Source organism: Mesoplodon mirus (genome assembly GCF_964341445.2).
Source record: "Mesoplodon mirus genome assembly, chromosome: 7".
Lineage (NCBI taxonomy): Eukaryota > Metazoa > Chordata > Mammalia > Artiodactyla > Ziphiidae > Mesoplodon > Mesoplodon mirus.
Window position 1 is genome coordinate 78,639,354 of NC_138983.1, and position 72,089 is coordinate 78,711,442.

Below are 72,089 nucleotides of genomic sequence, written 5' to 3' on the forward strand. Positions count from 1 at the left end.
AAAGCCAGACAAACATATCTGAGGGCTGACCATGGACCTTCAGTCTGCGGTCTCAGCACCTGACCACCCCTCTCCTTCTGTACTCCTGTCCCTAGCTTCTCTGATGACTCGTCTTCTAGCCTCCATTCCCACTGCTCCTTCCTTGGACCATCCTCTTCTCTCCCTGCTCTGCCTCCGGAAATCCTACTCTTCCTTCAGAACTCAAGTCAAATGGGTCCTTTTTTCTTAGCGCTTTTCCTGAGAACCCCACCCTAAGCCCTACCCGAGGCAGAAGAAGATACCTCTCCCTCCATCCCCAGGCCCCTCTGACAGCCCTGATGAACACTCAGCCCTTCTGCTGAGGATCCTAATTACCCAGCCACGTTCCTGTCTCGCCTGCTTCTTGACCGTGATCCAAATTCAGACGCAGATTAGAAGGGATGATATTTGAGGCTTAAGTTTCAAAAAACAATCAGCTCTTAAGAGAAGTCAGAAAACATGGTGAAAGATGAGGATTTGGGTCAGGGATTCGAAAGAAAAGAACAGTTGTTCCGGGGAAAAGAGAGGGTCTATGTGGAGTGCAGTGAGGAAGGAGGAAACACTGGACATATTTAGACCAAACGAAATGATTCAGAGGAAACCTGAGAAGAAATGTCTAGAGAGGCATGAGGTTGATCTGACTGGAAAGGAATACAAAAAATGTGTGACGGGAATGACCCAAAACAACAATGACAAAATGCCCAAAATAGGTGCACTGTTCCCGTGAGAAAAGAATGCAGACAGCAGCAAGACGCTGAGCAACCTCCAGAAAACAAGAGAGAAGGTGACAAAGGATGAGATCATCTCAAACCAGATAAACTGGGAGGCTTTCTATGGATTGAAAGTGTTTTTTCAAAAGCTAGGGCTCATGTTGGCTTGACCCTGATGGAAACTCAGGGCACCGAGGCCTTCTGGAATTTTCTGTTCAACAGACAGACACAGGGAGGGTCCCAGGAGGCCAGGCAGTGGCTAGATGTACCAAAAGAACTACCATGGGTCAAAGGACAAAACAAGCAAGGTCTCAGTTTATGAGCCTCCCCAGGCAAGCACTGTCTCGCTTTTTACTTCTAAGGACCATGGGACCTTGTCCACAGTTCCCATGCCACCTAACCTGGGACCAAGTCTTTCTTCATGTGATAAAATACCTAAGCCGGACAGTATCCAATCACAGCGGCCTTTAACCTTTGTTGGGTACATACCTGGTTGAGGTTCTGAGCCCTCTTCCCAGAAAAATGCACACAGCCGCAGACACAACAAAGTTTCCTTCCCGTTTAAGCAGCTTATACCCGCCCTGGGGCCCATCTCTTGAACAATATTTCCTAAACTCATTCACTTAATCAAAAAAACATTTATTGAGTGCCAGCTACCTGGGACCTGCCAGGTACTGCTGCCAGGTACTGCTCCGGGCACCAAGGGTACAGGGATCCGCGCCTCATGGAGTGGACCTTCCAGTTTGTATCTGAGCCCTCAAATGATCAGAATGTCTGGCGAAGCGGCCCGGGAATTCAGTGATTCTGACATGGTGCCAGAATTAGGACCTGTCGTCCCAAAGAGCCCCAGCTCAAACACCCCTTCTGTAAGGAGAGAGGGGAGGAGTGTATTGAAAGCATGTGCTCTAACTGGGAAGCTCATAGCCTGCTGAGGGAGTGTAGAGGGTACCTGCACTTTGGAAAAATGTTTGGCAGAATCTCATAAAGCCGGACGTATGTGTGACCCAGAAATTCTACTCCTAGATATATACCCAAGAAATATGTGCACACGTGCAGACCAAAAGGCATACACAACGGCCCCCAATTATCCCTGGTGTTCACACCTCTGTGTCCCCTCCCCTTGAGAGTAGGCAGGACTGTACCTTATTTCTAATCAGTAGATGCTGCAAAGGTGATGGGCATGTCATTTCTGTGATTATGTTACAGAAGATTGTAACTTCCATCTTGCCTGGAGACTCTCTCTATGGACTCTCACTGGCTTTGATGAAGCAAGCCACCTTATGGAGAGGCCCACATGGCAAGAAACAGTGCAGATCTCTGGCTAACAGCCAGCAAGGAGGTGAGGCCCTCAGACTAACTAACAACCCTCAGGAAACTGTATCCTGCCAACCACCACATGAACTGGAAAGAGGATCCTTCCCCAGCTGAGCCTCAGATGAGACCCCAGCCCTGGCCACCTCCCTCATTGCAGCCTGGGAGAGACCCTGAGCAGAGAACCCAGCTAAGCAGTGCCCGGATTCGTGACCCACAGAAGCTGTGACATAAGTGTGTGTTTTTTGGATCCGTTAAGTTTGCCATAATTTGTTCTGCAGGAATAGATAACAGAATGTAATGCAATGCAGCAGTGAGAATGAATGAACCACAGCTACATCAGACAACGTGGTCGAACCTCACATAGTTGAGTGAAAGAAACCAGGCAGCAAATGGAATCTGTAAGATTCCATTTCCATGAAGTTCAAAACCAAGCAGAATTAATCTATGATTGGAAGTCAGACAAGCTGGAGGGGGTAACCAGAATGAGCACAGGGAGTCTTCTCGGAGGGGCGGGGGTGGGTGGTGATGTTCTGCTTCTTGTTCTGGGTTCTGGTTAGGGTGGGTTCATACACTTTGTGATAATTCTTCAAGTGTACACTTATCAGTTGTGCTCTTTTCGAGATGTATATTATGTTTTGAAAACAAAACTTTACAAAAAAGAAAATATGCTGGAGTCCAACAGCTAGGGTTCGAATCTTGGACCTATCACTTACAAGATTTGTAACTGGGCAAATTACTTGACTTTTCTGAGCCCGCTTCTGTGAAATGGGTTGGGCCAAGAATTAAATAAAACAGTGCATGGCATAGCGGCTGGTACCTAACAAGCCTCAGTAAATATTAGCTAGTTTGGTTAACCTCATTCATAGTGGTTCATTGTTAATCCCCCCCCAAAAAAAGGAGTGGAGGTTGATTTGCCTGGATGCCTGGAAGTCGAATATATGGAGTTGTCTTGCACATGCCACGCCACAGAGACCAGCTGGATTCTCAGAATCCCTCTAGCAGCGATCAGGGGAGCTCAGCCTGCCTCTGACATCCACACCCAGAAATGTCCCTGGGCAACAAGCAAGATGATATGTGAGTGTTCAGAGGTCAACTTTGCTCTGGGTTGGGACTGAGATGATGCAAATCAAAGTTCTCCCCAGGATGGCCGTGATCGGGTTGAGATGGTGCTGTCCTCCCACATCATCAAGAAAACAACAAAAACAAGCAAACAGACAGACAGCAACGCGGACATTCACAGAAGGAGTCTGTGGTATCGGGCACAGTTTACTACTTCACACATATTAACCCATTTGGTCTTTACAGTCAATGCTGTTATTACCTCCATTTTACAGGTGAGAGAAGTGAGGTACAGACAGAATAAAACAAACAAACAAACGAAACCAGGCCGATCAGAGGAGGGATCAGCACCCTTCATCTGCAGCTTCCAAACAGAACATACAGACTGACCTCCCTGGCAAAGCTTTTTTTCTGTTTTTTTTTTTGTTTGTTTGTTTGTTTTAGAGAGAGTGGTTTTTTGGTTTTGTTTTAATTTTTAAATTTTATTTATTTATTTATTTTTGGCTGTGTTGGGTCTTCGTTTCTGTGCGAGGGCTTTCTCCAGGTGTGGCAAGCGGGGGTCACTCTTCATCGCGGTGCACAGGCCTCTCACTATCGTGGCCTCTCTTGTTGCAGAGCACAAGCTCCAGACGTGCAGGTTCAGTAGCTGTGGCTCACGGGCCTAGTTGCTCCGCGGCATGTGGGATCCTCCCAGACAAGGGCTCGAACCCACGTCCCCTGCATTGGCAGGCAGATTCTCAACCACTGTGCCACCAGGGAAGCCCCCTGGCAGAGCTCTGATTTGCAAGAGATGAACATCCCAACCAGCCTTGTCTCCATCTGAGAAAACACCTGGTTGACTTCTCATTTTCTGACAGGGGAAGGGGGTGAGCATGGCCGCAGAAGGCCTCAGTGACCAGCTGTGATTTTGTGGTTTGAATTTATTTTTGTGAACCTGTGTGTGTGTGTGTGTGTGTGTGTGTGTATAAAAACCTGCATTTCCTTAGCCCATAGCGTCAGGTTATGAATGGACTGTGGAGCCTCCACTGGCCCTTTGCTCTCCCATCTGTCACCTCCTCAACAGCTTAGCTACTTCCTTATCTTTGAGCGCTCTTTCTCTCTTTTACTCTCCCTTTCTCCTTTTCCAGCTCTTTCTCTGGCTCTCTCTTACCCCTTAAAGGCTGGGCAATCTCCCTACCTCTTCCAGGCAGGAGGCCAGCATTCATTTCTTGTTGGAATGCAGGGGACAACAAGCAGATCTGGGGAGGGGTCACAGTGGATGGGCTCTCCCAGTCAAGGACAGCCCAGGGAAGGTAACTGTGGCCCAATGAGATTTTATGGGGCAGAGGTCCTGCAGGAAAGAAGCCCAGTGGGTGGCAGGAGAGGTCCCTGGCAAGCCCCAGCTACCCCCTCCTGGCCTCAGCTCCCTCCCTCTCTTGTTGCAGGCACTGCCAAAACTTCAGGACAGCCAGAAGCCCAGATTGTTCAGGGCTGAGGGAAAGCAGGTGGTGAGCATGGGTGTCTCGTGGCTGTGACACCTGTCACCTGTGGTCCCCGGGGAAAATACCGTCCCATCACAGTCACCTAGATTGAAATCCTTTTCTGGCTGTGTCACCTTGGTCACATACCTCCATGTCTCTTGAGCCTTATTTTCCTGTTCAAGTGGGAGTGATGTGATAGAAATAATACCCATCACGACATTTTTGAGTGCTTCTGTGCAGAGCTCCCTGTTCCAGGTGTTTCACACACACCTACTGCCCCAGGTTATGCTGAGGATTAAATGAGATGATCCACAGGAAAGACTGTGATAGTGCCCTGAGGGTGGAAAGCCCAGAGTTAACATTACTCGCTCCAGTATTATGAGGACAGCTGGGAATGACAAAGCTGGGACCTGGACCCAGGCCTTTCAGACACCAGCATCCTGATGTTGATGGAGATACAGTACAGCCTTGGTAGCCACCCAGAGCTCAATAAGATTGATTGATTACAGGCATCACCAAGGAGCCCATATAAACTAGAAATCTCTTTTTTTTTTTGGCCATGCCTTGTGGCTTGCGGGATCTTAATTTCCCCACCAGGGATTGAACCCGGGCCATGGCAGTGAAAGCACCAAGTCCTAACCAGTGGACCGCCAGGGAATTCCCCAGGTGCAGTATTTTGAACACCCCATCATCGCAAAGTACAACTCTCACTCAGCCCAGGACATGCTATGATAAAGCCATGAGTTATTGGGGTGTTTTAGTTTCTGTTTTTGAAATTTAAGTGGATGACATGGAACTGGGTTTTAAGACTTTCACACACCCTTTGAGATGACTGTGGCATCCTGTGGGGAGCGGCAGGATCCAATCAAGATTTGGCAATTTCTGCTCCAGTGAGCCTGAATGTCAGCTTTGTTCTGCGTTTAGTATTTCCTCATCGAGAGATGGACTAATGGCAACATATGCTCTCCCAAGCCTATCAGGGGGCCAAGGGCGGCTCCGGCTCCAGGCTGGCCTGGATGGGCTCCGTAGGGTCTGGCTGGCAATGAGCAGGGTTGCGTTCTGTGCTCATGTTGATGACATTGAAGACAAGCATGGAGATGGGGGTGGGGCTGGCGAGGGCCAAGGCTACAGAAGCCTAGGTCCTGGGGTAAGGACAGTTCAGCTCAGCAGCTCAAGAGTAGGAGGCAAGGCTGTGGGCGGGTGGCAAGGGCTGCCCCTGTTCATTCACTCATTCGTTCATTCAGGCACTGTTCTAGGTACTGGTGATACAGTAGTGAACAAAAGAGAAAAAAAAATCCCTGCCCTCATGGAGGTTAAGTTGGGGGGCAGGGGGGAGTTGGGAGTGGGGAGACTGACAACAAATAAGAGAAGGAAACTAAATAAATAGCATGTTAGAGGAGTGGTAAGATGAAGGGAAGAGCAATAGAGTGAGGTGTTTGTTTTGTTATTCATGTTTTTTGGGGGGTGTCTTTTGTTTTGTTTTGTTTTTTTGGGTGGCATCATGGGGCTTGCAGGATCGACCAGGGATCGAACCGGGCAGTGAAAGCACCGAGTCCTAAACACTGGACCGCCAGGGAATTCCAAGACCCTTTTAAATAGGGTGATATTTGAGTAAAAATCTGAAGGAGCTGAAGGAGATCCCTGGGGGAAGTGCCTGGTAGGGAGAAGAAACAGTAACTGCAAAGGCCCTGAGGCAGAAATGTGCCTGGAGAGTTGAGCCTGACCCTCTCTGTTCCTCTGAAGTTACCACTCAGGGCCCCGGCCTCTGTGGTCACTCCTCATACATTCCTAAGGTCTTTCTGGTCGAATGGAACTAACCCAGGCAGAACCTTCCAGGCTGACTGAGGGCCTGGAAGAGATTTCTAGGGACAAGTGCTGGGGGGGCTCTGCGATTCAACTGCAGGGTTGAAAAAGTCCTGAGGTTTTGCCAAGCTTTTAACAGATGCACAAGGAATTTGCAAGAATGCAACAAATTCATTCCTGGACCATGCTCCAGAGCTGCCTAATCAGAATCTCTGAGGTCTGTGCCAGGGAATGTGCATTTCTAAGAGCCTCTAAGCATGTGGGAGCATCTTTACCATATATTCCATCCCATATCTATTTCCATGATTTTTCTCTCTTATATCTTCTTCTAATTGACTAGAGTGGAGTCTGCCATCTTTCATCTTTCTCAGATGAATATTTTGAGTTTGTCTTGGGGCACCTTGTCCGTCATTTCCTGCCAGGGAAATGAGGCATTCTGTAGCTAGTCAGCAGGGCTGTTCTGCTCCCAGACAGAAGGGGCTGATTTGAAAAAGGTGACATGGGGTGAGGGGAGATAGTTGGCATTTGCATGTCTTCTCCACACGCTCCATCCCCCCAGCCCCGTGCCCATGGGGAGTGCGGGGGGGTTTCTTAAGGATCTGATCCAGGTCAACACTGGGGCCACCGTCTGACCTTGTAGGGACTCAGGTGATGTTTGTAGAAGTAAAGAACACATGAATGAATAAACGCGAGTTTTGACAGGGAAGGACAGGAACAGTAAGGCTGTGGGCTTGTAAATACCCTTTTCCTAGCACGTGGGAGAATCTTCCATTCTTTCAGAAGTGTTCCTTCCACCCCACCCATCTCCCATCTCCACCCCCACACCCAGAAGTGATGGTCCCCCCAGCTTACTCTGTTTTCTCCTCCACAACAGAGAGAACTAGAGTTTCGGGTGGGACGGGGGGTACTAACCTCCAAGCTTCTCGTGGCTCAGCTCCATTACCCTCCCACGCCTGACCACCCCCTCCTCAACGCACCGAGCCTAGAGCTAAGGTCAGTAGGAAGGATTCTCGAGTCTGCTCCTTCCCCGCTGTAAGACTTGGAGCTACTTCTGTGAACACTGAGCCTGTTTCTCCATCCTCTAGCGGGCAGGTCGGGGAGGGCTCGCAGCGCTGCAGCGGGCTGTAATTGGCCGGGTGCTCCCAGCGCACCTCCCCCTCATCCTTGGGCGCCGCGCACGCCACGCCCCTCCCCAGCTCGGCCGTCAGAATGGCGTTGCCGTGGCGACGTTTGTAAAAAGGCCGGGCGGGCGCGCGGGCTGCGGGCCTTCGCCCAGAGACTCCGCGGGAGGGCGGCAGAGCGGAGGTCAGGGCTCTCGGCGGAGGACGAGGCGTGGGCTTCTTCCTCTGGCCAGGTGAGAGCGGCGCGCGAGGAGGCGGCGGGCGGAAACCTGGGCCGGAGGAGGCCAGCCCTGCGAGGTCAAGGGCGTTGGGGTAGGCAGGGGACCCGGCGCCAGCCGAGTCTGAACTCTCTGATCCAGGCTCGGGTCGCCAGGAGCACCCCAGAAAAGGTGCCCCAACACCAGCCATTCCTTCCTAAGTGCAGCCCCTACCTCCCCCCCCAAGGGAGGCGGCACGGAGCTTTAAGCCTCTCCTGGGCACCAGCTCTTGGATGTCCTGTGGGTATAGCTGGGATTAAGAGAGGAACCCCTGTTTCCCATGATTTATGGACAACACCCACCCAATGGTCAGAGACACACACACACACACACCCGCCCCTTACCTGAACTCCCCTTCTTTAAGGAACTTTGAGGCCACTGTAAACCTCAAAAGAAAGTTTGTTCCTATAGCCCAATTCTGAGCCATCCAAAGTGGTCGGGGGAATGCAGATGACTGAAGCCCTTTTGCTCTTTCCTGTGGATGGTGCTCCATGGCACTGAGTAAGAACGAATTCACAGAGCTCCACACATTCAAATTACTTTGACAGTGTTTTCATGCAAGGAAGTGATGCACAGGGCAAAATGAAGGTGGAGAAATATTGTCCAATCCAAAAGCTAAAGAGATAGAATTTAGGTTTTCCAAGGAGTCATCTAAGCTAGATATTGACAGGAAAAATGAAAGGTAGTTACTATCAAAGCTTCCTAGCCAGCTGGCTGTACTGACTTGCTTTGAGGTGTCCTTTGTATTTTCATTCACTCAGCAAGTGTTTCCCAAGCACGTACTATATGTCAGGTTCTGCCCCCCCGCCGCCCCCTGCCCTGGAGAAGGGGTAATGCACAGAACTGGCAGGAACTGCAAAGGGTCTGAGATTTGACCCTGTTTGAAAGTTAGTAAGTTAGCCTGCCCAGCTTATAGTTCCTGGCAGAAGACAAGAGACTCCTGGGCCAGAAACAAAGAACTTGATTACTCACAGCACAGCTGACATAAAAGGCAGCAGAGCTGCATATGCACATTGGTTCCTGTTGCCCTGAAAGTCCCTCCGGCTGGTACAGAGCAGCCAGTGTGGATGCTGTGCGCACAGTGGGTCTGTGTCCCAGGTAAGGAACTCCAAACTCAGGAAACTGCAATCTTTGAAAGGGGCTGCTAGCAAACCTGCCCAACTTTTGCCCCAGAAGGAGCCGTTATCTTTATTAGAAACATTACCTCTATCCTCCCAGGCTGTTTGCCATACAAGCATCCTCGGAAAGTGAGTGCAGGACAAAATCTTTCAATGCCTTTGCTCTGAAGATGGGTACAAACACAAAATACCCATGAAGAATCACTTCTGAACAAAATGAACACAGTCCTGGTTTTCCAGGAACATATATGTTAGTGAAAGAGAAACCAACATCAAGCATAACTAAAGAAAGGAACAAGAACATGTCAGAGAATGATAAGTACAAGGAAGGAAACACAGCAGGGGAAAACTAGCAGGGGAATAACATGACTGAGGGTGCCTTTAGCCAGAGTGGTCAGTCAGGTGGTTGCCCCAAGGGGGGACGTCTGAGCAGAGAGAAGACCCCAGCCTTGGGGACGTCTGGGGTGAGAGCTAAAAAACAAATATGCACATGATCCAAGTTTAAGTTTTCGATTAGTGGCGTTTCCTGTGGTTTTCCTGCAGAAGAGACATTTCTTGGAAGTTTCCATTTTAGCTTAATTAGACTTGAATGTGTTGCGTGCTAACATGGTCCTCTGCAATTGAAGATTAATAACTGAAGGCAGCAGAGCATGGTTCTTTGGGAAGAGGAAATGTCTTTTCCCCTGTATACATGACAGCGAACTTAATCAAATGTATTTCTCATTATCTGAAAGCATCAATATTTGTGGGACATCCACAGGCCTCAAAGTTTACAAATATAAACTATCCTGCTTATTTTTATTTCTCTTACCCCCAGGTAGGGTCTCGTCTTCCTTTCAGAGGATAGAATGCTGGTTTCAAGGACTTTCTTTTACTACATGTGCCAAGTGTCAGCAGACAGTGCAATTCCCCCACCCCTACTCTGCCCCACCAGCAGCAATGGAGGTTTGTACACTGATTACATGCAAAGGCTCAGAGTTGTCACACACTTACTATTGTGTGACCTTAACTTCTCTGAGTCTCAGTTTCCTCATTTGTAAAGCGGGACAATACTGACACCTGCCTCGCAGGGTGGTTCTGAGGATGAAAAGAGGCCATGTGTGTAAAAGGATAGCCCAGTGCCTGGCACTTAGTAGGGATTCAGTGATGGAATGATGATGGAGATGTTGATGGAAAGCAGAGCCAGACAGGAGACCCTCTACGGTCAGACCTAGAGATTTTTGTTTTTATCCACAGTCTAACAACTTCACACTTCAGTGACCTTTCAGTTGAAAAGAGACTTTGGGGACTTTCTTGGTGGCTCAGCGGTTAAGAATCTGCCTGCCAATGCAGGGGACACGGGTTCGAGCCCTGGTGCAGGAAGATCCCACATGCCTCGGAGCAACTAAGCCAGTGCACCACAACTACTGAGCCTGCACTCTAGAGCCCGCGAGCCACAACTAGGGCCCGTGTGCCGCAACTACTGAGCCCACGTGCTGCAACTACTGAAGCCTGCACACCTAGAGCCCATGCTCCACAACAGGAGAAGCCACCGCAGTGAGAAGCCTGCGCACCGTGAGGAAGAGTAGCCTCCGCTCGCCGCAACTAGAGAAAGCCCGCATGCAGCAACGAAGACCCCACACAGCCAAAAAAAAAAAAAGGAAAAAAAAGAAAAGAGACTATGTTTGACATGGCACTGAGATGGATCAGAATTCAAATATCATGTGAATTATCATCAACATCTTGGAACCAGCTGAAGTCACTGAAATTTTTGTTTTAAAAAACATGTATATATGGGCTTCCCTGGTGGCACAGTGGTTGAGAGTCTGCCTGCCGATGCAGGGGACACGGGTTCGTGCCCCGGTCTTGGAGGATCCCACATGCTGCGGAGCGGCTGGGCCCGTGAGCCATGGCCTCTGAGCCGGTGCGTCCGGAGCCTGTGCTCCGCAACGGGAGAGGCCACAACAGTGAGAGGCCCGCGTAACGCAAAAAAAAAAAAAAAAATTAAAATAAATAAATAAATAAATAAATAAATAATAAAAAACATGTATAGGGCTTCCCTGGTGGCACAGTGGTTGAGAATCTGCCTGCTAATACAGGGCACATGGGTTCGAGCCCTGGTCTGGGAAGATCCCACGTGCCACGGAGCATTTAGGCCCGCGAGCCACAATTACTCAGCCTGCGCATCTGGAGCCTGTGCTCCACAACAAGAGAGGCCGCGATAGTGAGAGGCCCGCGCACCGCGATGAAGAGTGGCCCCCGCTTGCCACACCTAGGGAAAGCCCTCGCGCAGAAACGAAGACCCAACACAGCCAAAAATTAATAAATAAATTTTAAAACCATGTATAGGATTTACTTTGAAATGCATTAAAATATAAAATGTATAGATGGGTAGATATGTGATAAAGCAAATAGAGCAAAATGTTGATTGTAGAATCTGGGTGGTGGTTCTATAGAAGTTCACCATCCACTTCTTTCAACTTTTCTGTGTGTTTGACATTTTCCTAATAAAATGCCAGGAAAAGATACGTACAGAGTCTTGACCGTACAGCCAAGCTATAATCTTGATATTTTGTCTTTGGAAATCATTTCTTTTCAACCTAAATATATGAAGGAATGCGGTGACTTAAAAAGAAAGTATCTTCTAATGCCCATTTCCTTGATGACTGACTCTTCCACACTTTAAGAAGCTCTGTAGAAGTTGGGGTTTCTTGAGTCAAAGTTCAGAAGCCCAAGATTAATAACAGTCACAATCACAGTAGGGCAAATGGGTGTTTAGTGTAGCAATCACCATTCTAGATGCTTCACATTTAATCCTCACAAAACTCTTTGGGATACAGAGTATTATTAGCCCCATTTTACAGATGAGGAAACAGAGGCATAAAGAGAGAATAAGTAAATCACCCAGAGTCACAGAGCTAGTAAGTGGTGGGTTAGTAACACTGAGTACTTGATTCTGTCAGATAACTAACCCCAAACTAAGCTTAATGGGAGGTGGAGAGTGGTTATCAGTGGAATTCAGATTTGTTTTTTTTGTTTTGTTTTGTTTTTTGCTATTGCTTGTTTGTGCTCTGAATTACATAAAGGATGTCCTCTTGTGATCAGAAGCAAGCTCATCTATGCCGGCTATCACTGTTAAAAGGACAGTCTTAAAAATGTGTGGAATTATCATTGTGATCATTGTTAAATCCAGCTATCCACTCCTACCTCTGCTGACTTCTCCTGTGGACATTATGGTGTATTCCATTCATTCTAAATATGACATTGAATAACTAGAGGACTGTATTTTTCTAACAAAATTGTTTTCTGAAAACCTTTTATAGGGAAAGCAGAGAATATGAAAGCCTATCTAAAGAGTGCAGAAGGCTATTTTGTCCTGAATAAAAGCACTACGATTGGAAGGCATGAAAATTCAGACCTTGTTTTAGAGGTAAGACCTCTTCCTAGCCAGTCCCCGACCCTCCCTACCCCTCACACCACCAAAAGTCTTTACTGTTCTGTGGACTCCAGTCTCTTGTAAAGCACAGCCTCTGGCTAACAGTCCCAGCCTTCCTCGGTGTGCCACCAATAACCAATCCCGGCATGTGCTGGGTCTCCCTGGCACATGTGGTAAGAATGAGCACAGTGCAAAGTGCGATGGGCCCTGTGTCCTTTGCTGACTGTGTGTGCAGTGTCCCACCCTGATGGCGCGGTTTGGAAGGCGGGCGTAGAGCTGATGCTTGACCTTCACCTGCTCCGCGTCTGGCAGCCACGGCCACCTGAAGGGCCCAGCTTGAGCAATGGCCTCTCGCCCTTTCCAGAGCTTCTGGAGACTACAGGCCCCTCAGAGCCCTCCCCCGCCCCCGTACCTCCAAGTAGTAAATCAGGGTAAGCCCTGGGCATGGCCTCAGCGCTCTCTCACTTCATTTCATTCCATTCTCTGAATTAGCTGTGGCTTGGTCCACAGTCCCAGCTCATTGACAGCCAAGGAAGTTGGAAGAAATTGTAAGTAAGGAATTATAAAAACAGTGGCTTTGAGCCTTTTAACATTTTGAAAGGGATTAAAATATTGAAGCAGAAAGAGAAATGCAATGGAATCCCTTTAGGACTGTGAAAGGCAGACCACTCTCAGACTTCACTCAACAGAGTTTTTTAAACTTTATTTTGAAATAATTATAGATGCACAAATGGTAGAGAGAATGGCACGAAGCATGTGTGGAGTCCTGTGCCATTTTACCACGTGTGGATTTGGGTGTGGCCCTCAGGATATAGGAGTATTCCATCATCAGAGATGTCCCTTGTGATGCTCCTTTTATAGTCACAATTCCTCCTCCCACCATCGTCCCCACGCTCCGAAAACCACTAATCTGTTCTCCGTCTCTATAATTTTCATCATTTATCTATGACCTTTGCGATTGATTTTTTTTTTTTTTTTTAGTCATTGTAATGCCCTTGACATCCACTTAGGTTATTAGCTTGTTCTTTTATTGCTGAGTAATAGTCCACGGTATGGACGTATCACCTATGTTTAACCATTCACTTTTTGAAGGACATTTTGTTTCCATTTGGGGCTATTACAAATAAATGTACCATAAACATTTGTGTACAGGTTTTTGTGTGAACATAAGTTTTTATTTCTCTGTGATAAATGCTCAGGAGTATGATTGCATGGATTAACATATGTGTTTATATAGATTCGGTTTGTAAAGAAACTGCCAGACTTATCCAGCATGGCTGTACCATTTTTCATTTCCTCCAGCAATGTATGAGACACATCCTCACCAGCAATTAGCATAAACACTGTTTTTCATTTTAGCTGTTTTAGTTACTGGTATCTCATCATAGTCTTAACTTGCATTTCCCAAATCGATAGTGATGTTAAATGTCTTTTCATGTACGTGTTTGCCTTCTGCATATCCTCTTCAGTGAAATATCTCTTCATATCTTTTAAGTGTCTCTAATCGAATTGTTAATTTTTTTACCATTGAGTTTTGAGAATTCTTTATGTATTTTAGATATGAGTCCCTTGTCAGATAGATGGTTTGCAAATATTTTCTCCCATCCGTAGCTTGTCTTTTCATTCTCTTAGCAGAGTATTTCACAGAGCAAAAGCTTTAACTTTTGATGAAGTCCAGGTAGTTATTTTTTCTTTTATAGATCATGCTTTTAGTGTCATGTCTAAGAACATGCCACAAGGTCCCTGGCCCTGAGGATTTTCTCTTATGTTTTCTTCTAAGTGTTTTATAGTTTTATGTTTAAATCTATGAACCATTTTGGGTTCACTGTCGTTTATGATGTGAGATTTAGGTCAAAGTTCATTTTTCTTCCATGTGGATATTTAGTTGTTCCAGAACCATTTGTTGAAAAGACTATCCTTTCTCCATTGAATTGCTTTTGCAAGTTTGTCAAAAATAATCTGGTCATACTTTCTATGGGGGCTACTTCTTAGTTCCCTATTATGTTTCATGGATCTATTTGTCATAATGGATCTACCATTATGAGATAGCCTTGATTACTGTCGCTATGTAAGTCTTAAATCAGGTAGAGTGATTCCTCCCACTTTTCTTTAAAAAAATTTTTTAACCTATTCTAGTTCCTTTGCCTTTCCATTTACATTTTAGTGTAAGCCTGTCTGTATATACAAAATATCATGCTGTAATTTTGATTGGAATTGTGTTTAATCGTATATAACAATGTGAGAATAATTGATATACACCTACATTGTCTTCCAATTCATGATCATGGTATATTTCTCCATTTATTCAGTGTCTCTCATGAGTGTTTTGTAGTTTTCAGCATACCAGTCCTGAACATGTTTTGTTAGATTTACACTTAAGTATATCTCTCTTTTTTTTTTTTTTGAGTGATTGTAAATGGTATTATATTTTTAATTTTGGTGTCCACATGTTCATTGACAGTATATAGAAATACAGTTGATTTTTATATGCTTCTTGGTATCTTGGAACCTTAACTGCACTTTCTTATATAAGGGCTTTTGTAGATTTCTTGGGATTTTATACATAAACAATCATGTCATCTGCAAATAAGAACAATTTTATTTCTCCTTTCAGAAAAGGAGATGTGAATGCCTTGAATCTTCTTTTCCTTGCTTTATTTCCCTGGTTAAGACTTCCAGGACTCTGCTGAACAAGAGCAGTGTATAAATCCTTATATTCACTTGTTCCTGACCTTAGGGGAAAAAAGTCAGTCTTTAACCGTTAAGTACGAGGTTAGCTGTAGGGTATTTATACATGTTCTTACCAAGTGAGAAATTTCCCCCTTTATTCCTAGTTTTCTGAGAATGTTTATTGTAAACGCAACAGGTTTAAAGATAACTCCATGAACGTCCCCGTGAGATTCTCCTCCATGATATGGTCTCCCTTCAAGGACACAGAACATCTGTTCAGTGTGCAAAGTGGGAGGAAAAAGAAGAAGAAGAAGAACTGTAGTTTCTTCTTTATCCTAACAAGGCATAGATTTGGGGTAGTTTTATTTCCTGTCTGGCTAAAGTAGAGACAGAGATCTCTGTTTTGAACCGGCCTATGATATTAGAAAACTGTAGTAATTTTTAAAAGCACAGGCTTTGGAGATAGACAGACCTGGGTTTGAATCTCATTAGGCTACTTTGTGGCTGAGTGACTTCAACCAAATTACTTAATCACTCTGAGCTCCTTTTCCCTGTCTGTAAACCTCTTACCTCACAGGGTTATTCTGAGGATTAAGTGAGAAATGCATATAAAGAGCCTGGCATGTGGTGCTCAGTGAATGACACAATGATCATTATTATGGTCTCATAAAACAGAGACTGAGAAGAATCCTCAGAGGTGCACAGGGTTGAGATGAGGATCCACTGACATTAATAAGCCATTTGGAAAAGGGAACTAATGAGGACAGTTATTAACTAGACAGAAATTGAGTTGCATTCATTGTATATAAATAATTCACTGCTTACTGCTCCTCGGACTTAGCTTAAGAAATACGTCACTAGGCTTCCCTGGTGGCGAAGTGGTTGAGAGTCCGCCTGCCGATGCAAGGGACGTGGGTTCGTGCCCGGTCCGGGAATATCCCACATGCCGCGGAGCGGCTGGGCCCATGAGCCATGGCCGCTGAGCCAGCGTGTCCGGAGCCTGAGCTCTGCAACGGGAGAGGCCACAACAGTGAGAGGCCCGCGTACCGAAAAAAAAAAAAAAAAAAAAAGAATTCAGGGATTTATATTACTAAAAAGTCATCATTGCATTTACCCAGAGGTTACATCTAGCAAATAAAAAAGATTGTTTTATTTGCTTGGATCAATCCTAAAGAATAGGCAGTCATGCTTCTAAAGATTTCTACTCATCAGCAAGGCTGACATGTTGTTTTGACTATTGGTATCGTAGTATTTTGACATCATTTACTCTTTCCGATAATGGAAGGTAGTTATATGCTTCTTGTTTTTAAAAATTGGGAGAAAGGAAAATATAAGGAAGAAAATAAAAGTCACTTGTAATCATTTGGCTCAGGGAAAAATCAATATTGATATTTGCAGGGTTTTACCCTCCAGACTTTTTTCTATATCCTGTAAGGAGTTTGGTTCCCTAAGGCAATAGGAAGCCTGTTTATAGCCAGGCTAGTGAGAACTGTTTATAGTCAACAGTGATAACTGTTGCTATCACTCATTCATTGCACAGTATTTACCCAGAGCCTCAGCACCGAGCCAAGCCTAGGGGTACAGTGATGTCAGAACTGGACATGGTCCCTGCCATCAGGAAGCTGCCAGGAGAGAGAGAAATAAGTCAAATGATCCCACAGAGGTGTGACTAATTCCATTCCAACATTGGGGCTGTAAAGGAAAGGAATATGGAAGACAAGGAGGACTTAACTAGACAAAAGGAGAAGGGAATGGCATGTGCAAGGGCCCTGGGGTGGAAGAGCATATTGTGAACCCAAGGGACTGAGAGAAAACCAGGGCATCCAGAAGTCAGAGTGGGAAGGAGGAGGGCTAAGGGACAAGTCGGCCTCCTTCATGTCACCATAAGGGTTTTGATCTTTATCTGAAAAGCAGTGGGAAGAAGGCTTGAAGGATTGTAAACAAGGGGGAGACCTGCCAGTGAACATCCCGGCTGCTGTGTGCAGACGAGCCATCAGGAGCTCTATTCACAATCTCCCCTCTCCCATTTTACATGGCTCAAAAGCCTCAGCCTTGCTCATTTCACAGCTAAACATTGCAAGTTATAATTTATATGATTTGATGTGCCTTGTAAACTGTAATCTTTAGAGTTGGATGTGGCTGTTATTTAAACTCTGCTGAGAAAGGGACTCAGTTCTTCCAGAATGAAGAAACACCAAAGCCAGTGGTTGTTGGATTTTCCACATGTTTAAGAGTGGTTGTTCAACATGAACTCCTAGGCATTCTGACCCAGTGGGTTTGGGGTAAGGCCCAGGAATCTTCACATTTATATGCTCCCCAGGTTCAGGTGGGGGGAATGGAGTCCCCTGGAGTTGGCTCCAGGACCACACTTTGAGAACCCCACCATCAGTGCTCCCTCCCTCTCCGTTCTTGATCAGCAGAACTCCTGCTTGTGTGTGTGTGTGTGTGTGTGTGTGTGTGTGTATTCTTTCAATAAACTTTGTTTTGAGGAAAAGAGAAGCGAAGGGTAAACAATGAAGGGCTGACTGACCCTACCCCTCCCCAGGGACTCCCCCAGTCCCACCCTGGGGAAGTCCCAGGATCCCTAGAAGACTGAGCTCTAGGACAGCCCAAGTCAGTGCAGGGCTGCAGCTACGAGGGTGGAGATGGAAGAGAAAAAGAAAGAACAGACATGACAGGGGGATGAAATGCTGGTGTCCACCCCTCACCCTCGGTGATCAGTGTCCTGCCAGCCATCTCCTTTCTCATGGGTGGAGCCATCTCTCCAGCCTGTGTCAGCCCTTCTAGCGTGGGATCTGAGGGTCGTGAAGCCAGACTGATCTCATACACACACCCCAGATCCCATCCAGCCGGATGACTCTCGTCCCTTTTCCTGGCCCCTGCCAGTTCTGGGCTCCCTCTCAGAAAAGAACCAGAGCCTACACCATAATCTTGTTTATTATTATTAAACAAGGCTGTTGGGATTCTCCTATTATTTGCATCATTTCACGGACGTGCAGGTATGTCTGCTCTGTCAAAGGACACATACAGCTGTAACTCTGATGGGCATGGCCAAATTGTCCACCAGAGGTTTCCGGATGTGGTGTCCTGCCAGCAGTGGACGCCCGTCTCCCACTCCCTCCCCAGCCTAGGGTGCTGACCCCCCATTGGATCTTCACTGATCTACGGGGTGAAGTATGGTACCTGTGTCATTTCAATTCACATTTCTCTTATTCTAAGCGAACACCTGCATTTTGAGACAGAAGGTGACAGGTGGACTCTCTGTGGGGAAATCCACGGAATGAAACAGGCCTGGAAGGGTGCACTTGCTGGCTCCCCATCTGCATCGCGCTTGTCCTCCTGCCTGGGTCGTGCTCCCATCCTCCCCCCTCACCCCCACCTCACCCCTGGCTTCTCCCCAAGTGCTCCTTGCTCTGGGGGTTCACCTGTCTGGTCTCACCAGTCCTCAGGGACTGTTTTGTCCCCTGTTTGGGAACTGGCGGCTGATTTCATTGCTCAGTACCCAGCACAGCAATTGATGGGACTAGTTTCTCACCAGCAGATGGAGGGCTTCCAAGAGGAAAAAGTTCAGAGGAAAGGGCTAGATCGTGATCTCATTTTTCTCATTTTTTTTATTGTGGTAAGATATGCATAACATAAAATTTACCGTCTTAACCACTTTTATTAAGTGTGCAGTTCAGTGGCATTAAATATATTCACACTGTTGTGCAGCCATCACCCCCATCCATCTCCAGAACTCTTTGAATCTTGCAGAACTGAAACTGCACCCATGAAACAACAACTCCCCTTGTCCCCCCATCCCAGCCCCCAGCAACCACCGTTCTGCTTTCTGTCTCTATGACCTTGGCTACTCTGGGTATCTCATATAAGTAGAATCATAACAGTATTTGTCTTTTCATGACTGGCTTCTTTCACTGAGTATAATATCCTTTCACTGAGTATAATGTCCATGTTCATCCATGCTGTAGCATGTGTCCGAATTTCCTTCCATTTTTAAGGCTGAATAATATTCCATTGTGTGGATTCACCACATTTTGTTTATTCATTCATCTACTGATGGACACTTGGGTTGTTTCCACCTTTTGGCTGTTGCAAACAATGCTATGAACATGGGTGTATAAATATCTCTTCAAGCCCCTGCTTTCAGTTCTTTGGGATATATACCCAAAAGTAGACTTGCTGGATCATATGATAATTTTATTTTTAATTGTTTGAGGAACTGCCATGCTGTTTTCCATAGTGGCTGCATCAAGTTACATTCTCACAACAGGGCACAAGGGTTCCACTTTCCCTGAGTCCTAACCAACACTTGTTATTTCCTTTTTTTTTATATACTAGCCATTCTGATGGATGTGAGATGAAAGAAAGATCATAATCTTTTGAATAGCATACATAATACAAAGAGCTACAGCATACATTTCTGGACTACTTACTGTATCTCACATGGCTTTATACATCATCTATGTATGTTCTGTATATATATTTATAGAATTATATCCACAAAACAAATCCTGTGCGGGTGAGAACTACTATTATCATTATTATCCTCATTTGATGACATGGACATGGGACTCAGAAAGGTTAAGGAACTGGCCCAAATCACACAGCTAGACGGGGGAGGTGGGGCTGAGTTTCAGACTGAGCTGACTCAAGCTTCTAAAAACAGAAGCTTCACTTTTTGAGTGTAAATTTAGCTTTGGGAACATCTAATATCTAAATTGGAAATTCTCAGTTAACTGAGATAACAAGATAATTGACTAAGCTAGGGAAATTCCACCCTGTGGAATGGAGAATGGGGGTTGTCAGTGAAATGTGAGATGAATGTTCTTGTGATCCTCATTCATGCAACAGACTGAGGTGGTGCCATCTAAGGGGGGATTTGGGTAAAGAGGAAACGTTGACCTGGTGCTTTCCCAGGAAGAGGAGCATTGGGGCTGTTAAGTGGGGGCCCAGCAAGAAACACCACTTATCTCTCCAATCCAGCCAGAGTAAGTTCTCTGCTTATAAGGACTGGTGGAGTTCAATTAGTCCCACCTGGATAACCCAGGATAGTCTCCCACTTTTTAAAAAATTTTTAAAAAGTTTTTGGCTGGGTTTGGTCTTCGTTGCTGAGCACAGGCTTTCTCTAGTTGCAGCGAGCGAGGGTTACTCTTTGTTGCGGTGCACGGGCTTCTCATTGCAGTGGCTTCTCTTGTTGTGGAGCACAGGCTCTAGGCACGCGGATTCAGTAGTTGTGGCACGTGGGCTCAGTAGTTGTGGCTCGTGGGCTCTGGAGCGCAGGCTCGGTAGTTGTGGCACACGGGCTTCGTTGCTCCATGGCATGTGGGATCTTCCTGGACCAGGGCTCGAACCCGTGTCTCTTGCATTGGCAGGCGGATTCTTAACCACTGCAACACCAGGGAAGTCCTTAGTCTCCCTCTTTTAAGAGCACTGATTAGTAACCTTGACATCGGCACAGACCCTTTGGCCACGTCATGGAGCATATTCCCAGGTTCTGGGGATCAGGGCATGGGCATCTTTGGGAGACCATTCTGCCCACCACATTAATACTACCACCTGACTGGACCGTTGCTTTGGGACTGGTCTGAGAGCTTTCTGGAAGAATCAGTAGGATCAATGCCACAGGCCACGGAGAAAGATGGCTGGATGAGCTGGCAGGTGATAATACCGTTACCAAGAGGGGAGGAAGCAGGACTGGTTGAGTGAGCACCTCAACATCCCGGAAGCAGCCAGGCAGTTTGGGGTCTGGAGATGAACCAGGGGTTGGAAATACACACCTGCGAATCGAGGGGGTGGCACAGTGGCCCCAGCCCATGGACAGAGTGCGGAGGAAACGGACATCTGAGGGGAGAGGAGCCCGGCGTGGAGACCTGGAAGCAGTCAGAGAGGTGAGGGAGCCAGAGAGCTGCTGCCAGGCTGAGGGTATTCATCACAGAGACAGCTTGCTTTGTGCCAGGTACTGTTCTTTTCACTCTCGAGTGTATTAACTCATTTCATCCTTAGGAGGTTAATGTTGTTTGCCCCACTTTACAGATGAGGGCGTTGAGGCACAGATAGGCTGAGTATCCTGCCTGAGGTCACAGAGGGAGGCTGGGGCACTGGGCACCACGCTCGGGCAGTCTGATTTCAGGACCAGCCTCTCCTGAGGCCTTGCCGGTCCACAGGGCTCTCCCGGGGAGACCGGGGAGGAAGGATCCAGCTGACGGGGAAGCAGAGAAGCTTCTTCTTTCCTTCCAATCCCAGACCCGTCGTCTCACCAGTGCCTGGCCGTTTCCTCATATCCTTATTCTTTTGAAAACCCCATTTTTTTTTTTTACTATTTCTGCACTACATCCCTTTCTGGAGGCAGTGGGGGGATGGGGCTGGGGGATGGGATAGCCTAGAACCAAAAGGTTAAAAGAAATAGATAACACACACACACACAAACACACACACACAAGTTAATTTCAAAAATGTTATCCCACTCCTTTGAACATGTCACCAAGCAGTACCTTTTGTCAATCCTACGAAGCCCAGCTTATCAAACTCATTTTTGCTGCTCAGGGAGCAACCAAAGAGAAGCAAAGAACCGTGCCCCAGGCTGCACAGCTGGAAGGTAGCAGAGGTGGGACTTGAACTCAAGGCTTTCTAACTCCAGAGCCCATCCTCTTGCTCATAATAGAGAACATTTCCCATTTGCCCTATGTTCTCTTGTAAGTGCTTTAGTATGTATTATATCATTTATACGTCAGCAGTAGCTTATAAGACTGTCCTTTTGTTACCTTACAGATGAGGAAGCTGAGGTATCACTTGCCCAAGGTCACCCTGCTAGGAAGTAGGAGAGCTGGACTCGAGCCCAGTCTAATAACCACCACGTTGCCCTGCTCCCCCAACCCCTGAACCACCAGGCCACGTGCCTCTCTCTGACAACTGTGTCACATGTCACAGGGAGGCCGAGAGCCCGAGGAGGCCCCCGAGGGCAATGGCAGTGGGTTGAGGACCCAGTGGGAGAGGACCCTCTTGAAGCCATTTGACAATAAAGGAAAGGAAGGGGGAAGGGGCGGTGTTTCCAGGCCGAGGGGGTGGTGAGCACGTTCACAGTTTAGACGGAAGTTATACTGTCAAGGTGAGGATGCAGAAGAGGAGATGGTTGAGGAGAGGGACCAGACCAGGGTGGGATGAAGGCAGGACCACCCGGAGGCCCTTGGCAGCTAAGAGAAGCCTTGAAGGTCCCATCTAGGAGCTTCTCCATGCCTGGGAAGTCCAGGTCCTGGCAGGGAGCTGAAGGCACATTCACAGGGGTGTGGAGTGATGGAGGGGAGTTTCCTGAAGGGACTCCATAGGGAGTGGGCAGGGCTCAGAGAAACCACAAAGGATAGTGCAGGGCCCAGAGCTAGTATGAGTGAGGACTGTTCCCACCCCCAGAGCTGAGGGGTGAGGGGCAGGGGCATTTCCTGGGACCCCGAGGGCTGGGTAGAGTCCTCTGAGGGAAGCTGTGTGGCCCCAGAGAATGGAAGCCAGGGGAGTAAGTACCCCAAGCTCTCTCCTCCCTGCTCTGATCTCTAACCCCCCCATTGGCCAAACCCAACCAGAAACCAGAGGCAAGGAGCCCATCAGCCCACGGATGTAGCTGCACAGGTGGGCCTGCTGGGCAGAGGGCGCCGTGTAAAGGGATGGAGGAGGGTCGGGAGAAGCAGACGGAGGATGCAGGCAGGTGCAGGAGGTGAAGACCTAGGAGGCTGTTGTCAAAGTAGAATGAAAAGCCTGAGAGCAGGGACCTGCTGTCTGGGGTGCCCAAAGGGCACTGGGCCAGCCTCAGGACAGAAGTGTGAGGGTGGCAGGAGGGTTTGGGGGCCGGGATGGACTTGAAGGAGCTGGTGAGCTTGAGCAGGGCCCAGGCTGGGTGAGCATAGGGCATTACCCATAGGGAGCAAACAGGGAGCAAAGGCTACGTGACTCAAGGAGAGGACGAGACAGAGGATAAGGAAGGCCGGGAGCGGGAGGTTATGGTCTGAGATGGGGCTTCCCAGTGCCAGGTGATGCAAGGTTGAAACCTAGCTCCAAAGGACGGTTCCAGGTACACGTCGAACCTCAGTGACAATGTCAGTGAACCTCAGGGCAATGTCATAACTAAGTCAGCTTCCCGAGGAGACTTCCTCAAAGCACGGGAGTCATCAGAGCAGATGGTCATTGTTAAGAGATGTTTAAACGTCTTAATATTTTATGGACTCACTATATAATTTTTAAACATTTAAAATGCAGGAGCCTTTAAGAAATGCACTTGTTTTCTCTATTAGGTCCTGCCTGTCTCCTCTCTCATTATTAAATCACTCTCTACTCTGAAAATCACAGGGTACAAATCAAAGGTACAGGTTTTGGAATTAGACTTGGGTTCAAACCCTGACATTGCCCTGTGCCAGCATCCTGAGGTTGAGTGAGTCCCTTCATCTTAGCCATTTTTTGAATCGTGGTAAAATACCTATAAAGTTTACCATCTTAACCACTTTTAAGTGTACAGATCAGTAGTTGTAAGTTATTCACATTGTTGTGCAACCAGCCTCAGAATTTTTCATCTTGCAAAACTGAAACTGTACCCATTAAAGAACAATTCCCCGTTTCCCCTTCCCCAGCTCCTGGCAACCCCCGTTCTATTTTGTTTCTATGAGCTTGACTACTTTATGTACCTCACACAGTGGAATCATACAAAATTTGCTTTTTTGTGACACTTATTTCACATCATGTCCTCACGGTTCATCCATGTTGTAGCATGTGTCAGAATTTCCTTCCTCCTACACTGAATAATATTCCACTGTATGGATGGACCACATTTTGCTTATCCAATCATCGGTCAGTGGGCACTTGGGTGGCTTCCACCTTTTGGCAATTGTGAATAATGCTACTATAAACATGAGTGTACAAATAACTCTTTAAGTTCCTGCTTTCAATTCTTCGGGGTATATACCCAGAAGTGGACTTGCTGGATCATATGATAATTTTATTCTAAATTGTTTGAGAAGCCGCTCTACTGTTTTTCCTATCAGCTGCACCATTTTACATTCTCAGCAGTGCATAAGTGTTCCCCTACTCTACATCCTTGCCAACACTTGTTATTTTCTGTTGCTGTTTGTTTGTTTTTGATAGTAGCCATCCTAATGGGTATGAGGTGGTATCTCACTGTGGTTTTGATTTGAATTTCCCTAATGACTAGTAATGTTGAGCATCTTTTTATATGCTTGTTGGACATTTATATATCTTCTTTGGAGAAATGTCTATTCCAGTTCTACGCCCATATTTGATCAAGTTATTTGGGGGTTCTTTTTTGTTGTTGTTGTTGAGTTATAGTTCTCTATATATTCTTCATATTAACCCTTTTTCAGATTTGTGATTTGCAACTATTTTCTCCCATTCTCTAGATGGCCTTTCACCCTGTTTATTGTGTCCTTTGATTCACAGAAGTTTTAATTTTTGATATAGTTGAATTTATCTATTTTTACTTTTGCTGCCTATGCTTTTGGTATCATATCCCAAAATGCATTGCCAAATCCAATGTCATAAAGCTTTCCTCCTGTGCTTTCCTCTAAAAGTTTTATAGTTTTAGACTCTGTTTAAGTCTTTGATCCACTTTGAGTTAATTTTTATACATGGTGTAAGGTAAGAGTTCAACTTAATTCTTTTGCAGTCTTTCCCAGCATCATTTGTTGAAAATACTGTTCTTTCCCCATTGAATAATCTTGGCACCCTTGTCAAAAATCATTGGACCATATATGCAAAGTTTTATTTCTGTGCTCTCTATTCTATTCTATTGGCCTATGTGCCTGACCTTATGTCAGTATCACACTGTTTTGATTACTGTACCTTTGTATGCAGTAAGTTTTGAAATCAGAAAGTGTGAGACCTCCAACTTTGCTTTTCTTTCTCAAGATTCTTTTGGCTATTTGGGGCCCACTGAGATTCCATATGAATTTTAGGATGGATTTTTCTATTTCTGCCAAAACTGCTGTTGGGATTTTGAATCTGTAGATCCTGCTGTGTAGTAATGACATCTTAACAATATTAAGTCTTCCAACCCACGAATACAGGGTGTCTTTCCATTTATTTGTGTCTTTAATTTCTTTCAGCAGCACTTTGTAGTTTTCAGTGTACACATCTTTTACCACCTTGGTTAAATTTATCCCAAAATATGTTATTCTTTTTGATGCTATCATAAATGAAATTATTTTCTTAACTTCCTTTTCAGATTGTTCATTGTGAGCATATAGAAACACAACTGATGTTTGTGTGTTGATTTTGTGTCCTACGATTTTGCTAGTGAATGTTATTTTTTAGTTCTAAGAGGGTTGTGGTTTTTCATGGACTCTTTAGGATTTTGTACATGTAAGATCATGTTGCCTGTGAACAGAGATAATTTTACTTCTTCCTTTCGAATTTGGATGCCTTTATTTCTTTTTCTTGCCTAATTGCTCTGGCTAGGACTTCCAGTACTTTGTTGAATAGAAGTGGCAAGAGCAGGTATCCTTATCTTATTCTTGAAATTAGAGGAAAAGCTTTCAGTCTTTCACCTTTGAGTATGATGCTAACTGTGGGCCTTTCATATTTGACCTTTATTATGTTGAGGTAATTTCCCTCTATTCCCTGTTTGTTGAGTGCTTTTATCATGAAAGAGGGTTGCATTTTGTCAAATGCTTTTTGTACATCAATCGAGATGACCATTTTTTTCCTTCTTTCTGTTAATGTGATGTATTACGTGGATTAATTTTCATATGTTGAACCATCAAGTCTGCATTCCAAGAATAAATCCCACTTGGTCATAGTGTATGATCCTTTTAATGTGCTGTTGAATTCGGTTTCCTCCTATTTTGTTGAGGATTGTGGTATCAGTGTTCATAAGAGATATTGGTCTGTAGTTTTCTTGTAGTGTCTTTGTCTGGGTTTGGTATCAAGGTAATGCTGTCCTCTCACTTCACCTTTTGAGTCTCAGCTTCTTCATCTCTAAGATGGAGGTAATAATAGAGTCCCTGTTTAGGGCTGTCATGCAGATTAAATGATAAAAATGCACACAAAATGCTTCAGCAGGGCCCAGTTCACAGGAAGCCCTCAAAATATGTTAGAGGATGATAAGGATAATAATAAAAATAATAATAAATAAATAACAGTTCATCTCATAGTTGGACAGCTCAGTAGGCTGGGGCTTAGAGAGTCAGTCTGTATTAGCAGCAGGGCGTCTGTCCAGTAGCAGCATTTAGCAATTTTCCAAGTAAAGGGAGCGAGTGATATTATAGGGCCAAACTAGGAAGCTGTCTCCTGGCCTAACATGTGGTAGAGGCTCACCCAAATTTGTGGAGTCATTTAAAACTTCCTGCTTGCTTTGATTTCTTAATAATGGCTTGACAGTTTTTGAGGAACTGAAAGCAGTGAAGCCTGGCAAGAGACAAACAAAATGTAACACACAGAATTTCTCTCATTCATGGGTTATCAAAGGTTCAAAGGACACAAAGATCAATGGCAATGGTGATGAAGATGATGTGGGTGACATTTTCCAAAGAACTAATGTGTTTTCATTTTTTTTAATACTTTATTTTTTTGAACAGTTTTAGGTTTACAGGAATTTTAGCAGAGAATACAGAGAGTTCCCATATATCCACCCCTCCAATACACACAGTTTCCCCTATTATTAACATCATGCATTAGTGCGGTACATTTGTTACAACTGATGAACCAATATTGATATGCTATTATTAACTAAGTCCATAGTTTACATTAGGGTTCACTCTTTGCGTTGTACGTTCTTTCCTTTTGACAAATGTATAGTGACAAGTATCCACCATTACAGTATCATAAAAAATATTTTCACTGCCCTGAAATCCCCTGTGCCCCTCCTCTGCATCCTGAGCCCCAGAGCCCCTGTGCCCCTGGCAAGCACTGATCTTTTACTCTCCTTATAGTTTTACTTTTTCCAGAATTTCATACAGTTGGAATCATACGGTATGTAACCTTTTCAGACTAGGTTCTTTCACTAAGCAATATGCATTTAAGATTCCTCCATGTCTTTTTTGTTATTTGATAACTCAGTTATTTTTATCACTAGTATTTCATTGTATGGATGTACCACAATTTGTCTATCCATTTACCTTTTAAAGGACATCTTGGTTGCTTCCAGTTTTTGGCAGTTATGAATAAAGATGCTGTAAGCATGTATCCAAAATCAATGAGTCTTCATGGATATAGAGAACAGACTGTGGTTGCCAAGGGGGAGGGGGTTGAGGGAGAGATGGAGTGGGGGGTTGAGGTTAGCAGATGTGAGCTGTTACATCCAGGATGGAGAAACAACAAGGTCCTACTGTAGAGCACAGGGAACTATATTCAATATCCTGTGATAAAGCATAATGGAAAAGAATATTTTAAAAAGAATGTATATATATGTATAACTGAATCACTTTGCTGTACAGCAGAAATTAATACAACATTGTAAATCGACTACATTTCAATAAAATAAATAAATAAACAATATAAATGAGTCTTAAATGTCAACAATAAGAAACCAAACAACCCAACTTAAAAATGGGCAAAAGAGCTCAACAGACACCTTACCAAAGAAAATCTACAGATGTCAAATAAGCATATGAAAAGATGTTAAACATCATACATCATTAAGGAATTTCAAATAAACATGAAATATCTCTTCATTTATTTAGACTACTTTGATTTCTTTCATCAACATTTTGTAGTTTTCTTCATATACCTCTTCATATAGCTAAGTATTTTGTTAGATTTATTCCTAAGTACTTCAGTTTTTTTTTTTTTTGGTGCTAATGTAAATGGTGTTGTGTTTTTAATTTCATATTCCACTTGTTCATTGTTGGTATATAGGAAAGCAATTGACTTTTGTATATTAATCATGTATTCTGCAACCTGGGTACAATTGCTCATTAGTTCCAGGAGGGCTTTCTGTCGGTTCTTTGGGATTTTCTGCATAGACAATCATGCCATCTGCAAAATGGGCAAAAGATCTGAACAAACACCTCACCAAAGAAGATTTCTTTTTCCTTCCCAATCTATCTTTTATTCTCTTTTCTTGCCTTGTTGCATTAGCTAGGACATACAGTACAATGTTGAAAATGAGTGGTGAAAGGGGACATCTTCACCTTATTCCTGATCTTAATTGGAAAGTTTCTAGTTTCTCACCACTAAATATGACGTTAGCTTTAGGGTTTTTATAGATGTACTTTATCAGGTTGAGGAAGTTCCCCTCCATCCCTAATTTGCCAAGAGTTGTTGTGGTGGTTTGGTGGTTTGTTAGTTTATCATGGATGGTGTTTAATTTTGTCAAATGCTCTTTTTGCATCTACTGTTATGATAATGCGATTTCTCTTCTCTACGCTGTTGATGTGATGGATTACATTAATTGATTTCCAAATGTTGAACCAGCCTTGCATACCTGGAATAAATCCCACTTGACTGTGGTGTAGAAGTCTTTTTATACATCACTGGATTCAATTTGCTAATATTTTGTTGAGGATTTTGCATCTATGTTCATGGGAGGTATTGGTCTGCAATTTTCCTGTTTTGCAATATCTTTATCTGGTTTTGCTATTAGAATAAGCTTGGCCTCACAGAATGAGCTGGGAAGTGTTCTCTCTTCTATTTTCTGGAAGAGATTACTGAGAACTGATATCATTCTTTCCTTAATGTTTGATAGAATTTACCAGTGAACCCATCCAGGCCTGGTGCTTTCCATTTTGGAAGGTTATTCATTATTGATTCAAATTCTTTACTAGATATGAGTCTATTCAGAGTATTTATTTCTCCTTGTGTGAGTTTCAGTAGATTGTGTCTTTCAAGGAAATGGTCCACTTCATTAAGTTATAAAATCTGTGGGCATAGAATTATTCATAATATTCCTTTATTATCCCTTCAGTGTCCATGAGATCAGTAGTGATGCCATCGCTTTCATTTCTGATTTGAGTAATTTGTATCTTCTCTCTTTTTTTCTTGGTTATCCTGCTAGAGGTTTGTCAATTTTATTGATCTTTACAAAAAAAAAAAAAACCAAACAGCTCTTTATTTTGCTGACTTTTCTCTCTTGTTTTCCTGCTTTTTATTTCATTCATTGCTTCTTTTCTTGTGCTTGTGGTAAGCTTATATTGCTCTTCTTTCTCTAGTTTCATAAGGTGGAAGCTTAGGTCTTTTCAAATGTATGCCTTCAATGCCATAAACTTCCCTCCAAGCACTGCTTTCACTGCATCTTGCAAATTTTCATAGGTTGTATTTTCATTTTCATTTAGCTCAAGATAAATTTTTATTTCCCATGAGACTCCCTCCTTGACCCATCTGTTATTTAGAGGTGTGTTGTTTAATCTGAAAATATTTGGGTATTTTCCAGCTGTCTTTCTGGTATTGGTTTCTAGCCTAATTCCATTGTGTTCTGAAAACGTACTTTGCATAATTTCTATTCTTTTACATTTGTTGAGGTATATTTTGTGGCCTGGAATGTGGTCTGCTTGGTGAATGTTCCATGGGAGCTTGAGAAGGATGTGTGTTTTGTTGCTGTGGGATGAAGCTGTGTGGTTGCCAGTTAGATCCAGATGATGGTAGTGCTGTTCAGTTCAACTTCATTCTTCCTAATTTTCTGCCTGGTGGGTCTGCCCGTCACTGACAGAGGGCTGTTGAGGTCTCCAGCTACCATGATGGATTCATCTGCTTCTCCTTGCAGTCCTATCAGTTTTTGCCTTCCATACTTTGATGCTCTATTGTTGGGTACATACAATGAAGGACTGTTATGTCTGCTTGGAGAATCGACCCCTTTATCACTATGTATCGCCTCTCTTTATCCCTGATAACTTTCCTTCCTCTGAAGTTGGATCTGCCTGAAATTAATAGAGCTACTCCTGCTTTCTTCTTGTGTTTCAGTATTTTAAGTGCCAAAGTGTTTGGTAGGAATTTGAAAAGTGGGTAAAGGCACAGTCATTTGAATCAGGCAAACCTGGGAACAAGCCAAGCGAGTCAAAGTGGTTGACTGTGGGCACACTTAATCGTTCTATGCCTCAGTTTCCTCATCTAAGAAATGAGTAACTATCGGACCTACTGTACAGCACAGGGAACTATATTCAATATCTTGCAGTAACCTGTGATAGAAAAGAATCTGAAAAAGAATAGATATTATATATATGTATAACTGAATCACTTTGCTGTACACCTGAAACTAACACAACATTGTAAATCAACTAGACTTCAATAAAAAATTAAATTTTTTTTTAAATGAGGAAGTATCCCTTTGAATTATTGTGAAGATGAAACGGGATAATGCAGTAAAGCACTTAGCAAATTTCCTGGCATTTGTGTAATTACACATAATGTGTCATTAATATATTCTACTAATATATGCAGTTATATTATTATCTATTCATATACTATAAGCTATTATTAATATAAGCTATTGGTTATAATTATATTGTGGGACATTAGTATAGATTTCTAAGTCCAAGTACTCTCTATGAAAGTTGGATGAGGCACTCTGAGAAGAGTGACTTAGAAAATATTTGCAAAGTCTCAGGCTGGAGTGGATGGCTCATAGGCAGTGTTCCGAGAAGACAGAGGACTTCGCATGTGCCCTGCAGCCCATAGTCCAGGGCGCTGGGGCCAGGGGGGGATGTGATATTTCCTCCTTGGTGCCGAGTTTTGCTCATTCTTCTTATTAAAGTGGTTACACGGGAGGTTTCTGACGCCACTGACAAATCACTGTCTGGGGTCTCTCTCTTTTGAGGGAAATGTGGTCACACCAGGGCCCCTATTGAAAAATAGATCATCTTTGGTTAGATAAATTCTGATTAGCTTTTAAGAAGCAACAGTAATAATTAAGCACATGGGAAAAACCTTCATTGTACACCAAGGCTTTTAAAAGGTAGTTATAAAACTATGTTTTGTGGTGTGAGCTCAATTGTGTTTAAACTTTTTAAAAAGATTGTAAGCATAGAGAAAAGACTGGAAGGATGTGAACCACCGTGTTCTCGGTGCCTGCCTCTGGGGGACGGGAGTCTAAGTGATTTTAATGTCTTCTTTGTGTTTTTCTCTAGTTCTCATTTTCTGCATTATTACAAAAAACATGTTATTTTAAAAATGAATAGAACAAACAACAATTATTACAAAACCTCCCCTTCACTTTAACACTTGCTGTAAATGGACAGTTGTCACTTGCCAACTGACCTTTCTTGTTTGTGTTGGGCCATTTCTGCTGTCTTGCCACTCGGGACAACCAAAAGGATACTGGCATGGGATCAGAGAACTATCAAGTGGCCAATTCCTGGCCAATTCCCCCCGAGTTCCCTCTTGCCTCTGTGTTGCCTGACGCCCTACCCCAAAACTGGGCATCTATTCTGGGTCTGCTGTCAGGCTCTGGTGACCCTCCACTCACTAGCTGTGTGGCCTTAGGCAAGTCACTTAACCTCTCTGACCCTCAGCATCCTCCTCTTAAAATGAGGATTGCAGTGACTGTCCAGCCAGATGAAGTGGTTAGCACATTGGGGCCCCCAGTGTCAGTGGCACTAGTTATTCCTTGTTATTCCTGTTATTCCTGGCTCTGACTGTCCCCCTTCTGCATTTCAGTCTGCAGACGTCGACAACCATCACGCACTCATTGAATATAATGAGGCCGAAAGCAGCTTTGTTCTCCACGACTTCAATTCCTGCAACGGCACGTTCGTCAATGAGTGCCACATTCAGAACGTGGCTGTGAAGCTCCTACCCGGAGACATCCTGAGGTTTGGGTCCAGAGGGCTGACCTACGAACTGGTCATCGAAAATCCAGCCTCGGTGAGTCCAGGCCCCTGCGGGGGTGGGGTGGGGTGGGGTGCAGAGGTGCCGTGTTGTGTCACCTTCCGTGCAGCCTAGGGCTCGGGTACGGCCACAGGTGGAGTTCGTCTGGAGCGCGTCACTCTTCCTTTCGCGATTCTGCGAAGTTCAGCCCCATCGCGTGGATGCCCGGGGAGAGCGAGTCCTCGCGCCCTCTTCTGGGCATTTCATGGAATTACATGCAAGGGTTGCCTAGCGACCAGCCCGGAGCGAGAGCGTTTTCCTGAAAAGTGAAGCTTGGCGAGGGGAGGTGGAAAGCAAGTGTGTGCTTTTGAAGATGCAGAGATGGATGCTTCCTTTTTAGGCAGATCAGTGCTCTGCAACTTCCTAGCTCTGTGACCTCGGCCAGGCTTCTCTGTATGCCTGGGTCTGGGTCTTCTCAGCGGTGCAGGGCGTTGAGAGAGTATCTATGTATAAAAAGTCAAAGTCTCTGGCCAGAGTAGACGCTCAAGGCCTGCCAGCTGTTATCACACCGGATCAGAAATGTTCCCGGGATCAGGACCTAAAGTATGGCCCCAGGTTAAGCGGAACGTAACCCAAAATTCGCCCAGCAAAGCTCAGTCACCAGAAGTATCTGGTTCAGTAGGGAGGCGGGATGGGGGCTGGTTAGCAACACAGTCCTGGGTCAGAACCCCAGCTCTGCCACTGGCCTACTCGGTGCGCTCTTGCACAAGCCATTGGACCCCTCGGAACCTCGGTTTCCTCATCTACAAATTGGGGCCAACGACAGCAATGACCTTGCAGGCTTATCTCGAGGGCTAAATGAGATGGTTCTAATTGTAAAACTCCCAGAATAATGCCCATTCGTGGTGAGCACACAATTAATACCTGTCGTGTGTGTCCCAGAGAGACGGCGTGTTAACCTCACTCCCCAGCACCAAGAACCCTGCATGGACTGAGACCTCCGAGGCTTAAAGTCCTTTCTGGGACGAGGCTGGGTATAAATAAATAAAGTTTAGAGAATCTAGACAGAATCCTGGGGTGTGGGTCCACTAGGCAGCCTTAAATACTCACTCAGAGAAGATGAGCACCGTCCCTCAGGCTGCAGGGCCCGTGACACCGCATCCACCACGTTTGGCTTTGAAAACCTGGGGCAGTTTTGTCCTGCTGCTTCTCAGCCCCCTTTTCCTCCTTGGGCCAACATTAAAGTGTGCTCACTTGTGGGATGCACTGGGATCCACTGGCCGCCCTGAGGAGGGGCTCCTGACCCAGAAGGTGTTGACCTGATCAGGGGTTCTCAACATGGGTTCTAAGGATCCCCCTCGTCAGAAGCACGTGGGGAGCAGACCCACAGTGCAGATCTGGGCTTCACCCCAGGCCTGAGGACTCATACTTAGGATTCCCAGATGAAATACAGGACACGCAGTTAAATCTGAATTTCAGAGAAGCAACAAATCATTGTTATGTACAGGTGTGGCCCAACTATTGCAAGGAACCACTTATGCTAAAATAATTATTTGGTGTTTATCTGAAATTCAGATTTAACGGACACCCTATAGTTTATTATATATTGATTTATTCATTTCTTTATTTATGCGAAATCTGGCAACCATACACATCCTCCCTGGGAGTAGGGCCTGGGAATATGCATTCTCACAAGCTCCCTGATGATTCTGATGCACCGCCAATAGGAGGGAAACCGAAATTTAGAATCATTTGTATGGAACACTTACAGAATTTTTTAGGGATCAAAGAAAAGGGGATTTCACACTCCCAAGCCTGAAAATCCAAGTTCATGAAGTTTGATTCAATGTGCCCCAACATGTCTGATTCCAAGAATTTTTCAGGAATGTTCAGTAAAATTACAGGTTCCCAGGCCCCCTCCCTGGGAAATTCTGACTCTGTGGCTTGCCTGTGGGGAGAAGAATAGGGGAGCAGCAAATAATATCTGCATTTTTTTCTTTTTTTTTCCTACAAAGATATTTATTGAAATATTATTGATAGGGGCATAAAATTTGAAACCTAAATTTCCATCCAAAGGAGGCATTGTTTAATAAATTATATTGTTTAATATATTCTAAGGAGTTTAATATATTATAAGGAGTTTGTTTATATATGGAATACTGTTCTGCCTTTTTAAAACACAGCTTTCTTGAGATATAATTGACATGCCATAAACGGCACATGTTTAAAGTCTGTAAGTGGATGGGCTTTGACATATGGGTACACCTGTGAAACCATAGCCACAATCAAGACAGTGAACAGCTCCTTCATCCTCCAAAGTTTCCTCCGGATCACAGCATGTGTTTGTTTGCTTGCTTGCTCTTAACAGCTTCACTGAAGTACAATTTACATAACAGAAACGTCACCCATTTGAAGTGTCCAATTCAATCAATTAGAATATATTGATGGAGTTGTGCAGCCATCACCACAACCTGCTTTCAGAACACTTTCATCCATTTCTATCACCCCAAACCTCGGAGAAACCTTGGAGGTGTTTCATTTTGGGGTTTGTTTTTAACTTTTAATTTTCAAAATTATGGTAAAATACACATAAAATTTACCATCTTAACCATGTTTAAGTGTACAGTTCACAGTGGCATTAAATCTATTCACACTGTTGTGCAGCCATCATCCCCATCCATCTTCAGAACTTTGTTCATCTTCCCAAACTGAAACTCTAAGCCCATCAAATCAAACCCCCTGCTTCCTTCCTCCCCTCCCACCATGCTGTGTCTGTGAATTGGACTATTCTAGGTTCCTCATATAAATGGAATCTTACATTGTTTGTCCTTTTGCGATCATCTTATTTCACTTAGTATGATATCCTCATGGTTCATTCCAGTTGAATATTTCATTGTATGGATTCACCACATTTTGTTTATCTGCTCATCCATCCATGGCCACTTGGGTTGCTTCCACCTTTTGGCCATTTTGAGTAAGTTTGTTATGAACACGGGTGTACAACTATGGAATGGGGACTTTATTTTAAAAGGTGCTTCTTATATAATTGTGGGAAACAGCGATGAAGACCTCTAACCTTGAGTAGATAAGACGGAAGAAGATGTTTTGTAAGAAGAGAAACCAGGAGAGCAGCAGGAGGAATCACTGACGTGAACAGCACTGTGCTAAGCAATTCGCCTGCTCTCCCTTATTTCACGCTCACAGCAACCTATGAGCTGGGTTCTCCCGTGATCCCCATTTGACAGACAAGGAATCCGAAACTCAGAGAGGTTAAGTAATCTCCCCAGGGCCACACAGCTAGTCAGTGCAAATTAAACACTATCCCCACTTGTGGAAAAAGGAGGGGAGAAAACCATTTAGCCTGATGCTAGCTGGAGCAGTAGCCTTGACTGGTTTTCACACTGAGGAAAGCATATTCTCAAGGTCACTCGAATATGCACGGATTTTTTCAATTCTTATTCCTACACGCACTTGCACCTTGCTTCATTCCTCGGTTGACTACAGGCAGCTGCACAAGTGTTCCCCTGGCCTGTGCCCAGGGCACTTTGCAGGACTCTCCACAGCCCCATCTTCTCAAAAGTGCTCTCTGTCGGGGCGTCCCCAGCTTGAGAAGCTTCCATCCATGACGCTCATATTCATGGAGGGGTCCTTTGCAGCATCCGTGTGAGGGCGGCCTGTGGACTGACTGACACCTTCCTACAAATTCCACTTCCTGATGACCCCAACCTGCTGGCTATTTAAAAGAAGAGAAAGGAAGAGGGGGGAAAGGGAGAGGTATTGAAGAGCATCTCTCATCAAATATTTTGAAGCCCAGTTTTTCTAAAAAATTCGTGGCCGTCTTGCTTCCGGCATATTCTTGTTTCCAATTGATTTTGGGGTTCCTGGTGAGGGCGCTGTGTTTCCTCCTTGGATGGAGTTTCCACGGAGGACTGCCCTGATATCATACAGATTAAGTATGATGAGAACTGTTCTTCTCCCGACAAAGAGTTCCCAAATGAAAGCATTTAGTTCAGGTGTTGTGGTGACCCTAACCAATAGAGGAGGGTGTGACAGCATTTTACTGGGGGATGGGGGTGAGGTGCGGGGCGCTTAGGAATCCAGATGTGTGTGCAGATGTCACAGTGGTTAGAGCACGTGCCCTGAGGTCAGGCTGACTCCAGCGCCGTCCCAGCCCTGCTCTTGACCGGCTTTTATACTGGACGTGCACAAATCATCTACCTCTCAGGGCCTCGGTCCCCACTCCTGTAACAATAGTTCCTACCACCTTGAGTGACTGTGGTATTAAGTGGGCAAAGTGCGTAAATTGCTTAGTCCAGCGTCTGGCACCTAATAAGCACATGATAACCCTCAGCTTTAGAGTCAAGCAAACCAGCATGGAGCAGCCAAGATGCCTCCTTTGTAAGTGTCCTTTTGGACAGGGAAACCTCCCAAGACCTGCCCCCGCTAGCAGATAAATACATTTGCAGATAAATTACCCTTAGAATAACATACAAGATGGAAAAATATAAAGAAAAACTCTTGTTTGACAAAGTGCATTGGCAGTCAGGTTGTGCCTAGGACCATTCTTTTTTTTTTTTTTTTTTTTTTGCGGTCGCGGGCGTCTCACTGTTGTGGCCTCTCCCGTTGCAGAGCACAGGCTCTGCACGTGCAGGCTCAGCGGCCATGGCTCACAGGTCCAGCCGCTCTGCGGCATGTGGGATCATCTGGGACTGGGGCACAAACCCGTGTCCCCTGTATCGGCTAGTGGACTCTCAACCACTGCACTACCACGGAAGCCCCCAGGACCATACTTTGTAAATTATAGCTCTCTCATCAAAGTATAACCTAGGGCTGCCATGTTGCACAACTCCAGGGTCACCATTCACAACGTAGTCCATGTGGATGGCGCCCACTGAAACTGTGCAGGACATAACCCGCAGGGCCATCTGCAATGCCCTGAAGCAACCGTTGATTAATCCCATAGAGTCTTGGCACCAGGCGTGGGAAATTGAAGTCCCAGAGTCAGGTGTGCCGCCGTGTTGTGGGTTTTGTTGGTTGTTGCCTTTACTCATGCTTTCTGAGCTCTGGGAAAGGAGGTGTGGAAACAAGCTGTGCTAGTCACAGTGGCGCCGTTCTTACAAGGCAGCTGAGTAAGGAAACCCACGTCACCCGTATGTATCAATCATGTCTTTCTCTGTTCTGAATTACGGCAAAACTGATGGAAATGGCCAGAATGAAAAAGGAAGCCAGGGGCCACAAATGACGTGCCGAGTTGTTCTATGAGGGGGTTGACAGCTCCTTGGCGGCAGCCCCCATCCCCATGACTGCCTGTGTCTGGCCTTCCCTGTAGCCTGCTCTGCCCTGTTCCCAGTCCAGCCAGGCTCTCCCACGTGGCTCCTGGATACTGTCTTCTGTCCCTGCAATGTCATGACGTCCTGTCTTGTGAGAAGAGCGCCCTCTGTCGGCCAATATTCCTTGCTGCTTTAATGGGGAAGCTCTGCAGAACACAATCGAGAAAGCAAGGGCTTTGGAGTTGGATGGACCCAAGTTGAAATGCCAGCTGCAACTGGCTTTACCTTTCTGAGCTTCAATTTCCAATTTCTGCCAAGGAGCTACTCATTAATCCCAGGTCCCCTTTCCCCCTTCAGTTGTTTTTATAGAGGTCCCTGGGACCACCCCTATCATGGCATAAACTGAGGCTCAGAGAGTTTCAGCGACTTCCCCAAGGTTAGGCATCAATCATATAGATCCAGAGGCAGGATTAAAAGCCGGCTCTCCTGAGTCTTTTGGAGGCTTTTCCTAATAGCACGAAGCATCGTGGGGCCGTGAGAGCCCAGGCAGGTCCTTCACTGCCCAGCGGTTAAGGAAGGTCTTGCAATTCCCAGTCCAACCTGTAATTTCACACGCTTACAGGGGATGATTCATTATGTGGGTAAAAACGAAAGCCACTGATAATAGAAGAAAATGCATTTTCAGTTACCTGGCTTCCTTGCTTGTTTGGCTCCACTAACTTTTTTTTTGGCTACACCAATGCAGAATCTTAGTTCCTCAACCGGGGATCAAACCTGCACCCCCTGCATTGGAAGCGTGGAGTCTTAACCACTGGACGGCCAGGGAAGTCCCTGGCTCCACTAACTTTTTTTCTTTAATTATTTTATTTATTTAATTTATTTATTTTTGGCTGCGTTGGGTCTTCGTTGATGCGCGCGGTCTTTCTCTAGTTGCGGCGAGCGGGGGCTACCCTTCGTTGCAGTGCTTGGTTTCTCATTGCGGTCGCTTCTCTTGTTGCGGAGCATGGGCTCTAGGTGCGTGGGCTTCAGTAGTTGTGGCACGCGGGCTCAGTAGTTGTGGCTCGCGGGCTCTAGAGCACAGGCTCAGTAGTTGTGGCCCATGGGCTTAGTTGCTCCGCGGCATGTGGGATCTTCCTGGACCAGGGCTCGAATCCCTGTCCCCTGCATTGGCAGGCGGATTCTTAACCACTGTGCGCCCAGGGAAGTCCACCCACTAACTCTTTACCAGGGATATTGCTGCCGTTCCTGGACAAATTCAGTTGCCCCCATTCTTCTTCTATTTTGACGATGGTGATCATACCTGATGGCTAATGTTTTATGCTCATTTATTATGGACCAGGAAGTGTTCCCAGCATGTCACGTGCACTATCTCACGCACTTCTCACAGACTAAGAAATGGCTGTTGGTATCCCTGTGTCTTACAGACAAGGCACAGAAATGACACACTCGTCAGGGTCCCAGAGACGGAGCAGAGCCGGGAGCTGGACCAGAGTCTGTGTGATGCCGTATCCCAAGGTCTTAACCCGGGGTCGGCACGTTATGGCCCAGGGCCAAGTGCGGGCCATCGGCTGTTTCTGTAAAGTTTCCTGGGAACACAGCCGTCCCATTCATTTCAGTATTGCCTGTGTTGTCGGCTACAATGGCAGAGTAAGCTGGACAGATCCTATGGCCCACAGGGCTGGAAGTGCTTACTGTCTGGCTCTACAGAAAACGTTCACCAGCCTCTGCTTGAAACACTATGCAGTACTGCCTCTTTCATTTGACTTGGTTTCTGAAAGAAGAACTTAAAATAGACGGGGGAGCTGGGGAGAAAGAACTCACTCAGATTGAGCCTTACTGTGTGCCAGGAAATGTGCTGGTTAATTGCTTAAGTTTACTGAGGAATAAGAAGAAACAGACAAGCTGGAAAAATAAATTTTGAACAGTCTTTTCAATACCTCTTTAAAAAAGAGCTGGAAATATGTGGTTCTAAGTATACATACACATAGATATGCATTTGCAAATATAGTAATAATATAATTACATTGACATGGATCTGATAAATATACTAGACATTAACATATTATATATACAACGGATGCATATTATAAATTTTACCTGTTTCTTCAACTGGAAAGTTTTCTTTTAAAACTGTGGAATGTTGGGAATTCCCTGGTGGTCCAGTGGTTAGGACTCAGTGCTCTCACTGCTGAGGACCTGGGTTCAGTTCCTGGTCAGGTAACTAAGATCCCACAAGTGCACAGCGAGTCCAAAAAACTAAATAAATGAAACTATGGAATGTCTTCCCTGAGTCACTTTTGAAGCAGAAATTTGGGGTTTGTAGTCTGAAGCCTGCTGTAGCTAGAGAACTATTTATCTATCAAAGTTTCTCTAAGCAGCGTTTTACTACTTGTCTTATGATTGGTTCCTTGGTCTTAAATCATTCTTCTCTGGAGATGCTGCTTTACTTTTATAAGTTGAAAGGTAAATTTGGTGCATGATGACAGTCTGGTGGGTTTTATTTGAGCATGTCATAACCTTTAAAACAACTTTCACTCTGAGTACATAGTGATGCTTATGCTAAAGTCTCAATAAGCATACTGTCCAGGAAATTTGATTGTTTGCAAGTATCAGAAAACCCACTAAAACTAGCCTAGGCAAAAAAAAAAAAAAAAAGCTCATGGAACTGAAAAGGCCAAAAGCTGCAGCTAAGGCCCAGCTGGATCCAGGCGCCCAAATCATGGTCAGGAATCTGACTCCTTCTTCCCTGTTAGCTTCCCAATCTCAGACAGACTCTTGCCTCACCTGTAGGAAAGTGGCCAGCAGCAGCCCCAGCACCCTACAAAGTAGCAGTTCCAGGGAAAGAGCCAGCATCTTCATTGACAGTGGCTTGGATCACGTGGCTTCCCCTGAACCAATCACTGAGGCCAGGGGCCAGGAATGCTCTGATTGGCCAGGCCTGGGTTATGGTCTCACCCCTGGGGTGGAAGGGTCAGAGTTCTATGGACTCAGGATTGTCAGGGAAAGGGTGTCTTCCCTGCAAAAAAATTAAGGTGCCCATCCAGAAGATGGAAGAAATGGATGCGGGGGAGGCAAAAACAAAGAAGATGTCCATGACATTAGGAAGCATTCCTATTGCCTAAGTGGAGCCTTCCTAACGGGATTTGCCACCAGGGATCTGGGGGGAGGAAAATGATGAATAATCCACTTTTCCATTGGAAAAGTCCCAGGCCAGTCTCCAAGGAAGTAGAGTTGCTCATTTCTCTCCTGTGGTGAACAGGTGTGATGAGAAGCTCAGAGTCGGGGCCTTAGTTGTCCATCCCCAAGAAGGGTGGTGTTTCCATATTCCTGGGACCTCTGAATAGGGCCCGTTGTTGAGGAGGATGTGGCTTTACTGTACCGGGAGTTGAGAAGCCGGCAACTGAGTGAATGACCAGAGAGTATGGTGCCCTTCAGAACAAAGCCTCTTTCTGGTCAAGCTTTGTCATCTCCTACCTGACCTTGTAGGATTTCCTCTACCCTGTGCTCTTACAGGTCCCGTGGGGACTTACTTATGTGATGAGAACTCCTGAGGCTGGGTGTTTTATATCAAAGGCGATTTCCCGAGACCAGTGAAGTGGAGGGCACGGGGCAGCAGACAGCCTCAGGCTCGGCCTCCGCAGCAGAAACTCACACAAAAGGACCCCTGAGGCTGTGTTATCACCAGATGTCTACAGGCGATGCAGATGACATCGGGGGAGGTGGAGACGGGAGCGCGGGCTGAACCCTTAGCATCCTGCTGAGACAGAACCCGTACCCGGCCAGGAACCGGGCCGTGTCCTGCTTCCTCTGGCAGACCACACCCTTTGTTACCAAATCAGAACCACGTTGCTCCTTCTCTGAACTTAGTTGATGATCATTCATTCATTCATTCATTCATTCCGTCTCTCTATCTGGCAAGACCCAATTGAAGCAGGCCAAGTCTAGGGGTAGCAAAAGCTATTTGCAAAAATCCGGCTGCTTTCTCATTAGATTCTATTTCACATTTTATGGACTGACCAGGAAGCTGATTAGAACTTGAAAGGAAAGGAAAAACCGTAAGGTTGAAGATTTACAAGAAAATGGGAAAATTAGATGGGCCAGATCTCCTTTAACACAGCTGGGAAAAACCCAAACGAATGGCTTTTCTGAACAGCTCAAAGGGACTTAATTCTCTTAAGTTCCAAAACCTAAAAATAATGTATAACTTGGCGGTTCTGTGTTCTAAATGTATAACCCTGATTTCTCACACTGAAACCCCATACATGATTTACCCTTTTCTTGGGGACATAGAATTATTATCCGTCTCTGAGTTATGGTGACATCCCGGGACTTGTTGAGATAAAGGCCATTTGTCCTGGCACCATGTAGCCCCCTCTCCTGGCTTCTGAGTTCTACTGGCCATGTTTTCTAGTCTCCATTCTGTCTTTCCAGGTCCATGGCTCCTCCATGCTGCAGTCAGTGTGCCTGCTCGCCACCATCACCCCTACCCCCCAGGCCCTTCCATACTGTGGGAATTAAGCTCCACATCTATGTATGTTAAATTCTTCTGTAAGGAAGCCGGTCTCTTCTCCCTCCTTTATGTATTTACTCACTAATGTATCTATGTCAGTATGGATCCATGTATACTGATTTTACACTTTGAATTATAATCCAATACTCATTAACTTGTTCATCGCTCAAATTCTTCCAGCCTTGGCCACTGGGAGCTCTTTCAGATTGCTTGCTGTGTCCTTGAGCATCTCCCCACCTTTTCGTTTTGGGCACTTCCTTACTCTCTGCTGTTACAAGATGCGCCAGGCTTAGCATGTGTTTTCCCCATCCCAGCCCCAGAATCAAAGTGCTTTTTATTTACACTCCATTTGCCAACTGTTCAGCTCAGTCAGCGAACACCTACCATGAGTAGCAGGCACTCTGCTGGGTGCCAGCACAGCCAGCAATTGGCTGGTAAATATTTAATGACCAGCTCTCTGGAAAAAGTAAAGTACATGGATGCATAGCATAAGGTTTACTGATATAAAGAATGTGTAGCACAGTCTATCCATGTAACAAAATATACAGTACTCTTTCTTGTAAATTCTATATAGCCAGCTAAGTCTCACAGCATGCTTTCATTGACTTTAGGTGAACTCTTGTATCCATAGCCAATTTCTCATTGCAGTTGACGAATGAGAGAGTTCCCAACCTGAGCACTCGTGGGTATTTTTGGATATTTTGGATTTATGAATAATACAAGTGAAAAAAGAAAGACGTTAGAACTTCACATGTTCATCAGTGACATGAGTGACTTTGTTGCTGCATCAGATAATAATTTTTAAATACTGGAAGAACGTTTCCCCAATTTTTTGCTCTATTCATAACATAATGGCTAAGACACAACATGCTTTGGTATAATCTGCATTGTTAACATTTTCTCCATTACCGTCTTAAGTCTAGGCAATCAACAAAACAAACAAACAAACAAAATCAAGCTCTATATGAACCACCATTATTAAACCTATTTATAAAACTTTTTAAAAACCAAGCCCTCATTTATAACATTTCCTGATTTCTATGGTGTAATACGCCCTCCACGGTCAATTTCAAGCTCCCAATGACACATCCCTGAATACAGAGCAGGAAAGAGGTGTGGTAAACACATTACTATGTAACATTTCCAACAGAAACATATAGTAGAGTGAAATAACCTCAAGAGCATAGGTAATAATAAAATAGAGTAAAATAATTAGGAAGGGGTGACTTTTAAGTTTGTATACCAATTGTTTCTGATATAATTTAATTGTAAACTTATGTAAGTTAATTCTTATTAATGGCTGTGTTCATCAAGCAGTTGGCAAAATTCCTGGACATTTAACAATCAGTTCTCGTGGGCGGGTACCAGCTGGCCCCAGGACTCCTCTGGTACAGCAGTGAACATACCACAGGTCTTCCCGGATGGAGGCTGGGGTCCTCTGAGCTGCTTCCAGGGCGTGGCATGTACCAGATGAATAACACTTCCATAAGACAGTTGTCAGTGTTCCTAGAAAATCCCATTTCTAAGTAGCCCATGCGATGTCTTGTGTTTTTTCACACCATCTAATGTTCATTTCCTTTTTTTAACTTGGAAAATATCCTATCATTCACTAACCAATCATCTAAGATCCGTTTGTGAGTATGGAAAGCAGGTAATAAATCATGACTTCGAGTAACCTAGAAGTCCTAAGAGCACAGGTATTGGAGTCAAATTGTGTCACCACTTCCTGGCCGTGAGACGTTGGGCAAGTCATTTAACCTCTCTGAGCTTCAGTTTCTTAATCCACACAATGAGGGGTAAAATGCCTCCTGCAAGGTTATTCTGGAGATCAGATGAGACGACATGCATTAAGTGCCCAGCACAGTCTGTGGCACATCTGTGGCTTCTCTACACAGTGGCTCATAGCCGTTGTATTGTCCACAATTACTTACAAATGGCAGAGCACATATCAAGCTCTCCAAGGGCAAGGTCTAAGTTTCCACCTTCTCTGCAGGCTCCAGGGCTTCCTGGCAGAATTCATGTGTACTGTAGGCACTCGATGTGCAAACTACTTCGAATTTTTTTTAGGGTTTCCCATTCAACTTACACTCTTTTCACGGTTAGAAGCAGATATTGGGGAGATAACACAAAGAACAAATAGATAATTTGAAAGAAAATGGATAGTGACTTCTTGAGTAAATCATTGACCTGTGTTTATTAAAGCTAATATAAATTCAGCCGTGGATGTGGTCATGGTTAATCCAGGTGGTTGACAACCTGCTTTTTTTTTTTTTTTCGGTACACGGGCCTCTCACTGTTGTGGCCTCTCCCGTTGCGGAGCACAGGCTCCAGACGCGCAGGTTCAGCGGCCATGTCTCACGGGCCTAGCCGCTCTGTGGCATGTGGGATCTTCCCGGACCGGGGCACGAACCCGTGTTCCCTACATCGGCAGGTGGACTCTCAACCACTGCACCACCAGGGAAGCCCCAACCTGCTATTTTAAAGGTAGTATGGAAAAGAAATCAGGACTATCACATATGCTACCTCAAAAACAAAACAAAAAACCCAACCATGGCAACATACCATATGGTCAGAGAACAGACACAAAGAAAGAGAAAAGGCATTAGCGTGTATTTTTAAACTAAAGTTTCTAAAAACAGACTTGAAGACTTCCCTGATGACACAGTGGATAAGAATCCACCTGCCAGTGCAGGGGACACAGGTTCGAGCCCTGGTCTGGGAAGATCCCACATGTCGTGGAGGAACTAAGCCCATGCGCCACAACTACTGAGCCTGCGCTCTAGAGCCCACGTGCCACAACTGCTGAGCCCATGTGCCCCAGCTACTGCAGCCCATGCGCCTAGAGCCCACACTCCGAAACAAGCGAAGCCACCACAAGGAGAAGCCTGCGCACCACAACAAGAGTAGCCCCCCGCTCGCCACAACTAAAGAAACCCTGCACGTAGCAACGAAAACCCAACACAGACAAAAATAAATAGAATTAAATCTAAAATAAATAAATAATAAAAACAGACTTGTTGATAACTGACCTTGACCCCATGCTTCCTGTACAGCCCAGAGCTGGCTTTTAATGTGAGTCTTCTTCTTATGTTTGCTTTTCTCCCTGCCTGTTTCGTTGTAGTTACCAGCAGCAATTTCTGAGAAAACCTTGACCTTCCCTTTGATAAAGCAAGCCGGGAAACTAGAGAAAACCAACTTTAACCATCCAACTAAAGCTACCCTCAACCAACACGCTTCAGAGGAAAAAAAAAAAAAAACTTTATTTTTAAATTTTATACCCGAAGAGCTTGGAGTCTCTGCTGCCTTTATACATCTTTGGCTCCTTCCCACTAGGGGCCCTATCGTTCAGGCTCTGTGTGCTGCAAGCAACAGAAACCAGCTCTAGCCAGCCTCAGGGATGGAGCACTTCAGGGTAGCACCCCAGCCAGGGCTCAAAACCAGCTTCCTTATTTTCCCCACCATGTTCACAGCAGCATAGTTAAAATAGCCAAGAGGTAGAAACCACACAAGTGCCCATGACGCTTAATGGATAAACAAAATACACTCTAAACTGTATGGTGGAATATTATTTAGCCTTAAAAATGAAGGAAGGGCTTCCCTGGTGGTGCAGTGGTTGAGAGTCCGCCTGCCGATGCAGGGGACACGGGTTCATGCCCCAGTCCGGGAGGATCCCACATGCCGCGCAGCGGCTGGGCCCGTGAGCCATGGCTGCTGAGCCTGCGCGTCCGGAGCCTGTGCTCCACAACGAGAGAGGCCACAGCAGTGAGAGGCCCGCCTACCACACACACACAAAAATAATAAAATAAAAGAAGGAAATTCTGACATGTTACAACATGGATGAACCTTGAGGGCATTATGCTAAGTGAAATACGCCAGTCACAAAAAGACAGGTACTATGTGATTTCACTTATTTGAGGTACTTGGTACTTAGAGTAGTCCAATTCATAGAGACAGAATGTTGGTCACCACGGGCTGGGTGGCGGAGGGAATGGGGAGTTGTTGTCTAATGGTTAATAGAGTTTACGTTTTGCAAGACGAAAAAGTTCTGGAGATCCATCTCACAGAAATGTGACTATACTTGACACCACTGAACTGTATACTTTAAAATGGCTAAGATGATAAATTTTATGTTGCAGGTTATTTACCACAATTTGAAAAATAAATAAACAGCTTCCCTCTCTCCATGTCTGGGCTCCACTCCCTCATGCTGGCTGCATTCTGAAGTCCCACCAGGTCACTCCAGATCCTGGTGTCCAGCCAAGTCTTCTTGGTTCTCCTTGGCTCTGATTGGATCACTTGCCCCACCACTGAACCAATCAGTATGTCCAAGGAGTGTGATTGGTTGATTGCTTAGCCACACCCACAGCAATAGGCGGACAGATTAGAAGGGAGATTCCTGGAATTTCCAGAAGAGCCAGGTGGGTTGCGGCCTGTCCACTACGGCAGTGAACCATTTGAGGCATGAGATATGAGCACTCCCTTTAGCACCCTGGCAGTTAGTGGGCAGTGAGGCACATCTACCTGAGCATCCCAGCACAAAAGGGAATTCCTCCACACTACCCGTGGTCTCTCGATTTGTTTTCTATCAGGCGGGGGTAAAACATATTCAAATTTCCCCCTTCCCACCTTCAGCCCTTTCATTCGATAAATCTTTATTAAATCGATGAGGAAAGGTTGTAGGAATGATTGAGGCAAGACAGCCCCAGAGGAGAGGACGGGAAGGGATCGGATGGATGGAGAAGTGAGTGCAAGGCAGGAGCAGGACACCTCAGCTTCTGAAAGGAGAGAAAGGAAGAAAGCTTAGGTGGAGACCGAGGTGCCCACAGTGGAGAGAAATTCGAATCTTCACATAAGGTAACAGAGTTCTGGAACACTGCCAAGTCCGTTCCTGAAACAGGTTTCAACGGGGTCAGTGTCATCATAAATGCTGGGCCAGGTGTCACCAGGCAACTGGAGTTTGATTTTCCCGAACAGTGTTCTCCCTGACTCCAAAAAAGTCTTCAGGGGAATTCACCGGATTCTTGACTTGGCTGGGAAAGACTGTAGCTAAAAGACTGGTTTGGGAACCTGAGTGAGTGGAGAACCTTCCTCTTGAATACAATCCAGCTGGAGCTATAGGAAGTTCTGTCTGCCAGTGCTCCTATTTCGGAAGCATTCTGTCCTGTTTCTCATTATGTGTCTGCAGTCTGCAGAAAGAGAAACGTGACCGCCACAGGCGGAAAACCTTTGAACTTAGCTTCTTCCTTGAAAAGTGTGTTTTTTTCTGCCAAGAGACTGGGGGCGGGGCAGAGAAGGGAGAGAGAGACAGAGAGGGAAAGAGCTTTCCAGAACCCCAGTCCCACCACCCTCTCCACCACCACCTGAGCTTGGTGAAGTCCTTAACCTCTCCAAGCCTCATTTGTAAGCTAGGAATAAGGAGAGCTCCTCCCCTTCAGGGCTATCGAGAGAAATCGGTGAGTAATTACAATAAATAGTAGCATTCACGATGTCACGGTTTAACCACTAGGCTCGGGGAGGGACGGCCACAACAGCATTAACCAAGACAAAGCCAGGTGTCAGCACCTCTCAGCATTTGCTTCTCCCAGTTTACATGGATTTTGATGTGCTCTCTAATGAAAGTAGATACAGACATCTTCCGCCGGGTCAGATGAAAAAAGGTTCCCTCGATAGATATTTATGGAGCGTCTGCCAAGAATCAGATGTGGCAGATGTTGAGGATCACAGGTTAATGAGCCAGTTGGGGTGCGAGCCAGTTGGGGTGCCTGCCACCCCAGAGCTCTCGGCTTCGGGGAACAGGTGGAATGGGAGTGCCAGGGAGACACACAGTGTGGATGTGTGTGTCCTGGAGAGCTGGGCTTGAATCTCGGAGATGTGTTCATTCATTCTTTCAACCAGTATTTAAGGACCTACTGTGTATGTGCCAAGGGTTTATTCTAGGAGCTGAGGATACGGTGCTGAGCAAGGTAGACAAAAAGCTGTCAGCCTCTCAGAGCTCAGAGGTGGCGTTGTACCAGCTCAGACGCTCACTGCCAAATCTGTGATCCTGGGAAAGTCACTATGTCTTGCTCAGCCTCGGGCTCATCACAGAGCATCAGGGGTATTAAATGAGGTAATGCATGTGAATCTCTTGACTGGGTGCCTGGCACGAAGGCTGCACCCAATAAATGGTGGTGTGATAGTGTGCAAGGTGACCCATGGTGGGGACCGCCATCCCAAATTTGGGGAGAGTCTGGGAGGGATTCTTGGGAGAAGTGACTTATACGCCGAAATCTAGGGCAGCAATTACGTCGCCAGGACAGAACGGTGAAGACCACCCCAGCTGCTCGTAACCTCCCCTGACCCTCTTGTCTGCCCCTGCAGGTCTCCTTCCCATGGGTGAGGGCCCCAGCACCTTGGCCAAGGCCACAGCCACCTTGGGCCACCCAGCAACTGAACCAGTCACCCTCACCACCACAGACCCCCTTCTACCCGGGCATCTGGCCAGCGCCAGTGCAGAGGAGCTGGTCGCAGGGGTCCCCCGAGCCCCCCATGGTCCCACCAGCCTCCCACAGGCGGCCCGTGAGTGCCAGCAAGAAGATGTTCTCCTTCGGGGTGGACAGAGCCGCCCACAGCGTTCCCATCATCAGGCAAGGTACTCATGGGTGCTTCCTTGGCGGCTTAGGGGAGGGGCTTTTGCTAGGAGGATGGGTCTCAGTTTCTGCTTTCCCCTTTTTTTTAAAATTTTTATTGAGGTGCAGTTGATTTACAGTGTTGTGTTAGTTTCAGGTATGCAGCACACTGAATCTGTTCAACATATACATGTATCCACTCTTTTTTAGATTCTTTTCCCATATAGACCATTACAGAGTATTGAGGAGAGTTCCCTGTGCTATCCAGTAGGTCCTTCTTAGTTATCTCTTTTATGTATAGTATTGTGTATGTCAATCCCTCTCTTCCAATTTATCCCTCCCCCCTCTCATTCCCGGTAACCATAAGTTTATTTTCTACATCTGTAACTCTATCTCTGTTTTGTAGATAAGTTCATTTGTACCTTTTTTTAGATTCCACATATAAGCAATATGGTATGATATTTGTCTTTCTCTGGCTTTTGCTTATGTTCTCTGGTTCTGAAGTAGAACATAATCAAATGTGAAAAAATTGGGATAAGCAGAAAGTTAGAAAACAGTAAAAGATAAGCTGTCACCCTTATCACCAGAATTCTCCCTGTTGACTTTTTGGTACAAACTCCTCCAAGACTGTGCTCTGCCCATCTGAACACGTCAGTACCTCTGTGGTGAGTGTGTGTGTGTGTGTGTGTGTGTGTGTGTGTTTGTACATATATATGAATATATATGAATGTGTATCAGAATCTAAATTTATATACTTCGACTCAGATGTACAGACATATTGGTAACTGAAATCCCTCTTGCCTTAGGAGGTTTTTAAATATTTTATTACCATTTTACAGGTAAGAGGAGACTGAGGCTTATGGAGAAAATTACTTCTCCGGAGGTTATGTATTCAATCTAATCTAAAATAACGCTTTTCAGTCAAATTTAAGGCTGGTTATCTCAGTGACTGTCACTCACAGCCTGGTCACTTTGGGGACACACAGCCATCAGGGTTTCCTTCTCCCCCCTCCCCCCCAGAAGGCCTCATGGCATTTGGGGAGGAGACTTCCTGTCTGTCACCATCCTCTTGGCCTTGCCAGGCTTACTGGCAGAGTAGCTGGCTCGACTTAGTCCCTGGCATGATTCCCAGGTTTCTTCTGTGGCCACTGGTGTGAAGGTCCCATTCTCTGTTTTCTGTGTCCCAGCCCCAGACCCCTCTGAGTCCCCAGGTCTCTCGATGCCTCCACACCCTTCCCTGGTCTCACTCAGGACCACTCACCTAGTCACTTCCCTCAGCCATTCAAATAATAGTTATTATTCTGAAATAAACAGACTAAGGAGCAAATGAAATGTATCTCTGCAGTTTACATCATCATCATCATCTAAGGAACGCTCATGTACCAACCACCCAAGTTAAGAAATTACTCAGCCATTTCCCCCAGCATTTTTTTTTAAATTTAATTTTATTTATTTCTTTATTTATGGCTGTGTTGGGTCTTCACTTCTGTGCGAGGGCTTTCTCCAGCTGCGGCGAGCAGGGGCCACTCTTCATCGCGGTGTGCGGGCCTCTCACCATCGCGGCCTCTCTTGTTGCGGAGCACAAGTTCCAGCCGCGCAGGCTCAGTAGTTGTGGCTCACGGGTCCAGCTGCTCCGTGGCATGTGGGATCTTCCCACACCAGGGTTTGAACCCGTGTCCCCTGCATTGGCAGGCAGACTCTCAACCACTGCACCACCAGGGAAGCCCCCCGCCCAGCATTTTAATGTGAAAACTTTCAAACATACAGCAAAGCAAAAAGAATTTTACAGAGACAGCTCTCCTCCTAATTCTACCGCTAACACTTTGCTGTACTCTTTATTACATTTCTGTCTACCCATCCTTCTTGTCCTGCATTAATCCATCTTAATTTTTGGATGCATTTCAAAATAAATAGCACACATCTGTAGTCCTCCCCCTAAATGTTTTAGCACATACACCATTAACTAGAACTCAACATTTTTTGTCTCCTTCATGTAAAATGAACACACAATGTGTATTAGTTATCATGATTGCATAATGAATTCTCCCCAAACGTAGCAGCCTAAAGCAAAATCAAACATGTGTTATCATCTATACGGTTTCTGTGGGGTCAGGAATTTGGCAGCAGCTTAGCAGGACGGCTGTGGCTCAGGGTCCCTTGTAAGGCTGCAGTCATCTGAAGGCTTGACCTGGGCCAGAGGATCCACTTCGAACACGGCTGCTCACATGGGTGTCAGCAGGAGGCCCCGGTTCCTCACCACATGGGCCTCCCCAGAGAGTGGCTCGAGCGTTCTCATGACAAGGCAGCTGCTCCTCCTGAGCAAGTGATCCTGGAGGACAAGATGGAAATGGCAACATCTCTTGTGACTAAGCCTCAGAAGTCATGCTCTGTCATTGCTGCAATATCCTGCTGGTTACACAGGGCGTCACCCTCCAGTGTGGGAGAAGACTACACACGGGCCTGAAGACCAGGAGGCGGGGATTATCAGCAGTCATCTTGGAGGCCGGCTACCACAGCCTGCCCTCGGGTCCTCAATGATTCACACTCCTCCTCCTCTCTCCCGAGGCCCCCCAAAATCTCACCCCAGTAACAGCATCGGCTCAAATTCCAGAATCTCGTCTAAATCAAGTCCAGGTACAGATGGGGCTCATGGGTGTAGTACGTTACGTTCAGCTCATCAAGTACTACTTCCAGAAATCTGAAGACCTCTGAACAAAGGGTCTGTCCCTCACACACCCAGCACATATTGGTGGGACAGACATAGCATCACTGCTACATACACTCCTCTTGTTCCAAAAGAAGAAAAACAGGAAACACACAGGAGTCCCTGGCCCAAAGCAGTTCTGAAGTCCAGCTGGGAAAATATCGGCAGTTCCTTGACTGGGCTTCAGTCCAACTCTTGCCCAGAAATGACTTTCCAGGGCTCTTGGCTCTGCCCCTGGTCCCTGAGTTCTGCCTTCGGAGTCATCCTCCCTTTCCTATGAAAGGTGTCCCATGGATGTGGCTGCATAGTTTTATAGCCTGCTTCCTGCCTGTAGAAGCTTGGTTGTCCAGACGCTTCTTTTACTTTTGTGGGTCTCTGTCAGTCTGAGTTGGCAGTGCTTCTTATTGGGGTTCATCCTATTAGGCAAAACCCACGCCCACAGACTTTTTTGTCACAAGCCCTTCCACCATGGGCTTCTGCAAAGACTGACAAAGGACAGAAGCTTCTTAGAAGCCTAGTTCTTTGACCGAAGGGTTCTCTTGGACACTGCCCTGGACCTGTATTCTTAACAAAGGATTTTACAACCACACCCTCAGCTTCTTCTTTAGACTGTGTTTTCTTGAGAGCGCCCTTGATTTGATCTTTGCCCAGAACCTGTTTCTTACATTTCATTTGCCACCTGGAGAGGCAGGGAATTTTCAAGCCCAGAGCATTGCCCTGGTTTAACAGCCCTTCCTTTAACTGTCTCTCCCCCTCACATTTCACTATAAGTAGCAAGAAGTAACCAGGCAGCACCTTCCAAGACTCTGTCTGGGACTCTCTTTAGCTTGACCACTCAGCCTCATCACAAACATTTTCTACCTTCCTCATGACCACAGGCAACGTGTTAGGAAACCTTCTGCCACCACCTAACAAGGATCCCTTAACCCCAGTAACATTTTCCTCACTTTCCTGGAACCCTTCCCTCACTGCCTCCTCAAAGGCCATTGGGCTTCTACTAAGACTATTGAGGCTTTCTCAAAGACTCTTGGCCAAAGTCCTCCAGCTTCTGGCCACTGTTCCATCCCAAACCACTCCACATCGTAGGGTTTTTGTTAAATTTTGCACCACTCCTGGTGCCCAAACCTGTATTTGCTACTTATTGTTGCATAACAAATTACTGCAGGATGTAATGGCCTAAAACAACAGTAAACATTTATTATCTCATAGCTTCTCTGAGTCAGGAAGTTGGGAATGGCTTAGCTGGGGGATTCTTGCTCAGGATTCTTCATCAGGTTGCAGTAATGGTGGTGGCTGGGCCGTGGTCCTCTGGAGGCTTGTCTGGGGCTGGAGGACCCACCTCTAGGATGGGTCACTCCCATGGCTTTTGGTAAGAGGCCTCAGTTCTTCACTAAGTGCACCTCTCCATACGTTGCTTGAGCATCCTCAAGCTGCCAGCTCCTCCAGACAAGTGGTCCTAGAGAGTGAGGCAGAAGCTGCAATGTCTTTTAGGATCTAACCTCAGGAATCAAACTGTGTCATTTCTGCAATATCCTTGGTTACATAGAGAAGCTTTGTTACGGACTGAATTGCATTCCCCCAAAATGCATATGCTGAGGCCTCAATCCCAATATCGCAGAATGTGACCATATTTGGAGATAGTGTATTGAAATAGATGAGTAAGTTAAAATGAGATGATTGGGTGGGCCCTAATCCAAGGGCTGGTGTCCTTGTAAGAAGAGAGAGAGAGACGCCAGGGATGCACGTGCACAGAGAAAAGGGCATGTGAGGACACAGCAGGAAGGTGGCCGTCTGCAAGCCAAGGAGAGAGGCCTAACCCTGCCCTCACCTTGATCTTGGACTTCCAGCCTCCAGAACTGTGAGAAAATGAATTTCTTTTGTTAAGACCTCCTGTGGTGTTTTGTTATGGCAGCCCCAGCTAACTAATATAAAGTCCATCCAGTATTGGAGAGGATGATGCAAGGGTCTGAATACCAGGAGACAAGAATCAGTGGGGCCATCTTGGAGACTGGCTACCACACCATGAAAGGTGTAGATCTTGAGTGTGCTCATTGAGTTTTGGCGGTCGTGTACACTTATGTAACCCAAACTCCTATCAAGATATAGAACATTACCATCACCCCAGAAAGTTCCCTCGTGTCCCTGCCCAGTCAATTCCCAGCCCCAGGCCCCAGAGGCACCCACTCTTCTGAATTCTCTTCCCGCCATGGATTAGATATTCCTGTTCTAGAATCTCAAGTACACAGAACCATGTAGTACATGTTCCTTTGTGGAAGGCTTTTTTCACTCAGCATAGTATTTCTGAGATTCATTCATTTTGTTGTATGCATCATGTTCTGTCTTATGAACATATATACAGGGTTTTTGGGGTTTTTTTTTAATGTGTCCTTTGGACACATGGCACATGGGCTGTTTCTTTTCTTTTTTTCACTCCGCCATTTAAATTTTTCCACTGTAATCACCGGTTTCTCCAGTGCCATGTTGAACTTGGGGCTTCTCTAAAGGACTTGCATTCCCCCTGGAGAAATGAAGGATGAGTCCTATGGCTTAGAGTCCTTCACATCTACCTGGGCTCTATCTCCTCAGCCTCTCAGCCAGGTCTCATGTTTCCAAACGTTTGCCCTCATTCCCCTGACACTCTCCCCATCCTCAGAAAAGGACTTTCATCTTCCTGTGTCATGGGGAGTTCCTTTGTGTCTGGGCCTCTCTACTCCACGCTTTAGAGAAAACTCTGTGCTCCAGTCCTCCACGCTGTCTCTTGACAGAAAACACCTCTTTTTAAGGGTTCCGAGAAAGCTCTTTCCTCTCTTAGCAAAGCTGGGCTCTTCCAATTAAATTGGTTTACTGTTAGACTGTCACCTTGCTTTAGACTTGAAAAATTCTATTTGAAAACCCAAAGCCAAGGATTTATTTACTGCAGATCAGGTCAGGGTTTCTCAATCTTGGCACAGTGACAGGTGGGTCGCATAACTCCTTGTTGAAGGATCTGTCCTGTCCACTGTAGAGTGTTTAGCAGCATCCCTGACTCCTACCCACCAGAGATACCAGTAGCAACACCACCACCACCCCTAACTGTGGTTCTCAAAAATGTCTCCAGACATTGTCAAAAATGAAAACGTCATTTTGCCTGGGGGAAAACTCACCCTGTTCTACTTAATACTCATCCTTCCTTTACCACAAGGCAATAAAACGTCAGCTCCAAGGCCAAATCTTAATGGCAAGAGCTCATGGGAGGTGGGGAAGAATTACTGAGAAAAGAAAATATGTGGAGTGACTTATTAAAATAGCATCTTGATTCATATATATATATATATATTTTTTTCCCAATAATGGGATCATATGAACCTAACATAGGTACCCTTTTTTTTTCTTTTTTTGGCCGTGCCGCTCAGCTTTCAGGATCTTTGTTCCCCAGCCAGGGATGGAACCTGTGCCCCCTGCAGTGGAAGCACAGAATCCTAATCACTGGACTGCCAAGGAATTCCCTACCTGATTTTTAAAATTCAATAATATGTCATAAACATCTTCCCACTTCAATACATTGACTACATAGTGGTTAAAAGCATAGGCTCTGAATCCAACAAACTTAGGTTCATCCCTTGACTCTACCACTTACCAGCTGTGTGTCCTTGAGCAGGTGACTTGACGTCTCTGTGCCTCATATCTCTCACGTATAAAATGGAGATGGGAATAATAATGCCTATCTCACTGGGTTGTTATGAAGACGAAATCGTATCCTGCCTGTAAGTGCTGAGCACAGCGCCTGGTGCACAGTGAACATTCAGTAAATATTAAAATATTTAATATTTTAATATTTAAATTTTAAATTTTACAATCTTAATAATTTAAATATTTTAAAATTTTAATATTTAAATTTTAAATATTAAAATTTAAAAATTAAGTTATTACCTAACCATGATTGTTATTTAACTTTTATTTACAACTTACAATGTCTGAAAGACACAGTTAAGGTGCACACATACTGCCCCTGCTGCAGACTGGTGATTATTGGAGCGCACCAGGACAGCTGGGGGTTGTTAAAATATTAAAGTAACTCCCCTGCCTTTTGGCCAACAGCTCATGCCCGAAAATTCTTAAAGTGCCTGCGTCCCCATATCCGCCTTCCCACCGCCCCAGCCCTCCCGCCTCTCCCTGGGGCTTCTCCCCACTGGGACCTCCGAAGGATCCAGCATCTAGAGTTAAGCCGGATTGGCCATACATGGCCCTTAGGTTCTTTTTGATAAATAACAGTAGCCGGTAAAGAAGTTTGGGGCAGGTGAGGGGTAACTGCTCCCGCAGCTCCCTGCCTGGGTGTAAGGAAAGCAAGTCTCAGAGCAAATTCTAGCCCCACAAAGACTTTGAGTAAACACACCGTCCCCAGTAAAGGGACCCCATCGATCAGCCTGTTCTGTAAGTTTGATGAAGTCCCCCCTCCGGCCATCATCTTGCAGGGAAGCGTCCCTCAAGACAGCCACGACAGGGTCGTAGAGGCAGCCGGAGTCACCCCTAGAGATGGCATCAGATGCCAGAACTCTAAGCTGAGACTGGACAGGGGCCCATTTAGGGTCAGACCCCGAGGCCCTCCCTGGGGACACAGGCCCGTCAGTACCTTCCTCCAGTGGGAGCCGATGTCTTGAGGAATCTGAAAACAGATGAAATCTTCCTCCTGAAAACTCAGTTTCCAAATTGAGATACACAATCAGTGTAAAATAAACCCCAGATTTCAAAGGCTTCATGCCTCGAAGAAAAAGAGTATAAAATATCTCCATATTTTTTGTCGATTACGTGTTGAAATGATGCTTTTTAATGTATTGGGTTAAATCAAATTGATCATTAAAAATTCCTCTCTTCTTTTTACCTTTTTAACGTGACTACGAGAAAATTGAAAATTGCATTCTGTAGCTCCCTTATTTCTCTATCAGGCACTGCTGCTATAGTCAGTTAGGACTTTGCTGCTCAGGATCCAAGAGAGTCAGATGGGGGCAGTGAGCTTCAAATAAAAGTTTTCTAATCATGGACCTAGCTGGGAGGTGGAGGGAGAGAAAATGGGCAGCTGCTGAAGTTCCAGGCCCTTGTGTTCCTCGTGCCCCAGGAAACACTGTGGCCAGGGCTGCTCATTCAACACGCAAGGCTGTGCATTCTCTGGGCACCACAGGCCATCAGCTATGTCCACTAGAGGTTCTGGGGTCCACAAAGAGGTTTGAGACCTGGCTGGGGGGCAGGGATCTTTGACTCTAAAATGCATAAATAAAAAATACAGAAGCAAAATGAATAAATGATGAATGTCGACAAACATGACAGTGCGTGCTTCATTCATCATTAATGTTAATACTCATTAAAGTTTCATCACCACTGAAAACAATTTGTTCAGTTTCTCACTTCACAAGAAGATAAGAATGTTCAGTGACTGTCCAGAAACCATAGTCACTTGGAAATTTAAAATATGCTGCTTGGGCCCAAGTGATCTCACACGTAGAATTATAGAAATCTTTACAAACGTTTCTACACCAATAAAAAGAAATGTATTCAGTGTTGATGTGAGTGAATTGCGAGATGTCTGATGTGATACAGAGTGGGGTCCCCAAACACAATGCCATAATCCCTGAAAGTCATATAAAAAGGCCTTGTAATACTGGGGTAAATAAGAAAAAATATAGGAAAGCTTAAATGTCTATCAAGTGGATCCTAGTTAAACACGTTTGGCACACTTGGACAATGGACCACAATGCTACCCTGGAAAAGAACCAAGTACAGCTACAAATACTGACATGGGGAGATGTTTTTGATATTGTTAGCTGAAAAGTAAGCTGGATAAGAATCTCTGTCATGTAAATGCATTTTTGTTTTTTGACAAGATATGACTGCAATAAAAAATATAGCTAATGTTTAGCGCTAAATGCTCTACATGAGGGGTCAGCAAACTTTTCCTGTAAAGAGCCAGATAATAAATATTTTAGGACTTGTGGGTCACATGGTCTCTGCTGCAACTACTCAGCTCTGCCTTTGTAGCTGGAAAGCAGCCATAAATAATATGTAAATGAATCACTGTGGCTGTGTTGCAATAAAACTTTATTTACAAACATAGGCAGAAGGCCAGATTTGGCCGCAGGGCCATAGTTTGCCAACCCCTGCTCTATATCATTATTCTATTTAATCTCCAGATAGCCCTTTATAACAGAGACTATCAGGGATCCTGAATTATGTATGTGGAAACGAAGGCTTAGAAAGAGCAAATGACTTGCCCAAGGTCATCAGCTCTTATGCGGCATAGAAAAAAGTCTGGAAAGAGGCACACCACAGTGCATCAGTGCAGTTAACGCTGGGGAAGAGAAATGAGGCAGCTCTTACCCTTTCCAGTCCTCCTGTAATGCTTTCAGTGCATAAGTCTCATGAATGTGAAGGTTAATCTGAAAATATTCTTTAAGACTTTGGGGAAACTCACAGTCTCCTCTGCATTCTCTGTTGATCTTGTGTGTTAGTGTGGACCAACGCGGCGGAACTGTCGGAACAATCAGTGGCCGAGGAAATTCCTGGGGCAGAGCCCTACAGAGAAATTTTTGTGGACCAGGACCTGTCCCAGCACGATAAGTTGAGGGGTCTTGGGGAAGCACAGAGCTACAGCAGCAAGAGGGACCATGGAGAGATTGCCACTGCCTCTTGTTCTCTGTGTCTCAAGGACTGTCCCTTTTTCCTACTTCCAAGAAACCACCTCTTCCTCCCAAGACATTCAGCCAGGTTTGGCCACTGCTCATTTTATCCCAAATAACATCTACAACTACAAGGTACTGAGCACCTACTGTGTGCTGGGCCATGTCCTGTGCACTTGACATTTATTAGCTCGTTAATCTTCACCATCTTCAAAATAGATTTTATCAGCCTCACTTTGCAGATGAGGAAACTGAAGCTCAGAGAGGTTCAGTGATGTGTTCACGGCTGCCCAATGCAAGGAGCAGTGTTAGGATTCAAAGCGAGGTCTGGTTAGCTTCTCAGCGGGTACTTCTAACTCCCACACAGTAATCACTTGGTCAACCTTCAGTGATGGAACAGTGATGCAAAAACACATTCCTAGCAGGAGGAATTGAGCCCTGAAGTCAGGGAGGCCTGGGCCAAGAGACTCGTTAAAGAACCAGAGAGGTTTAAAGCAGGGATGCGAGCAGAACAGGTGGATTCAAGTCAAGCCATCCTGGGAAGGGCCCAGGTCAATTTCTCCCCACTTAGACACGACCTGAAAGTTACTCTAAAAGAAGCAGTCTATAATATCTCGCTTTCCTTCAGGGCCAGGGCCTGCTCCTGCAGCAATTCTCAGAGTTTGTGAGGAGCAGACCTACCTGGGGTTCTTGTCAGACACGGAAATCCAAACCTTCAGGAGGCAGGGGGTTCCAACCAGGCATCCTGGGACCAGACTCTGAAAAATGTTGCAGAAAGGCGAGAAGCCACACTCAGATTCTGTATTTATCACTGTGTAACAAGCCATCCCAAAACTTAGCGGCTTCAAACAGCAACTCATTATTCCCCAGAATCTATGGGTTGACCTGGAAGGTTCCTTTGCTCGCGTCCCCTGGCCTCACTCATGCGGCCTCAGTCAGCCGCTGGCTTGGCCAGTTTGGTGGTCCGTCTCCATTGGCCTCCTTCCCACATCTAGGGCCTCAGCCAGGACGCCTGGACTGGTGCGCCCCTTTGTGCATGTGGTTTTTCATCACAGCACGGTGGTCTCGGGGTTCCCAGGGGGCCAGAGCAGAAGCTGCACAGCCTGTAAGAACTTGCCTGGAGATCATGCAGCATCACTTCCACTCCATTCCGTTGGTTAAAGCAAGTCACGGGGCCAGCCCAGACTAGAGGGTGGGGAAATAGACTGGATGGCAAAACTGCAAAGTATTTGTTGCCATTTTTCAACCTGCCTCAATTTTAACTCGGAAATATAGTGCAACCACTATAATTTTTTCTATTTATAGAAAATGTTTATAAGCCATTTATCATTTTTTCTATTTATAATAGAAAGAATTCTTTCTCTTTATAAGCCATTTCTACCCTAACTTGCCAGGACTCCTTCAAGTGACAATAAACAAATTAGCTTGAGGGGGAGCATCGATTAGCTCAACTTATTGGAAAATTTAAAGGGCCACTAGCTTCAGGTATGGCTAGATCCAGGAGCTTGAATAATGTCATCAGAACACCTCCCCACTACCAACCTCTCCCCTCTGTTTCCCTCAGAGTCTGGCTTTCTACATGAGGCTGGCTTTGTGTGTCAGAAAAGACAAACTAAGGCAAACAAGCCTACATATTTAAAGTTTATGATCCAAAAGAAGGCAAGATGCTCTCCCTCTGTAATCGATGTGTGAAATCTCTGATTGACCAGCTTGGGCCACATGCACATGGGGAGGTGGGACAGGAAGGAGCAGGGCACATGACTGACAATCCTACCCAGACCCCATGGAAGGAGGAACGCTCCCTCCAGAAGGGCAAGGGGACCCTCACCAGGAAAGCAGAACCCACAGCTGTCCACTGCCCTCTGCAAACTTCTTATATTCCAGCACTGGCACGGGGCCTGGCACTTAGTTGCTGCCCGATGAATGTTTGTTGCATGAAAAATGAATAAGCACCTGGCTGATCATAACAGGGTGAAACAGGGGAAACTGCCCAGGAGTAGGGAATATGTCTGATGCTCTCTCTTGAAGTTTTGCCACCAACTTTCACAAGGACCCAAAGGAAGGCCCCTGGCAGCAGCTGGCAATGTCAGACAGGCTTTCTCATGAGCAAGGCCCTGTCCTTCCCCAGGTCACGGAGCTAGCAGGTCGTGAGGCTGACTGGACGGCTCTCCTGGGAATGAGCTGGCCCAGAAATTGCCCATTTACCTCCTCCCGTGACTGCTTTGGAAAAGGCCTCTGGGGAATTTTTTCTTCTTCTTCTTCTTCAGTTTTTCTGACATTTTATTGATAACGTCTGGTGAGAAGTTTGGGGGAATTTTTTTTTCCTTTTTTGGAAAACCTAACCAATTCTTTGGCTGCAGAGCTTTATCACTGGAGAGATGGAGGACAGGGTTAATTATACCTGTGGGTACAGTCTACCAGCAATTTTGTTTTTCCAGCCGAAAGTTGACATGAGCCCATGCAAATAAATCAGTATTCCTGTCTCATTTACTTTCCAGATTGAGTTACCTGGAAAAAATTCATACATGAATAGCCAAAAGAGGCAGGAAATATTAGAAGAGAGGAAAGGGAAAACAAATAGTTAAGAATGTTTTAACTTAAAACAAATAACCCTCATTATAGGCAGAATGTGGTCAAACAGAATGTTGTTTTCCTAACTACCTTTCCTAGGTCCCCAGTGTGCTAGGCTGTATATTATAAATGAAAACACTGTAAGTAAACTTTCTAGCAACAAAAATTCCCAAGTGGGATGGTTGTTCTTAATATGAAAGTCTAATTCTCGGGGAAAGGAAAGTTTCCGTACCTGTGAGGTATAGACATCCATTACAGGAGTCTATATACAAGTACATCATTTTAACCCAATTCTTGTCTCTATGAGATTTTCGAAGTGACAGAGATAGCCTTGAAAGTCTGCTTTTTCCCTCCCTGCCTGCCCTCACCTTCCCAAAGAATGATACCATATTTTTCCTGTCTTTCTTTAAATGGGCTCAGCCTTACACCCAGACCCACACCTAGTAAATTTCCCATCTGGCCTCCACCCAGGATGAAATAATTCTGCTGCTGGGAAAAGAAGTCAGCCGTCTCTCCGATTTTGAACTTGAATCTAAATACAAAGACACCGTGATAGCAAGCCTGCAGAACCAAGTGGCCAACCTGAGGCAGAAGCTGTTGGAAACAGCTGCCTCCAGGCAGAAGGAGAGGGTGATCCCGCCCAAGTTTCAGGTTCTGCATGAAGAGGACGATGCCCAACAGAGAGAGATCCAGAGCTTGAAAAACCAGGTAGGGCTCAGAGACAAGTGGGTCGGGGCCTTGGGGTCACAACACAGGGTGACAGCTCTCAGGTAGAGCCTGTTGGGAGCCACCCAGGTAGTTAGAAATGGGCAGTGAGCACAGCATGGTGAGGAGTACAGTTCCAGGGAGTGCAGGGTTGGCAAGTTTCTAGCCTTGTAAGAACAATATTAGATTTGATTAAGTGCCTACCATGTTCAGGCCCCGGTGCAGGTGCTTTGGGTGCATTAGCTTATTTATTTATTTATTTATTTATTTATTTATTTATTTAATTTAATTTATTTATTTATGGCTGCATTGGGTCTTCGTTGCTGTGCACGGGCTTTCTCTAGTTGCAGTGAGCAGGGTCTACTCTTCACTGTGGTGCATGGGCTTCTCATTGCAGTGGCTTCTCTTGCTGCAGACCATGGGCTCTAGGCACGTGGGCTTCAGTAGTTGCAGCATGAGGGCTTCAGTAGCTGTGGCTCACGGACTCTAGAGTGTAGGCTCAGTAGTTGTGGCCCACGGGCATAGTTTCTCCACAGCATGTGGGATCTTCCTGGACCAGGGCTCGAACTCCTGTCCCCTGCATTGGCAGGGGGATTCTTAAACACTGCACCATGAGGGAAGTCCCCTCATTAGCTATTTAAACCTCAGTCTTCTGACACATGCCATTCTACAGATGAGGAGACTGAGGCACGCTCAGCGATGCCCAGGAGCTTGTTACAGCTTGCACAGCAAGTGAGAGACAGTGATGTGATTTGGGCTCAGCTCTGCCACCTTGTACACCTCATGCTTTCACACCCACTTTGCATTTCCACCCAACTCCTGTCGCTTCAGTGACCACTTCTCACACCCACCCGGACCCAGCCAGAAAGAGCTGGAGATGGGGAGAAGGAACCCCACAGTGTTCCAAACACTGAGGCCTTTATCAAACCCTGAAGGCAGCTGCTGGTTCATTTATAGGGAATTTCACCAAAAATTCTCCACCCAGAATGTCTGGATTTACCAGTCAACTTCCTTCCTCCTGAAACTAAATCCAAAAGAAAAAAAAATTTTTTCTTAAGTTTTAAAGAACTACTTTAAAATTGGCCACTGATCTGGTACATAAATTATATCTCAACAACGTTGATAAAAAAGCAATTGGAAATTGATGAATTTTGGCCTCAGTGCATAATTCTGCTTAAAACCGTAGTCAGATTTGGTTCAACATGACGGAGTGGAAGGACATGCTGTCACTCCCTCTTTCGAGAACACTGGAATCACAACTAACTGCTGAACAATCATCGACAGGAAGACACTGGAACTCACCAAAAAAGATACCCCACATGCAAAGACAAAGGAGAAGGCGCAAAGAGACAGTAGGAGGGGCGCAATCCCAATGAAATCAAATCCCATCACTGCTGGGTGGGTGACTCACAAACTGGAGAACACTTATACCACAGAAGTCCACCCACTGGAGTGAAGGTTCTGAGCCCCACGTCGGGCTTCCCAACCTGGGGGTCTGGCAATGGGAGGAGGAATTCCTAGAGACTCAGACTTTGAAGGCTAGTGGGATTTGATTGCAGGACTTTGGCAGGACTGGGGGAAAGAGCGATTCCACTCTTGGAGGGCACACACAAAGTAGTGTGTGCATTGGGACCCAGGGGAAGGAGCAGTGACCCCATAGGAGACTGAACCAGACCTACCTGCTAGTGTTGGTGGGTCTCCTGCAGAGGCGGGGGGCAGCTGTGGCTCACCAAGGGACAAGGACACTGGCAGCAGAAGTTCTGGGAAGTATTCCTTGGCATGAGCCCTCCCAGAGTATGCCATTATCCCCACCAAAGAGCCCGGGTAGGCTCCAGTGTTGGGTCACTTCAGGCCAAACAACTAACAGGGAGGGAACCCAGACCCACCCATCAGCAGACAAGCAGATTAAAGTTTTACTGAGCTCTGCCTACCAATGCCACAGCCAGCTCTACCCACCACCAGTCCCTCCTATCAGGAAACTTCCACAAGCCTCTTAGATAGCCTCATCCACCAGAGGGCAGACAGCAGCAACAAGAAGAACTACAATCCTGCAGCTTGTGGAACAAAAACAATATTCACAGAAAGACAGAAAAGATGAAAAGGCAGAGGGCTATGTAACAGATGAAAGAACAAGGTAAAACCCCAGAAAACAACTAAATGAAATGGAGATAGGCAACCTTCCAGAAAAAGAATTCAGAATAATGATAGTGAAGATGATCCTGGACCTCAGAAAAAGAATGGAGGCAAAGATCGAGAAGATGCAAGAAATGTTTAACAAAGATCTAGAAGAATTCAAGAACAAACAAACAGAGATGAACAATACAATAACTGAAAAAAAAAACACACTAGAAGGAATCAATAGAATAACTGAGGCAAAAGAACGGATAAGTGACCTGGAAGACAGAATGGTGGAATTCACTGCTGCGGAACAGAATAAAGAAAAAAGAATGAAAAGAAATGAAGACAGCTTAAGAGACCTCTGGGACAACATTAAACACAACAACGTTCACATTATACGGGTCCCAGAAGGAGAAGAGAGAGAGAAAGAACCCGAGAAGATATTGAAGAGATTATAGTCAAAAACTTCCCTAACATCGGAAAGGAAATAGCCACCCAAGTCCAGGAAGCACAGAGAGTCCCATACAGGAGAAACCCAAGGAGAAACACACCGAGACACATAGTAATCAACTTGGCAAAAATTAAAGAAAAATTATTGACAGCAGCAAGGGAAAAATGACAAATAACATACAAGGGAACTCCCAGAAGGTTAACAGCTGATTTCTCAGCAGAAACTCTACCAACCAGAAGGGAGTGGCATGATATACTTAAAGTGATGAAAGGGAAGAACGTACAACCAAGATTACTCTACCCAGCAAGGATCTCATTGAGATTCGATGGAGAAATCAAAAGCTTTACAGACAAGCAAAAGCTAAGAGAATTCAGCACCACCAAACCAGCTCTACAACAAATGTTAAAGGAACTTCTGTAAGTGGGAAACACAAGAGAAGAAAAGGACCTACAAAAACAAACCCAAAACAATTAAGAAAATGGTCATAGAAACATACATATCGATAATTACCTTAAATGTGAATGGATCAAATGCTCTAACCAAAAGACACAGGGTTGCTGAAAGGATACAAAAACAAGACCCATCTATATGCTGTCTCCAGGCGACCCACTTCAGACCTAGGGACACATACAGACTGAAAGTGAGGGGATGGAAAAAGATATTCCATGCAAATGGAAATCAAAGGAAAGCTGGAGTAGCAATACTCATATCAGGTAAAATACACTTTAAAATAAAGAATGTTACAAGAGACAAGGAAGGACACTACGTAATGATCAAGGGATCAATCCAAGAGGAAGATATAACAATTATAAATATATATGCACCCAACATAGGAACACCTCAATACAAAAGGCAATCGCTAACAGCTCTAAAAGAGGAAATCAACAGTAACACAATAATAGTGGGGGACTTGAACACCTCACTTACACCAATGGACAGATCATCCAAAGAGAAAATTAATAAGGAAACACAAGCTTTAAATGACACAATAGACCAGATAGATTTAATTGATATTTGTAGGACATTCCATCCTAAAACAGCAGATTACACTTTCTTCTCAAGTGCGCACGGAACATTTTCCAGGATAGATCACGTTTTGGGTCACAAATCAAGCCTCAGGAAATTTAAGAAAATTAAAATCATATCAAGCATCTTTTCTGACCACAACGCTATGAGATTAGAAATGAATTACAGGGAAAAACCTGTAAAAAACACAAACACATAGAGGCTAAACATTACGTTACTAAATAACCAAGAGATCACTGAAGAAATCAAAGAGGAAATCAAAAAATACCTTGAGACAAATGACAATGAAAACATGACGATCCAAAACCTATGGGATGCAGCAAAAGCATCCCATAGTTCTAAGAGGGAAGTTCATAGCTATACAAGCCTACCTCAAGAAACAAGAAAAATCTCAAATAAACAATCTAACGTTACACCTAAAGGAACTAGAGAAAGAAGAACAAACAAAACCCAAAGTTAGCAGAAGGAAAGAAATCATAAAGATCAGAGCAGAAATAAATGAAATAGAAACAAAGAAACCAATAGCAAAGATCAATAAAACTAAAAGCTGGTTCTTTGAGAAGTTAAACAAAATTGATAAACCATTAGCCAGATTCATCAAGAAAAAGAGGGAGAGGACTCAAATCAATAAAATTAGAAAGGAAAAAGAAGTTACAACAGACACCGCAGAAATACAAAGCATCCTAAGAGACAACTACAAGCAACTCTCTGCCAATAAAATGGACAACCTGGAAGACATGAACAAATTCTTAGAAAGTTATAACCTTTCAAGTCTGAACCAGGAAGAAATAGAAAATATGAACAGACCAATCACAAGTAATGAAATTGAAACTGTGATTAAAAATCTTCCAACAAACAGAAGTCCAGGACCAGAAGGCTTCACAGGTGAATGCTATCAAAAATTTAGAGACGAGCTAACACCCATCTTTCTCAAACTCTTCCAAAAAATTGCAGAGGAAGGAACACTCCCAAACTCATTCTCTGAGGCCACCATCACCCTGATACCAAAACCAGACAAAGATACTACAAAAAAAGAAAATTACAGACCAATATCACTGATGAATATAGATGCAAAAATCCTCAACAAAATACTAGCAAACAGAATCCAACAACACATTAAAAGGATCATACACCATGATCAAGTGGGATTTATCCCAAAGAGGCAAGGATTCTTCAATATATGCAAATCAATCAATGTGATACACCATATTAACAAATTGAAAAAGAAAAACCATATGATCATCTCAATGGATGCAGAAAAAGCTTTTGACAAAATTCAACTCTGATTTATGATATAAACTCTCCAGAAAGTGGGCATAGAGGGAACCTACTTCACCATAGTAAAGGCCATATATGACAAAGGCACAGCAAACATCATTCTCAATGGTGAAAAACTGAAAGCATTTCCTCTAAGATCAGGAACAAGACAAGGATGTCCACTCTCACTACTATTCTTCAACATAGTTTTGGAAGTCCTAGCCACAGCAATCAGTGAAGAAAAAGCAATAAAAGGTATCCAAATTGAAAAAGAAGAAGTAAAACTGTCACTGTTTGCAGATGACAGGATACTCTACAGAGAGAATCCTAAAGATGCCACCAGAAATCTACTAGAGCTAATCAATGAACTTGGTCAAGTTGCAGGACACAAAATGAATGCACAGAAATCTCTTGCATTCCTATACACTAATGATGAAAAATCTGAAAGAGAAATTAAGGAAACACTCTCATGTACCACTGCAACCAAAAAATACAATACCTAGGAATAAACCTACCTAGGGAGACAAAGACCTGTATGCAGAAAACTGTAAGACACTGATGAAAGCAATTAAAGATGATAGCAACAGATGGAGAGATATACCATGTTCTTGGATTGGAAGCATCAATATTGTGAAAATGACTCTACTACCCAAAGCAATCTACAGATTCAATGCAATCCCTATCAAATTACCAATGGCATTTTTTAGAGAACTAGAACAGAAAAGCTTAAAATTTGTGTGGAGACACAAAAGACCCCGAATAGCCAAAGCAGTCTTGAGGGAAAAAAACGGAGCTGGAGGAATCAGACTCCCTAACTTCAGCCTATACTACAAAGCCACACTAATCAAGACAATATGGTACTGGCACAAAAACAGAAATATAGGTCAATGGAACAGAATAGAAAGCCCAGAGATAAACCCACACACCTATGGTCAACTAATCTATGACAAAGGAGTCAAGGATATACAGTGGAGAAAAAACAGTCTCTTCAATAAGTGGTGATGGGAAAACTGGACAGCTACATGTAAAAGAATGAAATTAGAACACTCCCTAACGCCATACACAAAAATAAACTCAAAACGGATTAGAGACCTAAATGTAAGACCAGACACTCTAAAATTCTTAGAGGAAAACATAGGAAGAACACTCTTTGACATAAATCACAGCAAGATATTTTTTGATCCACTTCCTAGAGTAATGGAGATAAATACAAAAATAAACAAATGGGACCTAATGAAACTTCAAAGCTTTTGCACAGCAAAGGAAACCATAAACAGGATGAAAAGACAACCCTCAGACTGGGGGAAAATATTTGCCAAGGAAGCAACTGACAAATGATTAATATCCAAAATATATAAAGAGCTCATGCAGCTCAATATTAAAAAAACAAACAACCCAATCCAAAAATGTGCAGAATACCTAAATAGACGTTTCTCCAAAGAAGATATACCGCTGGCCAAGAAGCACATGAAAAGCTGCTCAACATCATTAATTATTAGAGAAATGCAAATCAAAACTGCAATGAGGTATCACCTCACACCAGTTAGAATGGGCATCATCAGAAAATCTACAAACAACAAATGCTGGAGAAGGTGTGGAGAAAAGGGGACCGTCTTGCACTGTTGGTGGGAATGTAAATTGATACAGCCACGATGGAGAACAGTATGGAGGTTCCTTACAAAACGAAAAATAGAATTACCATAGGACCCAGCAATCCCACTACTGGGCATATACCCAGAGAAAACCATAATTCAAAAAGCCACATGCACCCCAATGTTCATTGCAGTACTATTTACAACAGCCAGATCATGGAAGCAACCTAAATGCCCATCGACGGACGAATGGTTAAAGAGGAAGTGGTACATATATACAATGGAATATTACTCAGCCATAAAAAGGAACAAAATTGGGTCATTTGTAGAGACGTGGATGCATCTAGAGACTGCCATACAGAGTGAAGTAAGTCAGAAAGAGAAGAACAAATATCATATATTAACGCATATATGTGGAACCTAGAAAAATGGTAAAGATGAACCAGTTTGCAGAGCAGAAATGGAGACACACATGTAGAGAACAAACGTATGGACACCAAGGGGAGAAAGCGGCAGGGGGTGGGGGTGGTGGTATGATGAATTGAGAGATTGGGATTTACATGTATACACTGATGTGTATAAAATGGGTGACTAATAAGAAAAATATAAATAAATAAACATTTTAAAAAAGGAGAGAGGAAAAAAAAAACCATAGTCAATGCTTGGGGGCCTTTGTTCTCTTGTTCTCTGTTTACTGTCTTTCCCTCTGTAACCGATTCTAGGTACACAGTTTCAATCCTAGAAATGGTGCTCTAGAAAGGACACAGATTGTGTATGGTGAACCTAGGAGATTCTAGCAGGAAACTGTAAGCTCCATGAAGGCAAAGGTTGGGCCCAGTAACCTTCTAGAACTCTGTTAGGACCGTGTCTGTTTGTCTGTTCTTTATTCATCCATCCACCCATCCGTCCATTAATCCAAAGAAATATTTTGGGGGGCCTATCCCGTGCCATGCCCTCTTCCAGGCTCTGAGAATTCAGCAGAGAACAAGACAGACATGATCCTTCCCCCTGTTATGCTCTAGTGAGGGAGACAGAAAAAACAAGTCAACAAATACATGCTCTAATATTTAAATGAACTAATGACTCTCCTTCAAACCTGGTTTTGAAAAAACAATGAAAGTAACAGGTCCTGTAGGAATTATTAGTGCAAACAGCTACCTTGACATGTAGCTGACACATTAATGAGCATCTTTTTCTTGAACTGAACCCAATTTTGCTGAAATATTCCTTTCAGTTATTCTCCCATTTCAGAGCTTTCCTGAGAAAATGACATGTCTTTTTCAGGTACATGGATGAGGCTGAATTATTCCCACATACCTTTTTTATTTTTGGCCATACCACGCGGCTTGCAGGATCTTAGTTCCCTGACCAGGGATCAAACCCAGGCCTCCAGCAGTGGAAGCACAGAGTCCTAACCACTGGACTGCCAGGGAATTCCCCACATACCTTTTTTTAAATAATTGAAATATATTTGACATAGAATATTATATAATTTCCACATAGCTTTGAATATCAGCCGGTCCCAATTTGAGTATTATTTAAAGTGGCTGCCGATATCTGGGGGAAAAAATGTTTTTTTACAAAGAAATTATCTAGAAATAATTACACTGATGCATCATGCTCTTGCCTCCCCTACCACTGGAGCTTCACTTATAACTGAAGAAGAATATTTTATAGCAAGGCATATATGAACCAGAGGCTCCATCGGTTTGAACTCAAATCGAGTTTCAACCACTGACATTTTAGTTTCTTAACTATTCTACTGCCTGCAGAGCATTCCACCAGAAGTGTAAGCCACATGGCAGGTTGATTTATGGTTCTGATTACTTTATGTGTTTTCCCTGGTCCCCGAAGGTGTGTGCATAATGATTTGCTCTCAGAGATCTTCGATCTGCTACAGTATCACTAGAAAATTCTTACCTCCATGTGCTCTTATACGCCTGTGCTAATTAGAAACCAAATTATCATCCTGAAACAATCACTCCTCCTAGCACTCTTAACTTTCTTATGATTCAGTGCCCATTTTATTACACAGCTTAACAGACATTAAACATCTTGGAATTTATGCCATTACAAACAATATGGATATTTACTTTGATAGTAAAAGTATCAAAGAGGTTTGAAGACTCTTTGGAGTTTTCCAGCAATCCAAAATCCTAAAACTCTGACACTCAGATTGAAATATTTTCAATCTGTCAAAACCACTGGAGTCTTAGAGGGGAACGTATGTTTTCCCTTCTGGAAGTTTGTCTCTGTGTGTTCTATCTCTGGTATCATGCAAATAAAAGCATTAAGCTGAGAAGAGCTTACAAACACTTTCAGTGTTCCAAGGACCTTTTATGGAAAAGTTGTAGTTCCCCCCAACAGAGAAAAGTAAGATGTGAAAGAATTTTTTCACTCAAAGTTTCCAAAGCACAAACATGCAAAAGTATAGCCTTGGGGAGAGTGGGGGTCAGAGTGGCCTGTGTCCCCGCAACTTCTAGCATAGACCCCCCCCCAATAATGTCTCAGGTGCCCCAGGGAAAAAGTAAGTGTAACTGCCCCAAATGTCCTAGACTCTGAACCATGATGGTGTATGAAACGAGTCAGAAAACTTGTGAGACCTTGACGGTTCTGTTAATTCTACCAGAGTAATGACAAGATTTCCAAGGACACAAACCAAGACCAAAGGCTGTGAGCGCCATCTGGTGGCCATATCAGCACGCCCGAACTCCATTACCTGGGCATGCCCACCACCTCCCCCCAATCTTTTTTTTTTTTTTTTTTTTAGCGTGATGCCCGCAACCTGGTCTGATTGTAAACAGGGAATTTCCTGTATTTCTTCTTTTGGAGGGATTATTTTTATTTAAGACACTGAGTCTCTATTTACTCTTATAACAGTTATTTTTAATTTAATGCACGTTTTTAAGTTTAAAAAGGGAGCTGCTTCTACGAAAAACGCTAAGAAATTATAGTGGGACTAGCCAAGAGACATGGGAAAAATAGTGAAAGTGGTATATGAATGACTGAAGTTTAGGAACTCTCTTCGGGTGGGGTTGCCAGATAAAGTAAGGACACCCAGTTAAATTTGAATTTTAGAATTTCGTTGTAGTGTGTGTCCCAAATATTGCATGGGACACATTTGCACTGAAATATTATTCATTATCTGAAATCCTATTTTAAGTGAACATCCTTTTTTCCTCCCCTAAATCTGGCAACCTTACCTTAGGAGAACAAAGAAATTGCACCCAGGACTTCCCTGGTGGCACAGGGGTTAGGGATCCGCCTGCCAGTGCAGGGGACACGGGATCGAGCCCTGGTCCGGGAAGATCCCACCTGCCGTGGAGCATCTAAGCCTGTGCGCCACAACTACTGAGCGCTCGTGCCACAACTACTGAAGCCCGTGTGCTTAGAGCCCAGGCTCCGCAACAAGAGAAGGTGCCGCAATAAGCCTATGCACCGCAACAAAGACCCAACGCAGCCAAAAATAAATTAATAAATAAATAAAATTTATTTTTAAAAAAGGAAAAGAAATTGCATCCTTCTCCTTCTCACTTCCATTTTGATCTATCAAAACAAGCTAGTGGGGCTTCCCTGGTGGTGCAGTGGTTGACAGTCCGCCTGCCGATGCAGGGGACACAGGTTCGTGCCCCGGTCTGGGAAGATCCCACATGCTGCGGAGCGGCTGGGCCCGTGGGCCATGGCCACTGAGCCTGCACTTCCGGAGCCTGTGCTCCACAACGGGAGAGGCCACAACAGTGAGAAGCCCGCGTACAGCAAAAAAAAAAAAAACAAAAACAAAAAACAAGCTAGCTCTTGTCCTGTCTACGGATTGCTTGACATTTATGCCCCAATAAATGTGTCCCTGTGGGAGTACTGAGGCCTGACATCTGAAAAATCACAGGGCAAAGGCCCACAGTGCACCTTGAGGTGGGAATGTCCGGGCCACTCAGAACAAGCAGTCTGGCCACATCAGACCGAGAGGGAGGGGGTTCTGGGCCCAGCTCTCTTTCCCGGCCTCTCGGGTACCTGCTCTGTGGAGGCCGAGGCCTGGCAGCTACTTTCGGGCCCTTACCAACGTTGCATTTGATGGAGAGCCTTCCGCACCCCACGTGTAGACCTAGACCCCTGGAGGGGGGCCCGCCCTTGAGGGGGCTCTGAGCCATGGACTTAGAGGGTGCTCACAGCAGCCATAGATAGAGCCGGCCTGTGGTGCTCCCACCCACGATTCCTGTATTTCCTTTATTTTTTTATTATTATTTTTTTTTGCGGTACGCGGGCCTCTCACTGTTGTGGCCTCTCCCATTGCGGAGCACAGGCTCCAGATGCGCAGGCTCGGCGGCCATGGCCCACAGACCCAGCCGCACCGCGGCATGTGGGATCTTCCCGGACTGGGTCACGAACCCGCGTCCCCTGCATCGGCAGGCGGACTGTCACCCACCTCGTCACCAGGGAAGCCCCTGTATTTCCTCTTAATAACAACCACACTGGCGTTTAAGTGAGCCTGGCAAGGCTTACAAATGCACACATAAAGATTACCAACTACCTTCCCCAGAGACGGACGAGGGAAGTTGAAGCTAAAACACACCGTGAGGGCTTCCCTGGTGGCGCAGTGGTCGAGGGTCCACCTGCCGATGCAGGGGACACGGGTTCGTGCCCCGGTCCGGAAAGATACCACATGCCGCGGAGTGGCTGGGCCCCTGAGCCATGGTCGCTGAGCCTGCGCGACCGGAGCCTGTGCTCTGCAATGGGAGAGGCCACAACTGTGAGAGGCCCGCGTACCGCAAAAAAAAACCAAAATAAACCCAAAACAAAAGAAAAAAAACACCCAGTGGGTAGTCAGAGGAGAGGACCGTCAATAGCTCTTCCCCCTGTGCCGTGTGCCAGGCTTGATCTGAGCACCTGTACACATGTTAACTTATTAAAATACTTCTAACAATCCTATCAGGTTGGGACTACCATCACCCCGCGTGCAGAC

General features: G+C 45.0%; 1 protein-coding gene across 1 annotated transcript; it reads left to right on the top strand.

The window, feature by feature from the left end:
- Nucleotides 1-12,176: 12,176 nt before the first annotated feature.
- LOC309808823 (forkhead-associated domain-containing protein 1-like) lies at nucleotides 12,177-50,388 on the top strand (the record flags this gene model as incomplete). The annotated part of the gene is made up of 4 exons (XM_082629397.1): nucleotides 12,177-12,269; nucleotides 31,524-31,730; nucleotides 47,814-48,084; nucleotides 50,336-50,388. The coding sequence occupies 4 exons, from the start codon at nucleotides 12,177-12,179 to the stop codon at nucleotides 50,386-50,388; spliced, it is 624 nt and encodes a 207-aa protein (XP_082485523.1).
- Between the last annotated feature and the right edge of the window lie 21,701 nt (nucleotides 50,389-72,089).